The sequence below is a fragment of the Helianthus annuus genome, chromosome 15 (assembly GCF_002127325.2).
Source record: "Helianthus annuus cultivar XRQ/B chromosome 15, HanXRQr2.0-SUNRISE, whole genome shotgun sequence".
In the NCBI taxonomy this organism is placed as follows: domain Eukaryota; kingdom Viridiplantae; phylum Streptophyta; class Magnoliopsida; order Asterales; family Asteraceae; genus Helianthus; species Helianthus annuus.
This window is the reverse complement of record NC_035447.2, coordinates 86,238,113-86,310,201: the sequence shown is the minus strand read 5'-3', so window position 1 is coordinate 86,310,201 and position 72,089 is coordinate 86,238,113. Positions and strand designations below refer to the sequence as shown.

At 37.7% G+C, this 72,089-nt stretch overlaps 1 long non-coding RNA gene across 1 annotated transcript; it reads left to right on the top strand.

The window, feature by feature from the left end:
* Positions 1-61,811: 61,811 nt before the first annotated feature.
* LOC110923935 lies at positions 61,812-66,968 on the top strand. Its single transcript, XR_004880965.1, has 4 exons — positions 61,812-62,060; positions 63,375-63,431; positions 65,554-65,637; positions 66,766-66,968. It is a non-coding gene; the product is annotated as an uncharacterized LOC110923935 (long non-coding RNA).
* Positions 66,969-72,089: the final 5,121 nt, after the last annotated feature.

Genomic DNA, 72,089 nt, shown 5'->3' with positions numbered 1-72,089 from the left:
GGTTCCCACATACAGACATGTACACATAAGCGGACCTACACCCTAATTACATACATTTTCATATTTTCTTGTAATTCGAGCCCTAATCTATACAATACAATGAAAGACTCGATACAAGACGAAGTCGACAGATGTAGTGCACCAACATCTTCATACTGAGCTCATAAGCTCTCAGCTTCCCAATGACTTCTTCAAGCTCTTTTGTCTCATAATCAGCTTCTCCCTTGATCATGAGAGTGTAGATATCCCACTTGGTAGGTAAGGCATCGAGCAGCTTGTCATTCTTCTCTATGTCAGTGTAGCAATCGATCTCATAAATTTCCATTTCTGACATCAGATGGTAGTAACGAGTGATGATGTCCTCAAGTGACTCATGTTTCATGTACTTGAACACAGCAAACTGCTTCTTCAGTAGATCAATCTTGTTCTTCTTGACATCAGCATTTCTCGCGTATCTTTTCTCCAAAGCATCCCACATACATCTTTGATTGCAGCCAAGGCTCTCTTTTCAGCCTCAAGCATCTTTTTATCATTATCTTGCATGTTCACATAGGCTGTTCTACGTGGTCTGCCCTCAAAGTCGTGTGTAGGGTTCGTGTACCCATCTTCAATACATATCCACATGCGCGTATCCTGATATTCAATGAAGGACTGAAAACGATCCTTCCATGTCAGATAATTTTCCACCTTCATCATCTTAGGCTGTTTGTTGGTAGTGCCAACCTCATACTCCATTCTCAACAGCTCATTCAAACTAGACATGTTCGACATTTTTAACGTAACAGACTGATAAAACCGTACAAATTTTTTTCGAAAACAGTGGTTACCAAATTACACCGTTAGAATCGTCTCAAAAAGACGAATCCAATGATATATAATGTCAAAAACCAAATTCGGGATTTTCTAGAGTCTTTTTTTGTCCTAAAAATCCCACGAATTCAACGCTGGTCTGATGTTTGTTTAATTTCGCTGATTTAGTGCACTAGTCAATTTCGCTGATCAGGTTCGCTGTTTATTTTCTCTGGTCAAATTCGCTATTACGACGACCTGTAAAGTCGCGGAAAATCGAAATAATTTCGCTGTGGAAAATTATACGATTACCAAAGTCGCCTTTGGATTTAACTTCGCCGATCACCGAGATGTTTATTCCCAAATTCGCTGATCAGATAAATATGCTAGACTAATCTGCGAATTTGTTAAAATCGCCTATAGTTAAAATCGCTGGTCCAGTAACTTTGGAAACTTGATCTGTTCGAAATTCTGAAGATTCTCCAACACAATTCTGCACAATCAAACAAGCAAATCAGCAAACTTTTGACAAAAAAAATTGATGAACTTAATGAAGAACACGAAGACAGTCTTCGAATCTTCAAGGAATTCAGCCAAAATTTCTTCAAAACAATCAACCAAATACTTTTCTGGAAACCCGAAAACCTGTAAAAAAGCAATCAAACAAAACAGAAGATCAAAACAGCCAACAAAAATCGAAAATCAGTATCAAACACACAAAAAATTTCGAAAATTTCAAAACCCTAATTTTCAAAAATTCGAAAAACTCCCTGTTTCTGCAAAGCACAATTCTGAACCGAGCCTTCAAGAGCCTAATGCTCTGATACCAATTGTAGGTCCCCTTGAGTCGTATGGATCTTCACAGAATTGTCAATCCGATCAAGAGTGCGGAATCCTCTTGATCAGAATAAGCAGAAAACGTGTAGGAACAGAAAATCACTTTCAAACTGGGTTTCTATTGATTATCAATCACAAGGAATTATAATCAATCAAACCCTAACCAACACCAAATTCGTCCAAGCTGTAGGAGCTCTCACGAAATTCTCACAAACTCTGTTTTGGCTGACTAACCTAAACCCTAAAGCCTAACCTTGTTTATATAACACAAGGTTTACAACTTGGACTAGGGTTTACTACATGGGCAAGCCCAATTCGTCCCCTATGACCCAATGTGGGTTTAGTTTAGCCCAAACTCTATTATTTCACTATTGCAAAGCTAAACCCGCTAACTGTTTATCGTTTAACTAATTACAAGATATCCAAAGACCAAATCTAAGCTGTTGTCACAAATATGCACCAACAGAGAAGACGAATTATGTCTTACGGTTGAGAAAATGTGCCCCAGAACACCAGGTCACGTACGTAGCTGGACTATTTGTAGATGGAGCTCTGTCATGGTGGAACCTTCAGGCTCAAACAATAGGCAAGACTACTGCGTACGCTTTGACGTGGGACGAATTGAAGGAACTAATGCGCAAAAGATATTGCTCTAGGGCGGAAGTCCAGAAGTTGGAAACTGAATTGTGGAACTTAAAAATGGAAGGTCCAAAGATAGCTGAATATGTGCAGAGATTTGGCGAATTATCACAAGTTGCATCGCGTTTGTTGGAACCAGAATCTAGGAAGATCGAGCGTTTCATCAGGGGACTGGCACCTCAGATTCTAAGCCTGGTAACAACATCTAAGCCTCCAACAACCATTGAAGCAATTGACATGAGTGTGGCGCTCACTGAAGAAGCGATTAGACAAGGAAAATTTTCCACTCCGGAAGAGAAAAAGGAGACTTCCGTAGAGTTATCTGGGGATAACAAGAGAAAGCTCGTAAATTTCAAGAAGGTTACTCGGGTGAGTAACAAGAAGAATGCCAAAAAGCGAAAAGACTACATGGGTATCCTACCTAAGTGCGACAATTGTCTACGTCATCATGTCGGGCGATGTAAGTATGGAAAATGTGATAACTGTGGTAAGAGGGGGCATCCCAAGGAGACTTGTAGGCAAAGTCTTGAACGTGGAAATAAAGACCAAGATGATAGCGAGAATCACGGAGGAAACAACGACAATGACAATTATCAGAGTAGAGCGAGTGACAAACAGAAACGTGCTCAAGGCTGTCTTAACTGTGGGAGTAGGAAGCATTTCAGAAAATATTGTCCTAAGAAGAATCAGGCACAAGGATAAAAGCTCAGTAGCAGAGCTAGGAAGGTACACCCGGGATCCAAGCGTGGATATCGGTACGTCCCATATTACTCAACGATATGCATCCGTGTTGTTAGATACTGTCGCGAATTTTAGTTTCGCATTTCTAGAGGTTGAAAGTATGCTTGGTTTAGTAGTAAGTAAGTTAGATAACCCGCACCCGATAGAACTAGCTGATGGAAAGCTAGTAGAAGCCAACGAAGTAAATGGGACATGGAAAGATAGGACTCGGAGAGTGTGAGTTCACGCTTGATCTACTGCTAGTGAATTGGGAGACTTCAACAAGGTAATTGGATGGATGGGTTGTCAAGAGATCTGTCACAGCCCCCGATCCCTAGTTCCCGGGAACGGGCGGCCGTGAGCCAGTTTCGGTGGTATCACATTTATTTATCCAATTTAGCAGCGGAAATTTTCATCAGGACCGTAGTTAGGAAATATTTAATCAGAGTAAACCACCATGTTTTATAACATTAAACACATGGGTGAAACCCAAGTTTTCAATACACACATTTCATAGGAATAAATCCTATTTATTTAATAAAAACATCTATTTTATTCTTAAGTAACTTTATTGCCACTTTTCCAAGCCTTCAGTGCTATCCAGCTGGCTTCTATTTGGCTTTCACATTTTGTTACCTGAAACGCGTTTTAAAAACATTTTGTCAGTGGGAAATACTGGTGAGTGAATCCCAGTTTAATCAAGTTTAAAATTATTTCACAGTGAACAGTATTGAGGGCGCATCCCGCAATTACATAGTATGCATCATTACACACCAGTACTGAAATTTAAATTACAATACCGACTGAAATGTAAAGCTACAATACTAATAGTAGGCATCCGTAGTGTTTTTTTTTTCTAACACATACACCCATATATTATTATATTATATTATATTATTACTACTACCGTTCCTGCCATCACATTTACTGATATGGATTCATCCAAAAATCCATATTACGCTCGTCGTATTTCCATACGAGGCGTTCTCCCACCTGTCGCATTCTCTCACTGCTTTCTAAAATTTCCTCACCGAAGGTCCTAAGTTCTTGGACATTTTCTGCACTCATTGGGGGTGCAGGTTCTAAGACTGGGTTTGGAATATGGGGTGCGGGTTTCTGGTATGGAGGCATAGGGGCCTGATATGGGTATGGATTCTCTAAAATTTCCCTAACATATGCATCACTAATGTTGTAGGGATCTTGAGGATCTAACCCTGGGTAGGCTCCTAAGTCGGGTATTGGCACATTTTCCTGTTTTGGGTTTTGTTGCACGTAGTCCCTAACATCATCCCACCAGGGGTCGTAGTTGTTTGGGTCTAGGGGATTTGGTGCAGGTACCCTAGGTATCTCCTCCGGGTTGTAATCAGGCATTTCTATTTGATTTCCAGGGTTTTCTACTTCCATGGGTTGGTCAGGATTTGGTGGTTGGGGTGATAGCATTTGTTCCAGGTTTGGGTCAGCAGCAGTGGTTGCTAAAATATGGATATTAGCGATACCCCTATTGAGCATATCCTGATTATAAGCATCAGTCTCTCTTTTTACTGCGGCTAACACTCGCTATTCCTGAAACTTTTCCATACGTTTCCTACGCTCGTGCGCTCCCCTACTGAACCATCCCCTCTTTTTCTGAGGAAATGGCTCTTCAGATTGAGCCTTAAACACAAAGATTCCTTCTTCCGTATCAGCAGAGTACCCTAAGAGGGCAGGCTGAGAAGAGGAGGTGCCTTCGCTCCTAGGCGAACCAGACAATTGACGATACGCGTCAGAGGGTCCTTGGTCGCTCATACTGTAAACTAACAATTAGTCAGATAACACATAGCAAGAAAATACAATTATGCACGTATTTCCGTAATTTATTTCCTAACACTTTGAATTTTGATATCAGCAGAACACTTCTGTGGCTGAATCAGTGGCATAGCTCTGATACCACCTTCTGTCACAGCCCCCGATCCCTAGTTCCCGGGAACGGGCGGCCGTGAGCCATTTTCGGTGGTATCACATTTATTTATCCAATTTAGCAGCGGAAATTTTCATCAGGACCGTAGTTAGGAAATATTTAATCAGAGTAAACCACCATGTTTTATAACATTAAACACATGGGTGAAACCCAAGTTTTCAATACACATATTTCATAGGAATAAATCCTATTTATTTAATAAAAACATCTATTTTATTCTTAAGTAACTTTATTGCCACTTTTCCAAGCCTTCAGTGCTATCCATCTGGCTTCTATTTGGCTTTCACATTTTGTTACCTGAAACGCGTTTTAAAAACATTTTGTCAGTGGGAAATACTGGTGAGTGAATCCCAGTTTAATCAAGTTTAAAATTATTTCACAGTGAACAGTATTGAGGGCGCATCCCGCAATTACATTTGTTTCCAAGTTATATCAATTATCACCCGTCGGTACTGTCAGACCTGACTTGTGGAAATGTTACTCCTTAACTAGGTGGTAACAAATTTTGTATACGAAACCCCAACATACCCACGATAATTGTATTCTTAGAAATACTCAATAACTGTTATTCGCATGGAAAAGTATGTAAGGTTTTGTAAAAACATTTAACAAAAAGAGGATTACTCACAAAAATGAGTATATAAAAAGAAGGATCACTCACATTGCTGTTTTAGGTTATCCTTTAGGGTTTCCTGATGAATATCTATAATTTACACAAATGCACATGTGTTAGTATAAAAACCCATTTTAACATTAGTAATACCCTCCCCGAGACGGCATTCCAACGACTACGTCGGGCAGAACCACGACAGCCGTTACGGAACCCTAGATCAATCGGGCAGAGTATCTAATACGTATCCAGGAGTTATAATACTTACAACTGAGCAGAACCTCGCTATTTAGGGGGTATAATATCCGGGTATAATAACTCCACTACAGAAATTGAGATTGAAAGAAAGAAAATGAACTACGGAAAGTGAAAGCCCATTGCCTTCTTATATAGGGTTGTAATTGGGTCCCCACGCGGCCCGCGTAAAGAACAGGCCAAGCTTACGCGGCCCGCGTCAACGCTGGGTCAACGCGTAGCTTGGCTGGGTCAGCGTATAGGTCCGCCACGATGATGACACGTGTCATCATCGGGCTGCGCCACCATTTGAGACACTCGCGGCCCGCGTTAACTAATGGAATCTCTTATACGGCCCGCGTCAACTAAAGAATTCAGCGGAGTCCGGTTACACCTTCATACGGCCCGCGTTAAGTTGAGGTGAGGTCCTACGCGGCCCGCCTCAGCTTAATTTTTAGTGTTTTTAATTTATTTTATATATTATAATCTATTTTGGGCTCGGTTTTCATATATGGGGTGCATATAAAGATATGTTGAGACATTTTAAGATATATTAGGGTGTTAAAATTATTATGAGGGTGTTCGTTTTACCGAAGTTGTTATATCCTCCCCACCTTGTTTTAGAGCTCGTCCTCGAGATCTACTGGAACAAGTGTGGATATTTCTTTTGCATTTCTGATTCAAGCTCCCACGTGTACTCAGGTCCTCTTTTGGAGTCCCATTTCACTTTGACCAGAACTAATCTCTTATGCTTGAGATTCTTAATTTTCCTATCTTCAATCTGTAGAGGTCTCTTTACAAATTTGAGTTGTTCATTTACTTCTATATTTTTAAGAGGTACTAAGAGTGATTCATCGGCTAGACACTTTTTGAGATTAGATACATGAAATACATCATGTATTCCTGCCATTTCCTCTGGCAGTTGTAGCTGATAGGCTACAGGTCCTACTCTTTTAAGAATCTTGAAAGGTCCAATATACCTGGGACTTAACTTTCCTCTTTTGATGAATCTTACCACTCCTTTCCAGGGAGAGACTTTTAACAATACTTTATCTCCTACTTGAAATTCTAATAGTTTGCGTCTGTTATCAGCGTAGCTCTTTTGTCGATCATGCGCTGCTTTCAGTCGTTCCTTGACTTGAATGATTTTATCAGTTGTTTCTTGTACTATCTTGGGTCCAGATAGTTGTTTTTCCCCAATTTCTGCCCAACAGACTGGGGTTCTGCACTTTCGTCCATAAAGTGCTTCGAATGATGCAGCATTGATACTTGTGTGATAACTTTTATTATAAGAAAATTCTATTAAAGGTAAGTGTTCGTCCCAATTACCTCCGAAATCAATTGCACAAGCTCTAAGCATGTCTTCCATCGTCTGGATTGTCCTTTCGCTTTGCCCGTCTGTTTAAGGATGATAAGCTGTGCTTAAGTTCAACTTGGTTCCCATTGCTTTTTGGAAACTTGACCAAAAATGAGAAGTAAAACGGCTATCCCTATCAGAAACAATTGATAAAGGAATTCCATGTAATGAAACAGTTTCATTTACATATAATTTGGCTAATTGTTCCATACTAAAGGTTTCCTTCATTGGTAGGAAATGAGCTGACTTGGTTAGCCTATCTACGATCACCCAGATTGTATCATTACCTTTTCTTGTTTTGGGTAATTTGGTAACAAAATCCGTTGTTATCAATTCCCATTTCCAACTGGCATTTCTAATTGTTGTAACAAACCTGAGGGTTTCTGATGTTCAGCTTTAACTTGTGAGCAAGTTAGACATTTAGAAACATAGGCTGCTACATCCTTTTTCATTCCTATCCACCAGAAATTTTTCCTTAAATCCTGGTACATTTTATCATTTCCTCGATGCATCGTATATTTAGATTTATGGGCTTCTTCTAATATACGGTGACGTAAATTTCCTAATTTAGGTATCCACATTCTCTTTTTATGGAACCTCCAAATTCCATCTGTTTCTTGTTCTAATTCCTTAATCATTCCTTTTAATTTTTCAGTGTCCTCCTTGATTACTGATTCTTGTGCTTTTCTAATCTGATCATTTAAATCTACTTGTAGATTTAATTTAAGAGAACATACCCTTTTTGGCTTTTCGTGATACTTCCGACTTAAAGCATCAGCCACCACATTTGCTTTTCCTGCGTGATACTGGATATCACAATCATAATCACTAAGTAACTCCATCCATCGTCTTTGTCTCATATTCAGTTCTTTTTGCCCAAAAACATACCTTAAGCTCTTATGATCTGTGAATATGGTAAACTTACTACCATAAAGATAATGTCTCCAAATTTTAAGGGCAAAAATTATGGCTTCTAATTCCAAATCATGGGTTGAATAATTTTCTTCATGACTCTTAAGCTGTCTAGAGGCATAAGCTATAACCTTTTGACGTTGCATTAATACACATCCATAACCTAATTTAGAAGCGTCACAAAAGACTACAAAGTCTTCAGTTCCTTCCGGTAATGCTAGTATGGGGGTATGGGTTAATCTTTGCTTAAGGATTCTAAAAGCTTCTTCTTGTTTTGGTCCCCATTCAAACTTAACAGATTTACAGGTTTACTTAGTTAAAGGAATGGCTATTCTAGAAAAATCTCGGATAAATCTTCTATAATAACCGGCCAATCCTAAGAAACTTCTAACCTCAGTTGGTGACTCAGGGGTTTTCCATTTGGTAATTGCCTCGATCTTTGTTGGATCTACATGAATTCCTTCATGATTAACTAAATGTCCGAGAAATTGTACCTGTTCTAACCAAAACTCGCACTTTGAAAATTTAGCATAAAGCTTTTCCTTTCTCAATAAACTTAAAAGTAAGTGCAAGTGCTTTGCATGCTCCTCTTTACTTTTAGAGTAAATTAGAATATCATCTATGAAGACAATTATGAATTTATCCAAATATGGTTTACATATTCGGTTCATCATGTCCATCAATGCGGCTGGGGCATTGGTTAAACCAAATGGCATGACAGTAAATTCATAATGACCATACCTTGTTTGGAATGCGGTTTTAGGAATATCCTCTTCCTGTACCTTTAATTGATGATATCCTGATCTTAAATCAATTTTAGAGAAAAATCGAGCTCCTTGAAGTTGATCAAACAAATCATCGATCCTCGGTAATGGAAACCGATTCTTAATCGTGACTTTGTTCAATTCACGGTAGTCAATGCACATACGCATTGATCTGTCCTTCTTTTTAACAAATAAAATCGGCGCTCCCCATGGCGATGAGCTTGGCTGTATGAATCCTTTCTCCAACAATTCGTCTAGTTGTTTCTTCAGTTCTTGCATTTCCGCGGGTGCCAAACGGTAAGGTGCTTTGGCAATTGGTGCTGTTCCTGGTAGCAGGTGAATTCTGAATTCAACTTCCCTGTCTGGCGGTAATCCTGGCAATTCTTCTGGAAAGATATCTGAAAACTGAGACACTACTGGAATGTCTTTTAATTCTTTTCCTTTAGTGTTAGTGATTATAGAAATCAAATACACTATAGATCCTTTCCTTATATAACTCGCAGTTTTCATCACAGAGATGAATTTAGTGGATCTAGATGGTTTATCTCCTTTAATTGTGATCTTTTCACCTCTTGGTGATTTTACCTGAATTGACTTTTGATCACATAAGATATTGGCTTTATTGGCTATTAACCAATCCATTCCTAACACGACATCAAATCCTACCAGATTCATTGGGTAAAGGTTTGCAATAAATTTTTGATTAAAAATTTCTATTCTTGCTCCTTGCAAGATTTCAAAAATCCTAACGGTTTCTCCATTTGCGGTTTCTACTAGACATTCTTGTGGTAGTTTAGTTAATGATTGATTTAGGAGTTTGCAAAATGAAGTATTAATAAAACTTTGGTTTGCACCAGAGTCAAATAATACTTTAGCAAAAATATCATTAACTAAAAACGTACCAGCAATGACGTCCGGAATCATTTTGGCTTCATCTGCCGTTAGAACAAATGCTCTAGCATTTTTAGTATTCTTGTTGTTTGCAGCTGGAGCCAATTTTGGGCAGTTTGTCTTAATATGACCTTTTTCTCCACAGTTTTAGCACATTCCATTACTGGTTTTTCTCCTGCAATTTTCTTCCTTGTGTCCTGGCGCCTTACAGTAATTACAGTAAGTGGAGCATTTTCCAGAATGCTTCTTCTTGCAGTTTCTGCAGTATGGTGCAGAGGTAGAACCTATATTCCTACGGTTGGAATTCCCAGAACGGAATTCTTGAGTAAGCCTTTGGGTTAGGTTTCTCCTCTGGTCTTCTTCTCTAGTACGGATTAACTCATATGTCAAGGTACTGGCTAGTTCTACAGCTTCTTCTATAGTTTGGGGTTTAGCTGCCTTGACTACATGTCTAATCTCTCCAATTAATCCCCAGATATAACGGGAGATTAACACTGGTTCAGGTGATGCAAGGGTTGGTACTATCCTAGCATATTCAAAGAATGTGGTAGTGTAACCCTTACTGTCTACCCCGGTCATTCTAAGATTCAGGAACTTATTGGCTATCTGTTCCTTTCCATTGGGAGGGCAGAATTTCATTTCTACCATATTTTTGAACTCTTCCCATTCCATGCTATAAATTCTATCACTTCCTCTTGACTGGAGGATAGTGTTCCACCATTCTAAGGCTGCGTTTTTAAACAGATTTGAAGCAAACATTATCTTATCTTCTTCAGCACACTTGCTTATTTTCAGAACAGCCTCAGTTTTCTCTATCCAGCGTAGGGCTGCAATGGGTCCTTCATTGCCCGAGAATTCTATTGGTTTACAGGACCAGAATTCTTTGTAAGAACAACCATATGGTATGGTTCTTCTTCTTTTGGGAATGGGCGCTTGAAATACGAGTCCATTGTTCACGCTGTGTTCCGGTTCACTTGGTCGTTTACTGCTATGCTTACTTTTATTATTCGCTTCTTGAACCGTTTGAATAATAAAAGGCATTACATTTATAATTCCTTGTGCCACTATGTGTTGAACGTCACTATTATCCATTTGGTTTCCATTGTTATTGTTGTCTGGATTCTCATTAACCATGTTAACGTTACTCTGGTTATCGTTATTCAGATTATCTTGATTTCCCTCGTCGGCCATCTGAATTTTAAACATTTACCAAATATTAATATCACAAATAATATTTGAATATAGCCAATCACATGACAAGCACTTTTTGGTCAAAAACGTCGAGCATTGCGACTTTTACTCTATTTATATAGTATGCATCATTACACACCAGTACTGAAATTTAAATTACAATACCGACTGAAATGTAAAGCTACAATACTAATAGTAGGCATCCGTAGTGTTTTTTTTTTCTAACACATACACCCATATATTATTATATTATATTATATTATTACTACTACCGTTCCTGCCATCACATTTACTGATATGGATTCATCCAAAAATCCATATTACGCTCGTCGTATTTCCATACGAGGCGTTCTCCCACCTGTCGCATTCTCTCACTGCTTTCTAAAATTTCCTCACCGAAGGTCCTAAGTTCTTGGACATTTTCTGCACTCATTGGGGGTGCAGGTTCTAAGACTGGGTTTGGAATATGGGGTGCGGGTTTCTGGTATGGAGGCATAGGGGCCTGATATGGGTATGGATTCTCTAAAATTTCCCTAACATATGCATCACTAATGTTGTAGGGATCTTGAGGATCTAACCCTGGGTAGGCTCCTAAGTCGGGTATTGGCACATTTTCCTGTATTGGGTTTTGTTGCACGTAGTCCCTAACATCATCCCACCAGGGGTCGTAGTTGTTTGGGTCTAGGGGATTTGGTGCAGGTACCCTAGGTATCTCCTCCGGGTTGTAATCAGGCATTTCTATTTGATTTCCAGGGTTTTCTACTTCCATGGGTTGGTCAGGATTTGGTGGTTGGGGTGCTAGCATTTGTTCCAGGTTTGGGTCAGCAGCAGTGGTTGCTAAAATATGGATATTAGCGATACCCCTATTGAGCATATCCTGATTATAAGCATCAGTCTCTCTTTTTACTGCGGCTAACACTCGCTGTTCCTGAAACTTTTCCATACGTTTCCTACGCTCGTGCGCTCCCCTACTGAACCATCCCCTCTTTTTCTGAGGAAATGGCTCTTCAGATTGAGCCTTAAACACAAAGATTCCTTCTTCCGTATCAGCAGAGTACCCTAAGAGGGCAGGCTGAGAAGAGGAGGTGCCTTCGCTCCTAGGCGAACCAGACAATTGACGATACGCGTCAGAGGGTCCTTGGTCGCTCATACTATAAACTAACAATTAGTCAGATAACACATAGCAAGAAAATACAATTATGCACGTATTTCCGTAATTTATTTCCTAACACTTTGAATTTTGATATCAGCAGAACACTTCTGTGGCTGAATCAGTGGCATAGCTCTGATACCACCTTCTGTCACAGCCCCCGATCCCTAGTTCCCGGGAACGGGCGGCCGTGAGCCATTTTCGGTGGTATCACATTTATTTATCCAATTTAGCAGCGGAAATTTTCATCAGGACCGTAGTTAGGAAATATTTAATCAGAGTAAACCACCATGTTTTATAACATTAAACACATGGGTGAAACCCAAGTTTTCAATACACATATTTCATAGGAATAAATCCTATTTATTTAATAAAAACATCTATTTTATTCTTAAGTAACTTTATTGCCACTTTTCCAAGCCTTCAGTGCTATCCATCTGGCTTCTATTTGGCTTTCACATTTTGTTACCTGAAACGCGTTTTAAAAACATTTTGTCAGTGGGAAATACTGGTGAGTGAATCCCAGTTTAATCAAGTTTAAAATTATTTCACAGTGAACAGTATTGAGGGCGCATCCCGCAATTACATTTGTTTCCAAGTTATATCAATTATCACCCGTCGGTACTGTCAGACCTGACTTGTGGAAATGTTACTCCTTAACTAGGTAGTAACAAATTTTGTATACAAAACCCCAACATACCCACGATAATTGTATTCTTAGAAATACTCAATAACTGTTATTCGCATGGAAAAGTATGTAAGGTTTTGTAAAAACATTTAACAAAAAGAGGATTACTCACAAAAATGAGTATATAAAAAGAAGGATCACTCACATTGCTGTTTTAGGTTATCCTTTAGGGTTTCCTGATGAATATCTATAATTTACACAAATGCACATGTGTTAGTATAATAACCCATTTTAACATTAGTAATACCCTCCCCGAGACGGCATTCCAACGACTACGTCGGGCAGAACCACGACAGCCGTTACGGAACCCTAGATCAATCGGGCAGAGTATCTAATACGTATCCAGGAGTTATAATACTTACAACTGAGCAGAACCTCGCTATTTAGGGGGTATAATATCCGGGTATAATAACTCCACTACAGAAATTGAGATTGAAAGAAAGAAAATGAACGACGGAAAGTGAAAGCCCATTGCCTTCTTATATAGGGTTGTAATTGGGTCTCCACGCGGCCCGCGTAAAGAACAGGCCAAGCTTACGCGGCCCGCGTCAACGCTGGGTCAACGCGTAGCTTGGCTGGGTCAGCGTATAGGTCCGCCACGATGATGACACGTGTCATCATCGGGCTGCGCCACCATTTGAGACACTCGCGGCCCGCGTTAACTAATGGAATCTCTTATACGGCCCGCGTCAACTAAAGAATTCAGCGGAGTCCGGTTACACCTTCATACGGCCTGCGTTAAGTTGAGGTGAGGTCCTACGCGGCCCGCCTCAGCTTAATTTTTAGTGTTTTTAATTTATTTTATATATTATAATCTATTTTGGGCTCGGTTTTCATATATAGGGTGCATATAAAGATATGTTGAGACATTTTAAGATATATTAGGGTGTTAAAATTATTATGAGGGTGTTCGTTTTACCGAAGGTTGTTATATCCTCCCCACCTTGTTTTAGAGCTCGTCCTCGAGATCTACTGGAACAAGTGTGGATATTTCTTTTGCATTTCTGATTCAAGCTCCCACGTGTACTCAGGTCCTCTTTTGGAGTCCCATTTCACTTTGACCAGAACTAATCTCTTATGCTTGAGATTCTTAATTTTCCTATCTTCAATCTGTAGAGGTCTCTTTACAAATTTGAGTTGTTCATTTACTTCTATATTTTTAAGAGGTACTAAGAGTGATTCATCGGCTAGACACTTTTTGAGATTAGATACATGAAATACATCATGTATTCCTGCCATTTCCTCTGGCAGTTGTAGCTGATAGGCTACAGGTCCTACTCTTTTAAGAATCTTGAAAGGTCCAATATACCTGGGACTTAACTTTCCTCTTTTGATGAATCTTACCACTCCTTTCCAGGGAGAGACTTTTAACAATACTTTATCTCCTACTTGAAATTCTAATAGTTTGCGTCTGTTATCAGCGTAGCTCTTTTGTCGATCACGCGCTGCTTTCAGTCGTTCCTTGACTTGAATGATTTTATCAGTTGTTTCTTGTACTATCTCGGGTCCAGATAGTTGTTTTTCCCCAATTTCTGCCCAACAGACTGGGGTTCTGCACTTTCGTCCATAAAGTGCTTCGAATGATGCAGCATTGATACTTGTGTGATAACTTTTATTATAAGAAAATTCTATTAAAGGTAAGTGTTCGTCCCAATTACCTCTGAAATCAATTGCACAAGCTCTAAGCATGTCTTCCATCGTCTGGATTGTCCTTTCGCTTTGCCCGTCTGTTTGAGGATGATAAGCTGTGCTTAAGTTCAACTTGGTTCCCATTGCTTTTTGGAAACTTGACCAAAAATGAGAAGTAAAACGGCTATCCCTATCAGAAACAATTGATAAAGGAATTCCATGTAATGAAACAGTTTCATTTACATATAATTTGGCTAATTGTTCCATACTAAAGGTTTCCTTCATTGGTAGGAAATGAGCTGACTTGGTTAGCCTATCTACGATCACCCAGATTGTATCATTACCTTTTCTTGTTTTGGGTAATTTGGTAACAAAATCCGTTGTTATCAATTCCCATTTCCAACTGGCATTTCTAATTGTTGTAACAAACCTGAGGGTTTCTGATGTTCAGCTTTAACTTGTGAGCAAGTTAGACATTTAGAAACATAGGCTGCTACATCCTTTTTCATTCCTATCCACCAGAAAATTTTCCTTAAATCCTGGTACATTTTATCATTTCCTCGATGCATCGTATATTTAAATTTATGGGCTTCTTCTAATATACGGTGACGTAAATTTCCTAATTTAGGTATCCACATTCTCTTTTTATGGAACCTCCAAATTCCATCTGTTTCTTGTTCTAATTCCTTAATCATTCCTTTTAATTTTTCAGTGTCCTCCTTGATTACTGATTCTTGTGCTTTTCTAATCTGATCATTTAAATCTACTTGTAGATTTAATTTAAGAGAACATACCCTTTTTGGCTTTTCGTGATACTTCCGACTTAAAGCATCAGCCACCACATTTGCTTTTCCTGCGTGATACTGGATATCACAATCATAATCACTAAGTAACTCCATCCATCGTCTTTGTCTCATATTCAGTTCTTTTTGCCCAAAAACATACCTTAAGCTCTTATGATCTGTGAATATGGTAAACTTACTACCATAAAGATAATGTCTCCAAATTTTAAGGGCAAAAATTATGGCTTCTAATTCCAAATCATGGGTTGAATAATTTTCTTCATGACTCTTAAGCTGTCTAGAGGCATAAGCTATAACCTTTTGACGTTGCATTAATACACATCCATAACCTAATTTAGAAGCGTCACAAAAGACTACAAAGTCTTCAGTTCCTTCCGGTAATGCTAGTATGGGGGTATGGGTTAATCTTTGCTTAAGGATTCTAAAAGCTTCTTCTTGTTTTGGTCCCCATTCAAACTTAACAGATTTACAGGTTTACTTAGTTAAAGGAATGGCTATTCTAGAAAAATCTCGGATAAATCTTCTATAATAACCGGCCAATCCTAAGAAACTTCTAACCTCAGTTGGTGACTCAGGGGTTTTCCATTTGGTAATTGCCTCGATCTTTGTTGGATCTACATGAATTCCTTCATGATTAACTAAATGTCCGAGAAATTGTACCTGTTCTAACCAAAACTCGCACTTTGAAAATTTAGCATAAAGCTTTTCCTTTCTCAATAAACTTAAAAGTAAGTGCAAGTGCTTTGCATGCTCCTCTTTACTTTTAGAGTAAATTAGAATATCATCTATGAAGACAATTATGAATTTATCCAAATATGGTTTACATATTCGGTTCATCATGTCCATCAATGCGGCTGGGGCATTGGTTAAACCAAATGGCATGACAGTAAATTCATAATGACCATACCTTGTTTGGAATGCGGTTTTAGGAATATCCTCTTCCTGTACCTTTAATTGATGATATCCTGATCTTAAATCAATTTTAGAGAAAAATCGAGCTCCTTGAAGTTGATCAAACAAATCATCGATCCTCGGTAATGGAAACCGATTCTTAATCGTGACTTTGTTCAATTCACGGTAGTCAATGCACATACGCATTGATCTGTCCTTCTTTTTAACAAATAAAATCGGCGCTCCCCATGGCGATGAGCTTGGCTGTATGAATCCTTTCTCCAACAATTCGTCTAGTTGTTTCTTCAGTTCTTGCATTTCCGCGGGTGCCAAACGGTAAGGTGCTTTGGCAATTGGTGCTGTTCCTGGTAGCAGGTGAATTCTGAATTCAACTTCCCTGTCTGGCGGTAATCCTGGCAATTCTTCTGGAAAGATATCTGAAAACTGAGACACTACTGGAATGTCTTTTAATTCTTTTCCTTTAGTGTTAGTGATTATAGAAATCAAATACACTATAGATCCTTTCCTTATATAACTCGCAGTTTTCATCACAGAGATGAATTTAGTGGATCTAGATGGTTTATCTCCTTTAATTGTGATCTTTTCACCTCTTGGTGATTTTACCTGAATTGACTTTTGATCACATAAGATATTGGCTTTATTGGCTATTAACCAATCCATTCCTAACACGACATCAAATCCTACCAGATTCATTGGGTAAAGGTTTGCAATAAATTTTTGATTAAAAATTTCTATTCTTGCTCCTTGCAAGATTTCAAAAATCCTAACGGTTTCTCCATTTGCGGTTTCTACTAGACATTCTTGTGGTAGTTTAGTTAATGATTGATTTAGGAGTTTGCAAAATGAAGTATTAATAAAACTTTGGTTTGCACCAGAGTCAAATAATACTTTAGCAAAAATATCATTAACTAAAAACGTACCAGCAATGACGTCCGGAATCATTTTGGCTTCATCTGCCGTTAGAACAAATGCTCTAGCATTTTTAGTATTCTTGTTGTTTGCAGCTGGAGCCAATTTTGGGCAGTTTGTCTTAATATGACCTTTTTCTCCACAGTTTTAGCACATTCCATTACTGGTTTTTCTCCTGCAATTTTCTTCCTTGTGTCCTGGCGCCTTACAGTAATTACAGTAAGTGGAGCATTTTCCAGAATGCTTCTTCTTGCAGTTTCTGCAGTATGGTGCAGAGGTAGAACCTATATTCCTACGGTTGGAATTCCCAGAACGGAATTCTTGAGTAAGCCTTTGGGTTAGGTTTCTCCTCTGGTCTTCTTCTCTAGTACGGATTAACTCATATGTCAAGGTACTGGCTAGTTCTACAGCTTCTTCTATAGTTTGGGGTTTAGCTGCCTTGACTACATGTCTAATCTCTCCAATTAATCCCCAGATATAACGGGAGATTAACACTGGTTCAGGTGATGCAAGGGTTGGTACTATCCTAGCATATTCAAAGAATGTGGTAGTGTAACCCTTACTGTCTACCCCGGTCATTCTAAGATTCAGGAACTTATTGGCTATCTGTTCCTTTCCATTGGGAGGGCAGAATTTCATTTCTACCATATTTTTGAACTCTTCCCATTCCATGCTATAAATTCTATCACTTCCTCTTGACTGGAGGATAGTGTTCCACCATTCTAAGGCTGCGTTTTTAAACAGATTTGAAGCAAACATTATCTTATCTTCTTCAGCACACTTGCTTATTTTCAGAACAGCCTCAGTTTTCTCTATCCAGCGTAGGGCTGCAACGGGTCCTTCATTGCCCGAGAATTCTATTGGTTTACAGGACCAGAATTCTTTGTAAGAACAACCATATGGTATGGTTCTTCTTCTTTTGGGAATGGGCGCTTGAAATACGAGTCCATTGTTCACGCTGTGTTCCGGTTCACTTGGTCGTTTACTGCTATGCTTACTTTTATTATTCGCTTCTTGAACCGTTTGAATAATAAAAGGCATTGCATTTATAATTCCTTGTGCCACTATGTGTTGAACGTCACTATTATCCATTTGGTTTCCATTGTTATTGTTGTCTGGATTCTCATTAACCATGTTAATGTTACTCTGGTTATCGTTATTCAGATTATCTTGATTTCCCTCGTCGGCCATCTGAATTTTAAACATTTACCAAATATTAATATCACAAATAATATTTGAATATAGCCAATCACATGACAAGCACTTTTTGGTCAAAAACGTCGAGCATTGTGACTTTTACTCTATTTATATAGTATGCATCATTACACACCAGTACTGAAATTTAAATTACAATACCGACTGAAATGTAAAGCTACAATACTAATAGTAGGCATCCGTAGTGTTTTTTTTTTCTAACACATACACCCATATATTATTATATTATATTATATTATTACTACTACCGTTCCTGCCATCACATTTACTGATATGGATTCATCCAAAAATCCATATTACGCTCGTCGTATTTCCATACGAGACGTTCTCCCACCTGTCGCATTCTCTCACTGCTTTCTAAAATTTCCTCACCTAAGGTCCTAAGTTCTTGGACATTTTCTGCACTCATTGGGGGTGGAGGTTCTAAGACTGGGTTTGGAATATGGGGTGCGGGTTTCTGGTATGGAGGCATAGGGGCCTGATATGGGTATGGATTCTCTAAAATTTCCCTAACATATGCATCACTAATGTTGTAGGGATCTTGAGGATCTAACCCTGGGTAGGCTCCTAAGTTGGGTATTGGCACATTTTCCTGTATTGGGTTTTGTTGCACGTAGTCCCTAACATCATCCCACCAGGGGTCGTAGTTGTTTGGGTCTAGGGGATTTGGTGCAGGTACCCTAGGTATCTCCTCCGGGTTGTAATCAGGCATTTCTATTTGATTTCCAGGGTTTTCTACTTCCATGGGTTGGTCAGGATTTGGTGGTTGGGGTGCTAGCATTTGTTCCAGGTTTGGGTCAGCAGCAGTGGTTGCTAAAATATGGATATTAGCGATACCCCTATTGAGCATATCCTGTTTATAAGCATCAGTCTCTCTTTTTGCTGCGGCTAACACTCGCTGTTCCTGAAACTTTTCCATACGTTTCATACGCTCGTGCGCTCCCCTACTGAACCATCCCCTCTTTTTCTGAGGAAATGGCTCTTCAGATTGAGCCTTAAACACAAAGATTCCTTCTTCCGTATCAGCAGAGTACCCTAAGAGGGCAGGCTGAGAAGAGGAGGTGCCTTCGCTCCTAGGCGAACCAGACAATTGACGATACGCGTCAGAGGGTCCTTGGTCGCTCATACTGTAAACTAACAATTAGTCAGATAACACATAGCAAGAAAATACAATTATGCACGTATTTCCGTAATTTATTTCCTAACACTTTGAATTTTGATATCAGCAGAACACTTCTGTGGCTGAATCAGTGGCATAGCTCTGATACCACCTTCTGTCACAGCCCCCGATCCCTAGTTCCCGGGAACGGGCGGCCGTGAGCCATTTTCGGTGGTATCACATTTATTTATCCAATTTAGCAGCGGAAATTTTCATCAGGACCGTAGTTAGGAAATATTTAATCAGAGTAAACCACCATGTTTTATAACATTAAACACATGGGTGAAACCCAAGTTTTCAATACACACATTTCATAGGAATAAATCCTATTTATTTAATAAAAACATCTATTTTATTCTTAAGTAACTTTATTGCCACTTTTCCAAGCCTTCAGTGCTATCCAGTTGGCTTCTATTTGGCTTTCACATTTTGCTACCTGAAACGCGTTTTAAAAACATTTTGTCAGTGGGAAATACTGGTGAGTGAATCCCAGTTTAATCAAGTTTAAAATTATTTCACAGTGAACAGTATTGAGGGCGCATCCCGCAATTACATTTGTTTCCAAGTTATATCAATTATCACCCGTCGGTACTGTCAGACCTGACTTGTGGAAATGTTACTCCTTAACTAGGTGGTAACAAATTTTGTATACAAAACCCCAACATACCCACGATAATTGTATTCTTACAAATACTCAATAACTGTTATTCGCATGGAAAAGTATGTAAGGTTTTGTAAAAACATTTAACAAAAAGAGGATTACTCACAAAAATGAGTATATAAAAAGAAGGATCACTCACATTGCTGTTTTAGGTTATCCTTTAGGGTTTCCTGGTGAATATCTATAATTTACACAAATGCACGTGTGTTAGTATAATAACCCATTTTAACATTAGTAATACCCTCCCCGAGACGGCATTCCAACGACTACGTCGGGCAGAACCACGACAGCCGTTACGGAACCCTAGATCAATCGGGCAGAGTATCTAATACGTATCCAGGGGTTATAATACTTACAACTGAGCAGAACCTCGCTATTTAGGGGGTATAATATCCGGGTATAATAACGCCACTACAGAAATTGAGATTGAAAGGAAGAAAATGAACGACGGAAAGTGAAAGCCCGTTGCCTTCTTATATAGGGCTGTAATTGGGGTCTCCACGCGGCCCGCGTAAAGAACAGGCCAAGCTTATGCGGCCCGCGTCAACGCTGGGTCAACGCGTAGCTTGGTTGGTTCAGCGTATAGGTCCGCCACGATGATGACACGTGTCATCACCGGGCTGCGCCACCATTTGAGACACTCGCGGCCCGCGTTAACTAATGGAATCTCTTATGCGGCCCGCGTCAACTAAAGAATTCAGCGGAGTCCGGTTACACCTTCATACGGCCCGCGTTAAGTTGAGGTGAGGTCCTACGCGGCCCGCCTCAGCTTAATTTTTAGTGTTTTTAATTTATTTTATATATTATAATCTATTTTGGGCTCGGTTTTCATATTTGGGGTGCATATAAAGATATGTTGAGACATTTTAAGATATATTAGGGTGTCAAAATTATTATGAGGGTGTTGGTTTTACCGAAGGTTGTTATAAGATCAAGCAGAGATTGATATCCGCGTCCCGATGCCGAGCAAAGAAACAATCTCGACTCATGAAGCAGAGTACGCCTTTACAAATTACAAATTGCTTGAAGGCACGAAAGTGTGTGCAAATAGGATGTGTTGTTTTCTTGACTCATGTCGTGGACAAGGGAGTCGAAGAACTAAAACACGAAGATATTCCTGTGATAAGGAAATATCCTAAAATCTTCCTCGAAGATTTGCCAGAAATACCTCCTCAACGACAAGTCGAATTTCGCATCGAGTCGATTCCAGGCGCCGCCTCTGTAGTAAATGCACTCTAGAGACTTACACCTTCGGAAATGCAAGAATTGACATTGTAGTTTCAGTAGTGGGTAGAGAAGGAAGATAACGGACCAAAATTTCCGTTTTGGGTAACCCCAGTTCTGCTTGTCAAGAGAAAGGACGATGACTCTCAAATGAACATCAAACTACTAGGAGCCGGACGAGCTAGCCAACAAGAGTCAGCGACTCTTGCTAAGGATTGGCAAACTACTTATTTGACTAACTGCGAGGATCCAACCAGTATTTCCCAACTGATCGATGATCGAGTAGCTGTAAATTCATGAAGAAAGTATACCGGGGGAAAATTGTGGGACAATAACTTATTTTAAACGTACACAAGAATGGCGTTTCCTACACAACGCACAGAACGATTCTACACCGAATACGAAACTCTGAGAGTCTAGGAAACATGTACTTAGGACCATCGGGAACCAGGTCCAAATTCACAAGGGTCGTTACTTAGAAACCACATTCGTTAACTCAAGCAGACACCATTAACCTGACATATATGCGAGTTCCGTTGACCAAACCGAAAGTACTTGAATTTCTTTTACTTCTAGCGAGTAGATGTTTGCATCTCTACTCCCCTTAATGGTAGTTACATCGCGTTGATCTACTTTGCAAAGAGCGAACACACATTTGTTTCGATACTTGGTCATTTCTTCATTTTAGCAAGTACTCATTGTTTCAGTACTCGGAAACTTTCATGACATACATGCATCATTTGCTACGCATGTGGTTTCGTTTCGAACAAACACTTCATTGAAATTTAAATATTATTTTGCTAAACCTAATTACTGATTCATGTTTCGAATGACCTACATTATTGTTATTGTTGGCTCTTTTGATACCAAGTCAACACACTTTCTTGAAGCTGCTTTCTTTCAAGTTACGTTCATAGTTCATCATCGTACCCTAGTTGATGCATATGTTTATTATCAGATTACGCCAGAACCAAGTTCAATTGCTTGAACTTATTCATTTCGCATATTCAGTTTAAGACGACATATGATGTATTGAGAGCATCATATTCAAATCATTGGCAAAGATTCTTTGTTTCGAGTCGTAGTAGACTTGTTTGGTCTACGACTTCACTAAATCATTTGTTGGTTATGACACCTTGTGGGGATGCTTTCACAAAATTGAAGTTTGCGCTTATTTGGTCACTCACTTCATACACAGATTTAATTGATTATTTGATAATTTGCCCTAAATCCGTCTTGTTTATCACGATGAAATCGGTCTCAACACAGTTGTGTGTTGAGGCAAAGGTACATAGATTCATTTCATATCACGGTGTACCTCCTAACGATTCTTTTATAATCGATCGAATGCCTTGCGGTACTTATTGCTTTCTCACTTTCGACCGAAAATAGTGGCTCTTTGATGTTCCATATTCAACTGAAAACCCTATGACATTGTGTAAATCAAATCTTCTGGCTTGTTTCGGTATGTGTTCATTTGATTTCCAACACGGTGAATTTGTTCAGTCACCACTATACTTGAATTATGTCATTACGACACCTCGTGGTGTCATTACAAACTTGTAGCTTGTGCTAATCATGGTCAACCGTTTCACGCAAAACTGCATATACTTTCGTTTGGCTTGTCATTTAAACATTTCTGATGCAACTACGAATCACGACAATAATACACCAGATTCGCTTGTATTTCATTCGGTGTACCTTCGAAATTTAAGAATGTCAACACACTAAACCCTACCATTCATTTCTTCGGAAGTTGACATATCCTTTTTCACGTTGCTATCACATTTGAGTTATTGATTTTGAATCCATATAGCAGATGCTATGGTTTGGGAAAACTCGTTTGCATATTGCGATCGATCGTTTGAGAATCTTATTAGTCAAAACTCCTCTTTTGTGGAACCCCCCCCCCCTGCTAGATGGATTACACTAGGCTATACGTCACATACGTCTTGCACCTTTGACATCAAATGCCAAAAGTACATACCTTTTAACCATAGGATTCGGATTGTTATATATTCTTGGACTCACCTGAGGTGAGTAACGTTTAATGCGGTTTAGTGATTATTTACCTCGGTATTATTCATATACACACACGTGTGACGTAACCATAAGGAGTTAAGGTAGTACAAATTTCGAGGACGAAATTTTCTTAACAGGGGGAGAATATGACAACCCTCACATCTACAGGTATCCATACAATTAATTAATATTTAACTTGTGCTTAATGACTGTGCTTGATTTCAACTGTGACTAAACTGCTTTCTGTTTTCTGTTACATACATACATATGCATCACATTTTATACTGTCACTCCATTTATTTCATACAAATTTTAGTGACAAACTTGATGCACAAAGCACAGTTAGCACACTAGACGGATAACCCAGAAACATGCTGACAATGTCAACACCTAGCCAGACAATGTTTTTGAGGCCAGTGTGAGCCAGAGATAGAATACTACACTAGTAGGAAGCGTAGGGAAGTGAGGACCATAAAACTGCGTCACTAGGTGATAGTTATAGTGCCGGGAAGTGCCTAAAACATACTTTAACTGCAAAATTCTGCACTTTTAAATAAAATTCAGCATTTAAATATGCTAGTAATGTGAAAAAACTTGACAAAATGGCCCTGTATACTTTCCAAAGTGTCGGGAATTAAATGTGTCACAAAAAAGTATTATAAAAGACACCTTATGGATTAATTAAGCACTTTAACGTAACAACATCCAACCGAACAACCGGACATTACCCGGAACACAAAAATATTGTTAAACACATTGTTTTTATTTTTTGAGCTAGTTAGGGTCCCCGAACACCCTAACACACTATATATTATACAACACACCTCAACACACTAACTTAACACTTAACCTTCCTAACTAAATCTAACTAGATTACAACTAAACCATTTGAAATCCAACAAGACCCCCCCCCCCCATAGGGACGGTTACATGGGGACTTACACACAAGATTTGTTTGATTATTTTAGTGGATTATGATTAGTACTAAGGAGACATAAGACATAAGGGTTATTAGATCTCTATATAACCCACTAGTTAATCACCATTTCTTCCTCATTCACATCAACCAACAACACACTTCCTCTCCTCCTTGCTTGTTTCGGCCGAGAACACCACAACCATCATCACCACCTTCCAACTTCCATCATGCAATCTACACATATCCAAGGGTGCTAGAGACCGTACAAGTAAGCTTGGTGTGTTCGGAAGCTCAAGGACCTCTCTCGTTTTCTTTTATCCATTACTTTTCTTCACTAAAACTCCCCTAGCCTTGTGCTAGTAGTAAGTGCCTTAGATCTTCATACTCTTCATATTTTTGTTGGTTAATAGTAAAAAGAATGGTGAAATATTAAGAAACTCTAAGAACATAAACAAAGTCTTGACATAAACTAACTATGAGATGAAGTAGTGTTATAATGATGAAGAAATCATGTTATTTTTGTGTTGTTATACTTGTTGAATGTTATTTGTTAGTAGAAATGATATGGATTATTATATGGTCTTGCTAGATCATGTTTAAAGACATGAACTAGCAAGATGTGAAAGTTAGAGATGTGTAGGATGATGAAATCATCCACACATAACTATGAACTTGAATAAATACATGTTTTCTTGAAAAATAAAGATCAAAGTAAGTTCTAACATTGTAGAACTAAAGATCCATGAGTGGTTTTCGAAAGAACCAAGTAAAAAGTATAAGTCTTGCTAAAACTTGGATCTTACATAAACTAAACACAATTTTAGTGGATAAACAAGTGTAGAAACACTTGTGTAGTAAGAAAATTTCACAAAGAAATATTTTTAGAAAATATGTCTAGAAGTTGTGAAAAACCAAACTCTCTAAAAATGAAGTTTTAAAGGAACTAATCACAATTTGGAAGGTAACAAGACTCACTAAGTATGTTAATAAGTTACTACATGTTTTCATAAATATTCAAGTTCATGAGTTTATGGTTATGCTTATTTTTGACAAAGTTTGATAAATAGAGGTTATATATATGCTAGTAAGCATGGACACCTCCATTTACAAAGAAAACTCTGGCGAAATTTTCCTAAAAATCCAACACTTAGAAAATATTTTTCTAACAAGTGTTACAAATATATTTGTAACTTGGTTTTCAAAATAAACTTCGCCATGATTTTTATTACAAAAATACTAACTGCCGGAGGTTGATTTTCGTAAATAAAAATTTGATAAATATATAGTTAGAATATATATTTTATAGACACTTGTGTGATTAATTGTATATTTTGTGAACTAGTTATATTATATTAGGGTAAAATAATATAACTTACGAAATACCATGGAAATTACAACTCCAAAATAATATCAAAAATTACAAGGAATAAAATATTTAAGTTACACACGTAATATTGAGAAACCGAACAAGAAAACGTAACTTATGAAAGATTCTGGGATATACCATTACACTATATTTTTGGTAAATATTATTTTGGAAATGAAAGAAGTGAAAATATGATTTCGTAAATATTACCAAGTATATCATATTTTTGACAACGAGAAAATACATTATTTTTGGGAGATAAAAATATATTTTCTTAGTATATTTAGAATATATGTAATTTTTACGAAAAATATATATTTTCTGAGACAATGTGTCATACCCGAAAATTTGAAAACCCTAAAGTAATAAATATCAATTTGTTATGTCAGTTCCAAACGAATTTAACACATTTCAAATTCCACAAAACTATTATGGTTTCTTTTAATTGTTTAATTTATATAGTGGAGACGATGTAACAATAATGTATTATCACTCTTTGTAAATTAATAATACACTAAGTATAATAATTGAAGCTGTAACAAAATTTAATTAATTATACATGATTCTAAATTTACTTTATGTTTTATTTAAAACAAATACCTTAAGGGTTTAATGTGTAAATGTTCTAAACCTAGGGGTGAAATATAAAACTTGAATTAATGTCATTAGACTTTTAGTTGTAATTAGAAGGAAACCGTAGGAATTCCGTTTATAACTTCCGTAAACTGCGACAATACATGAAGGGGAATTTTGATTAAATTGAGTATTGTTCGGATCTGTGACCTATGATTATGATGGCGGTCATAAACAAAAGGGGTCTCGCAAGTTTCAGACGCACTAATTCCGATCACCACAAATCGCCACAACCAGTTGCTGCCACGAATTGGGTCGCTACCACCCCTGTCGTGCTACACCGCCACAGTTTCACATCTGTCATCAGCCCCGACTAATGTTACCACCACCGTCACTGCTCCACCATGATCACCCTCGTACCACCTGCTTTCCGTTAAGTGAAACATGATTTACGAACAACCGCGCCGCCGTTGTTGCATCTTCGCCACAAACCAGTTCGTTGCCGCCGCCGTTCGTTTCTGATTAATCGTCTGACAACTCTAATTCGTTGGCCTCCGGTCAATCCTGTTTGGTTATTAAGGTAATAAATCGAGCTGTTTCGTTAATTTGTTAACGTACTCGCTTAGTTAGTTTTGTGATTGCTTTTAGTTCCGGCGACTAAGATATCTAAATAAAAAAATTTGAAATAAAAGACATAGGAGCATTGTATGAAACAAGAACATATTTACGATCTCTTTGTTAAAAAAATGGCGAAACATGATATTTGATTTTGGCCAGTACATGGGTTTCGTTTGGGTTGCTACCAATAAGAAAATAAAAGAAATAGAAGTGATGTGTGCATTAGGGTGCATTTGTTGTTTGTGTGTGTTTAATTTTGTTTCGTGTGAACTGTATGCATGTGTGTGTTGTATGTGTCATATGTGTGTGTTAAAAATTATATCAAATACTACGTGTGAGAATGTATTGTGCATGCATGTGGGTGTCTTCAATTTGTAATATATATTGTGTGAGTATTGTGTGTTATATATGTGTGCAGGATGGGTAAGTGTGAATGTATGTCTATAATACATATTACTTATTATTGGAGTCTTAATAAATTATAATATATAAAAAAAAACAATTAAATTAACTATTGTGAGTGTTAAACAGAAAGCGTATTTTACTATCGGGTAAATCTAGTTTGTGGTCTCCGGAAATTTAACGAACGTTATTTTAGCCTAAATGAATTTTAACAAAAGTAATCCACATAAAAATATATCGGATCTAGGTTGGCAATATTTTTAAGGAGGAATCAATTTTGGATTTTGCTTTACTTAGCTGAATCAAGGTACGGATTCTGTTTCTTTCCAACATATTATAGTAATTTTAAATTTAATTATATTTGACTTATTTTTAAATAAAGTTACTTAAAACAGAAGTTGACTACATTCATTTTTTATTATTGTTAATTATCCTAATTTTTAATAACCTCTAATCAACAATTATTGGTTTCTATATAACTAATTAGATTCAAATTATTCAACAATTATATTAAAAACATTTATTGGTTGTTACCATATATGCTTTAAATCATTAAAATAATGGATGCGGAATTGGCATTTTGAACTTTCAGTGTATTTTAGATGATTATGTCCATCAAGATGCTAGCATTTGTATGTTTTCAAATATCGTTTTAATTATTAGAAGTCTGTTTAAAGAATATATTAATACTCTTAAAAAACGTCAAAAATGTGTGTTTAGTATTTTTGGCTCATAATTCCTTATTTAGAGGATAGATAATAACTTGATTTTAAATTTAAAAATTTGATTTGGAGGATAATATAGAAGTAAACGATTTGGAGTTAATAACATTAATTGATTTTCCTTTTTAGTTTAGTTCAATGTACCTAGATATGTTAGTGGTTTAAAATTTAAAATTTTATATATAATTTTGATTAAATTATTCCAACATATTATAGTAATTTTAAATTTAATTATATTTGACTTATTTTTAAATAAAGTTACCTAAAATAGAAGTTGACTACATTCATTTTTTATTATTGTTAATTATCCTAATTTTTAATAACCTCTAATCAACAATTATTGGTTTCTATATAACTAATTAGATTCAAATTATTCAACAATCATATTATAAAGATTTATTGGTTGTTACCATATATGCTTTAAATCATTAAAATAATGGATGCGGAATTGAATTTTGAACTTTGAGTGTATTTTAGATGATTATGTCCCTCAAGATGCTAGCATTTGTATGTTTTCTAATATCGTTTTAATTATTAGAAGTCTGTTTTAAGAATATATTAATACTCTTAAAAACGTCAAAATGTGTTTTTAGTATTTTTGGCTCATAATTCCTTATTTAGAGGATAGATAATAACTTGATTTTAAATTTAAAAATTTGATTTGGAGGATAATATAAAAGTAAACGATTTGGAGTTAACAACATTAATTGAATTTCTTTTTTAGTTTAGTTTAATGTACCTAGACATGTTAGTGATTAAATTCTTATTTGTGTGATTTTAATTAGGGGAGTCTTGGTTTTTGAAATATGTTAATTCGTTTTTAGGAGTTTATGGATCAAAGTAGTTGGGTAAAAAGTCAACATGGATTCAGGCTTTCGATTCGGTTGACCCAAATCATTTTTAATTTAGTAGTATTTTCATTTGCTTGAATAAAATGATCTATGATGTTTTGGCATGTTTTCAGTATTTATATTATCTGTTTAACCCACTTATAGAGAAAATATAACATGAATCACAATCCAAACATAAAATCTATATAACCTTTGATACTATTATCTGCAATTCTTGATTTTATGGCTTTTAAACGGGTAGCCCATGGGGTATTATCATTTGTCATCTAAGTGAATCTTATTTGAGTAGTAACATGCCAACTTTATTAATTTTCCACTTTAAATCCTTGGCAATTTCTATGGTTTTTTGAGGTTTGTTTGTTTTTAGTTCCAGGTTCTACTTTTATTTTTCATTCTATAAATCTATAATATGCAGGGTTGTAACCGTAATGAATGAAACATTAAAGCATGCCGAATGCTTGCCGACTCGGACATGCTTTGCCATGACGCAATATTGTGAAGGAACCCTTGACGCCATCAGGTGATTGTGCAATTTTGGGTGTGTCGTCGTTCCTTCACAGAATTTTGGATATGTATTTTTTTAGTTTTCTATCTTTTGAGTTTTTACTTGCAAGTCCTTATTCTAATTCAAGATAATGTGAAACATTTTTGAGTTTTTCTTTGTCGTTCCTTTGTTAAGATAATCATAAACTTTATAGGTTTCATCATTTTTTTTAAATTTTAAGAATTGTCATTGTGTTGTCTTTCATCTTTTGCAACTTTTCATTTTCTTTAATATATCCAAACATGTCTTCCATGAAATCTTTGAACAGATTATCAGGACACTGGTATCAAAAGGCGCTGGATCTGAATCTTATGCAGGTTTTCTTTTGATGAGTTAGATATTTACATGATAAAAACCATGTATTTTATGGAAACAGACTGAAAACTATATTGAAGCTTTGCAAATTTTTAGGCCCTTCAAAGTTGTTCATGTTCGTCAAAGCTCCTTTTTCTTTCAATATGCCTCTCCACTTTCTTCTCAAGCGTGATTATAGATTCAATAAAAAGGTAATGTTTAATTATCGGAACATTTTTATTTGAGCATGTTGATGGCTTCAAAAGACCTATATTATTTTAAGTACTTTTAGAATGACCAGCTCTTTTTAAATTATTAAATCGTATCGAGTTTTCTTTACTAATGGTTCCTCTTATGAGCAACTTTACTAATAAGTGATAACATATATATTGTATATATTCATACAAATCTATAACCTAGAGCTTGATATTGGACGTTCATATTTATTTGTTTGTTATCTATTCTTTTTTTTTTTTGGCCACATTTACAACTCCATCTAGAGTTTCAAGTTATAGTAGCTTTTAGAGGTTGCAAGATTAGTGGGATGGGTAATTGGTCAAAACGGGTAGTAGGTTTGGATCATATGTGATGTTGTCCTTTTACAACTCTATTTAGATTTACAGGCTACACTTGCATGTAGAGGTGGCAGGTCGGGTCACATGCTAAAACAATTAAATTTTAGTTGCTTAGGCAAAGCTTTTTAAAGGCGTTTGGAGGAAAGGATACTAGATTTGACCAATCAAGTCAAGGTAAGACTAACAAATTTTATCAAGCTTGGATCTTTGACTACAACAAATGATCAGTTCGAAATAAAAGCAGCCTGATATTTTCCAAATGCCGTTACAATTGATCATTTTATCTTAAGGCTTCCTAATCGCTTAAATACACTAATTTGCAGTTTCTCCTATAAGTAATAAAAATTCTTCTTATTGTTGTGACCTTATAAACTCCATTTCCTTAGTCATGTCCTGAACAAAATGTAATTGGAATCTGTGGTATTGTTTTGCTTGGAGTGGTCTGAACCTTTGATCATATTTGCTTTATGCAGTAGCAACTGATCTATGAAGGACTGGAGAGGCGAAAGATCGGTTTTTTTCAGCATTATTCCTATCGGCACCAAAGCTGCCAAGGTATAGACCCACATTTAAAACATTCTCAAACTTACATTGCTTCATTTATTACAATTTAGGAGTGTTTTGTTTAAAAAAAAGACCAAGTTCTTATCAAATTAATATAAACCACAACCCAAATGGGTTTGAGTGAAGAGTCAAAAAGTCATGACTCTTCAACTTTTAACATAAACAAACTGAGTCAGTTGAAATAGGGTTTGTATACTAATAGTTTTTCATCCATATTTATAAACCTTTTGTAAATAAATAATGCACTAAGTGTGATAATTAAAGACAATATTATCACATTAATAACATGCATTTAGGAGTTTTATGCACAGTTATGATGAACCATAACTCAAATGGGGTTGAGTACCAGGTGAAAACGTTAAACAAGTGCTCTTAACACAACTTTTATTAAATAACCGGTGCAACAAAGATTATTAATAGTTGTAATTAACTACCTATTTGATCCGTTTGAGATAAGAGACTAATCACATGATTTAGCGACTCATCTTTTGCTTATTCTAGCATCTGTCAATTTAGGAAAACCAAGATTGTAAAACATATTTCATTCCTGTTCTTTGAAGGTTATCGAGAAAGTTTTGCTAGCCCTCAATGGCACATTGAGCCAAATCGCCTTCCGTGTGACAACCATGGATATCTCGGACTTGACCATGAGAATTGAAAGGTTGTCTACTTATGACTAGGACAAGGCCGCCACAAGCAATTTTGAAGGTTTGTAAAATGAAAATAATCAAATTATCTTTTATCCATTATATAAGGTTTAATGTCGTCGGGAAAGGTGATTTGATAAAGGTTATACGAAGCCACTAGGTATTGTTTCTCGAATGGTTGGTCTGCTATGGTTCGTGATGTTGGTCTGGAGGATAAAGATGTTATTGTTTTCAATGTTGTTGATGCTCAGATGCTAAAGTTCACTCATTTTAAGGTTGATTGTCTTTCCGGTGTTAAAAACAAGTTTTTTTGTAGAGATGAAAGTTTTGCTAGCCCTCAATGGCACATTGAGCCAAATCGCCTTCCGTGTGACAACCATGGATGTCTCGGACTTGACCATGAGAATTGAAAGGTCGTCTACTTATGACTAGGACAAGGCCGCCACAAGCAACTTTTGAAGGTTTGTAAAATGAAAATAATCAAATTATCTTTTATCCGTTATATAAGGTTTAATGTCGTCGAGAAAGGTGATTTGATGAAGGTTATACGAAGCCACTAGGTATTGTTTCTCGAATGGTTGGTCTGCTATGGTTCGTGATGTTGGTCTGGAGGATAAAATTGTTATTGTTTTCCATGTTGTTGATGCTCAGATGCTAAAGTTCACTCATTTTAAGGCTGATTGTCTTTCCGGTGTTAAAAACAAGTTTTTTTGTAGAGATGTTATTTCCCGAGAACGGTAACTTGGTAATTTATACTTTACTACTTAGGATGAAGAACCAACTGACCTTTTTATTGACGATTGCATTTATTCTTTATTTAGTAGTTGCCGAAAGAGTTTATGAACAGGTATTTCAAAACCGACACTTTGGACGATAACTTTACAATTTGTTTTGGAGGTACATACATGTGGAATGTCAAAGTGAATAGGCTCTGGGGATCGAACTACTTCATTCAAGATTTCCCACAAATCAACAAAGAACTTCATCTCATATCAGGTGATGTAATCGTTTTTGAGTTGGTTGCGAGACGTATTTTCAACATTCTGGTTTTCCGTCCTAATAGAATATAGTCTGTTGTTCCCGAGGTTGCCAATAGTGTTGGTGTTGAAGAAGAGGAAGACACATAACAAATGGATGTTAGTGAAGACTTGTTATTAGACGGCGAAAATCAAGACATGGAAGACGACATTGTAGACGTTGAACATGATGTGCCAGTCATTGTAGCGGATCATGTGTTGGAACCAGACTTTGTTGACGTTCCACATATTCCGGTCATTGTTCATCAAGCCAACCAATACGAACTAACATGGTGTCCATCTTTTCGTTTTGTAAGTTTTTCATACTCTAAATGCTTTATTTTAATATTATGTAACACTTTGAAGTTTGTATTTTGTTTATTAGTTTTTTAATTTGTTTATTTTATCGGACTGTAATGCAGCGGTTCCCAAAGGCATTTGCAGTAAATGTAGATATGTCTGTCCTTGATGAGATGGTAGTTCAAACTGAAGACGGGTTTTCAATGACACTAGAGATCCAGCAAGAAACGGCACGTTGGAAAATGCTGCAGGCTGGGTTGGAAAATGGAGCTCAGTTTTTGCTGCGATATTATAGGGATCAAAACACGTTGCGAATTCTTAATCTGAACCCCTAGGTGATGTATCTATTGACAGATAGCATCAGAAGTAAACAACTAATATCGTTACCAAGCATGTCGTTTATGTGGTAACAGTTTTGGAACAATTATTACTATATATGTTTTGTTTACAAGAACTTAATGTGTAACGAACATTATGTCAATGTACTTTTGGGACGTGCTCAAGTGTCTCAAAATATTAGGTTTAACAATCAAAGTTTAACGGTTCTACGTTTAAATTATTTTATGTGTTTAGTTGGTGTTTAGCCACCCGCGAAAGTCGCAGGGTCTTAGGCTAGTAATATATAAAACAAAACAATTAAATTAACTATTGTGAGTGTTAAACAGAAAGCGTATTTTACTATCGGGTAAATCTAGTTTGTGGTCGCCGGAAATTTAACGAACGTTATTTTAGCCTAAATGAATTTTAACAAAAGTAATCCACATAAAAATATATCGGATCTAGGTTGGCAATATTTTTAAGGAGGAATCAATTTTGGATTTTGCTTTACTTAGCTGAATCAAGGTACGGATTCTGTTTCTTTTCATCATAGTATAAATTTGTTTCCGTTACTTTGTAGTACGAATTTTGTCATCATCGGTCAGTCTTCATTCATTATGTTATTGTGATATCTATTAGTCTTTTTGAAAATTGTCCGTTAGCTCTTTTTATGTTAGTATTTTCTGTGTTGATTATTAGTATGTTATAGCATGCCATACCTCAGACTTGTACTCATGGTCGCATGCTCCAGTTGGTAATCAATTTTAGTTGTTTGTAAATTATTTACATGACCTAAGCTTTTGTACTCTGTCACCCGAGCGTTTCTGACTTGTCGTTTGGGCGTCAACGACATGAACACTTTCCGTGACAGTGCGTAATCAAAATCACGGCGTCTCTGACTTGTGCTTGTGTAGCACCTTGGCCCCTTAGAGGCATATGGATCGATCCTAGTTCTGTTTCTGACTTCTGACTTCTGGGGGATGGAATAATGAGTGCACGCCACACTCACCATCTCATTGGTGCATAGAATAGCTACTTGTGTACCCCTCTGTTTCTTGCTCTGGGTGCTTCTGTGTTACACGACTGATTTTGTTGATATATCTGTCGTGTAAGTTAGTATATGTTTCAGTATTTGAAAATGTTCTGTTTCTGATTATGTTATAATAAGTTATATGTGCATCTGATTATACGTACTCTGATTATGGTTCCGATTGTGTACCGGATTATGTTTCTGATATGTTCAGTATTTGATTCTGTTCTATATTAGTTATAAGTGTTTTAACTCAGTATCTGTATCGGTTTGTATCACGTCCGTCTCAATATCGGTTGATTTGGATTCAGAGTTTGTGTTATACGTTTAGTTTGTATCCGTCAGAATCTTTGTTTAGTATTGGATCCAAGGTCTGTTCTATATTGTCATCGAATCATGTCTTTGTTTCATGCCGATTGTCCAGATCGGTTCAAGAAACTCTGTAAGGATTAAATTATTATACTTTTAAACTCAGGTTCTCTAATTTATTTTATTTATTAAATATAACCTCCAAAGCTATAAAAACAGTTATCTTGATTAAATAGTAACTTGTGAAATATGACAAATTAATAGATAGTAATTCAAATCCAAACATTTATCTAAAAATAATATTTTTGAAGGTTCATTTCTTTTAAACGGTATAGGATTTTTAAAGCGTATTTAAAATGTTTCGGTCAATGTATTTGTTTTTGGTTCCGTATCGGTTTCCCATGTCGGTTTACAAAATTATCATAAGTATTACGTTTTGAAAACCAAGTTATTTGATTTAAACTATTTCTTAAAATTAAACTTTTCAGTGTTAGAAAATTTGTTATTTTGTCTAATTATGATTCACTATGAAGTACAATAAATTATTATATTTTGATAAGATTCAAACCTTCAATAAAAGAATATAGTTTTGCCTCTCGTATAAAAAAATATTAGCATCATTAAAAGATGTTCTAAAATGAGTTCGTTTTTAAAAAAAAATGGTTTTAATCATCATGGTCAACCATGTATCAGTTATCTACATCAGTTCTGAGTCGGGCTCTATATCGGTTATGCATCTTAATGACTTTCGATTCTATATCAGTTTCCGTTACATTTCAGATCGGTGTGTGTATCAGTTTTTGCATCAGTCTAGTGTCTTCATCTATTTTTTTTTTTACTCGTGTCAGTGACCGTTGCAGTTCAGTCTTAGTTATGTTGTGTTTTGCTTCCGCTGATATAACTTTACTTGTACTGTTGATTTCTCCGTTACGGAGTAAGTTTTGGCTCAACCGTATTTTTCTCTTTGTGTTTTTCCTCTTTGTTTTACAGGTAATATGGGATGATCTGGGATTTCAGTGAGGAGCGTTAGGAAGTCGCTGGTCAAGATTCTCTATTTCAGTAATGTAACAAATGTAATTAGGATTTTTTTTATTTAATGCTATGGATTGGTTTTTAGTTTTGATATCTGTAAAAGTGACACGTCAGCCCTAATCGGGTCGGGGTGTTACACAATGCATGATTGAACAAAATAAGTTTATATATATTTAAGTGAGACTTGAAATATATGGTTTTGGAAATATATATTGGGAATATATTAACATATTTTTATTTAGAACAATACACCGAAATACGACGCCATTACTTGGCAAGATAAACAAATACAAATACGAAGATACATGTATGAGATACCCCCATCCTTGGGAAGGGAAATACGAAGTTAAAATACTTGGGAAGTAGGAATATGAAATATTGTTTAACAATTATTCCAAACATTAACTAATAATTATAACTTGGGATAATTTTGGGAACACAAGAAACGTAACTCAAAAACCTTCATACTTAGCAAAGGCACGACCCGTTCCTCTAATAGACGTTAGTACACTGTAGGTAGTCGTGTTGGCTGAGGAGACTTGGATTACACATACTGAAGACGCAATACTGTGAGTTCATGTCCCCCTTTTCTCTTTACTGTTTTCAGTCTTATACTTCGGGGGTGAAATACATGTTACAAACTATTACATACATTTATTTACATGGTATGGTTAGCATAGGGAGGGTTTTTACTACTAGATCATGTGAATGAGTAGGGTGATTAAGGCCATCAATCCTCGTTATAGGACTGAGGGGCATAGTGATAGATCTATTTGGGTGTAGCGAGCCCCACCCCTGAGTCCGCAGAATGGACCATGTGGTGACTATGTATTCCAGCCGAAGCCTGGTAACATATCTGCTAGGTTTGAGTCTTCCTGCATCACTTCACACATATCAATGGCCTTGCAAACCATTGGCGATCTCTTTTTCCTTATTGCTACATACCAGGGACTTACATTCATACTTACAACATTTTCAAAGGTTTATACATACACACAAACAAACACATGAACTCGCTCAACTTTTGTTGATGTTTTTCAAACTACATGTATTTCAGGAAATTTTAATGGATCTGGCGGGCGTTGGAGGTTTTTATGCTGCGTTAAGAATAAAGATGTCATCCATGGTCTTTGAGTTTGGACGATGTGTCTTATTCCTGGACGAGACATGTTTTCCAAACCTTGGTATTATTCAATATCTTTTGACGAGTCCTTAATGAACTCAAAAACAATTTGTACGAATTGTAAAACTAGAATTTGTAGTCTACGTTTTAAAACGATGTTGTTATATTTTAAACTTATTTAATGGAGACAAATCTATGGTTTTATCATATAGTTGATGTTATGATTGAATGCAATGATATTAAGAAAGTCACACCATAATCACGCTTCCGCAAAAGTCAGGGTGTGACAGATGTGATACCCTAGGAAAACACACAACACAACTAACTTCCTCAATGACTACGTGCTAAATTTCGGGACGAAATTTCTTTCAACTTGGGGATGATGTGACAACTCATATTTTAGAAGCCTTTCTCTTGTACTGATTTCCTTTTCGCACTTTGTATTCTGATGTAACTTGTGTTAAACTATTTGAATGAATATTATGTTGATGGAAATTGAATGGAATTACACTGCTTTATTTATGTGTTGTGAATGTAGTATGTATGTATAACAAACCCAATCGCACAAACCCTCGAGTCGCACAACTCTCTCTACGACCGCACACCTCCATATCGTTGTGCTCATACTCTCGGCCCAAAACACCTATTTTCGATGACTGATCCGCAGCCCAAAAACGGGAATCCACAAGCTGGGCCCGACTCGTCCATGAGCGCATATCACACAAGGGTTTTGTGTATAATCCTCATAATTATCAAAACACAGAACATAATCTCAAACCCTAATTCTCTCTTCCCTCTCCCACAACTCGACGACAGCCTCCATTGTTCATCGAAGCTCTTGTCCTTGTGTGACACTACCCTTCTTATCCAAGCTAACTCAAGCACCTTGCACCTTTCAGTTAGTATATTGTCCTTGTCTTGGTTTGAATTTCATTGCATGCTTAGTTGTATTGGTACATGACGATCAAAGAGTGTTATATGCGGATAGAGTTTAATCATGTTGTGATGATTGATTTGGAATAAGAGTATGGTTGAATCGTATGGGTATTAATGATTCGAAAACTAGGGTTTGATGATAATCATGCTACTTGATTGAGATTAAATGATGATTATGAGTTGATTAGGGTTACATGGTATGAATGCTTGATGATTGCAAATCTGTTTCAATAGTAATGATGATGATAATGCGGGTGGGATGATGAACGAACATCTGGTCGCAAATGATAGGAATTCGATGATATCATTAGAAAGTTGATCCGATTTGATGTGAATGATAACTATGTTAATTGTGGTTCATGATTAGATGAGATTAGGGTTCATATGAATTCAAGGAATTGAATTGTTAGATCCGTTTTGAATGTTAAATGATAGTGTTTATTGTTATTAATTTCTGGAAGTATGGTTAGAATAACTTTAGAAATAACCGACTATCAATTGATTGTAATTGATTGCCATGATTTAAGGTAAATGTAACCAATCGCACAGTGTGTGGTCGCACACTAGAGAAATGTACAATCTAAAATGCATGCTGAACAACCGGTTGATGCACAAAACTGATCGCACACTAGCTTAGTCGCGCACTAGTCCACTCGCACACTCATATATAGTACATGTATAACTGCACGTCGTACAAACATATACTGCATGACCGCACACTATGGTGTGGTCGCACACTCGTGAGTCGCACCCCATAATGGGCCGCACACTTTGTTAGGCTGGATACAACGTTGGATCGCACACTAACTCAGATGGGGCCGTACACGGGTATGGACCACCAGCCCATGTTGAGTCGCACACTTCAGGTCGCACAATCAAGGGATGATCGCACACTCTTGATTGTGGGCCGGATAACCTTTGGGTTGTACATAATGGACTTGCACACTCACTAAAGTGTCGCACACTCTCAACGGGCCCATACATTGGGTAGTACACTTGAACAGTACACATCTTGGACTTTTAACTTGCAATTACATGTTTACTATTATGCTTGTATGCGTCGTGATGATCCTTATATGCATGCAACGTGGTAGATACATGTAGAAAATACATGCATTACCTGATTACAAAACCTGACTTGTATGGTAACCATAATAGGACGTGGTTGACCACATTAGCTCAAGTGACCTTTATCTGCCGAGCTAATCTAAGGTGAGTTCACACTTTTCTTAAAAGCATGATTCCCGGTGGTTTGGGAATGGGTTAAACAACAACTATCCCCATTGGGTGGGATGCAACCTATGTATTCTCCTTGGGTAGAATACGTACTACCGTCCTCCTAGGTTAAAGACGACAACCGTTATAATACATGTCTTAAGCATACTAGACAACAACTCTATCTTAATGTCCCCACTCATTTTATATCGACTTAATCGCCGGGCCAATGGCGAACGGGTTATTAGTTAAATAGCGCTATTAGGTTTGACAAGCCTCACACCGTGCCGTAGAGGACGGGAGTGGATTAATATACTTGGGCACTTAGTCAATGATGATAGATATTGACTTGGGGCACTCAACATAACTTCAGTCAGTAGTCGATGTGGTACGGGTCTAGTGGTTTAAAACAGTGGGTAGCTCCCCATGGCATGTTTTTATAAAGAACAAGGAACTTAACAACTTATGGTTTTTGGAACAACATTAAAACGGACAATCAACTGTGAACTCGCCCACTTTTTGTTGACACACTACTGCATGCTTTGCAGGTCGTTAGGTATATGGATGGAGCTTGCACGAGGAGTGGACGTTGTGGCAGGGAACCAACTGTTAGGTTCCTAACATTAGACATTATGCTTTTGAATTATTAATGGGTTTTAAACTTTATGCTTCCGCTAACACTTAAACTTGGTTTTGGGATATTGGTTTTGTGAACACTAAACATTTTGATTGTGATGACTTTACTTTCTTTTACTTATCGTTTAGTATGATTAGTGGTATGATCCTGGTCAGTCACACGCCTCGCGGTAATACTCTGCTTGTGGATTTTAAGGGTGTGACACGTAGCGTTTTGTAGATGTGTCAGAAGTGCAAGTCAGGAAAGCGTTGGACGCTTCCTAAGGTGATGTCACGTCCTGCTATGGCTGTCAGTCTGTCTGCCATTTGTTCATGCAAGTGGGCTGGACAGCTGACTACTGTCAGTGCCCGAACAGGCCATTTGCTTGCTTGTCACTGAGGTCAAAGTAGCAGTGCCACTTGTGGGACTACAAGATGCGGTTTTGGGCCGCATTGTTGTGTGCGGTAACCGTGATGGATACCGCATTCCTTGTGGTAACGAAAACCCATTTTCATACACAAGGTTAGTCTTCTCATTCTCCGATTGGGACAGCATACTGCGTCCGCGCGTGTCCGCACGACCGCAGGTGAATCCTTGTTAGTAGGGGCAACGAACCGGGTTATGGTCACTCGTGTCCAGGTATGATGCGATATTTTGAGACCATACCCCTTCAAGTATTTTACCAAAGTATCTTTTTTAAAACAAACGTTTCTACATGTCATACGGTAGAAAAAAATTATGATAAATAACTAAACAAAAAAAAATCCAAAATTATAAATAAAGCATACAAACTCAAAATCATTAAAATAAATTCAAATAAATAAAACATATAAACTCAAAAGCATTAAAATAAATTCAAAATCAAACATCAAACAATTAAATTAAAATAAATTCTAAATTAAAATAAATTCTAAATTGAACAGTAAATTTTATAATGTAATAAAACTGAAGTCAAGTGGGGCTAGCTCACTTGGTAGAGCCTCTTGCCTCTTAGTGGGAGGTCTTGGGTTCAATCCCAAGCAAGGATGAGTTATTTGTGAATATAGGAGTTTGAGGAGAGTAACGTTAGCTATTAAAAAAAATAAATAAATAAATAAATAAATAAATAAATAAAACTGAAGTCAAACAAATCAAAAAGTAAAGAGTAAATTACAAGTTTTGTCCTTTATGTTTGTCCCAAATTTCAGGCGTTGTCCTTTACCTTTAAAATTGATGAGTTTTGTCCTTAATGTTTCAAAATCTTGCACGTTATGTCCTTTAGGGCAAACCCAGTTAGATTTTTTAGTTAAATCAGATTACACAAAGGTCATGTGCAAGACACATGAGGGCAATATAGTCCTTTCAGCCTTTATTTTAAATTTATATTTTATATAAATCATAAAACCAGTCTCTCTCCAAATACTTTCTCTCACTCAACTGTGTATCTCTCTCTCTCTAGATCCTGGTTTCTTCTCCGATGAAGCACAACTACCATGGCCAACCCCCACCTTCTGAACCATTACCACTGCACAACCACTCCCCTACCGGTCTTCTTCTCCGGTGAAGCCCCACACCACCACGCACCTGCTAAAAAGCCCGATTCTCGTTTTTTTCTAAAAGAGGGTTTCAGATTTAAGGAAAAAACAGGTTATACAGAGGGTTTCAGATCTGAGCCAGATCTGGTCGGAGAAGAAAGATCGGCGGCGGCGGTGGTCATAGGCGGCGTGGTTGATGTGTGGTCCGACCACCACCCGTTTTATTTAGGAAGTCGGTCTGCTAACCTCGCAAACTTACACCCAACAAACCTGAAATCCGATTTGTCGTAATACGATCTGATAAAAAGCGTTCAACTTTAGGGGAAGTATTAAACCTCTAAAAGCTTCAAACCCTAGAAGAAAAATGGGGTTTCCCCTTTCGTTGGAATCGCCATTACGATGGCTCTGATTTCTTTATTTTTGGCATTATATCCACTCATTCATTCACCGTCATCCTTTGTATGTAATTGTAATTTCACTTTCATTCATTCATTTTTTAACTATATTTCAAGTTAACCCTGTTTATTTATCAATTCTATTTGTGATTATTGAGGAGGAATACTTAACCAGATTTATTAAATAGTGGCTTGAGTTTATTGATTTACTTACTACAGTAGAAGATCTGGCTATATACAACGGGACCAATGATGGCTTGCCACTCTTATTAAGAATTCTCTGGTACTTCATTTTCCTCTTTCTTTCTGTTTGATCAATATTCCTATATTGAAAAAGGAACGGTTTGGTTTTTGGTTTCAAAATTGAAAGATTTGTTAGGTGATGATGAACCCTAATTTACAAAGGGAAAAGGATTGGGATGTTATCAGGATACTAAAGAGGGGGGAAAGACAAGTGGGAGTTGTAATGACATTTCTACCCTCATGTGCAGTGCACATGGCTTAATTTAACTGAAAATTATAACTGGGTTTGGCATAAAGGACATAACGTGCAACATTTTCAAACATTAAGGACAAAAGTCGTCAATTTTAAACATAAAAGACAGCGCCTGAAATTTAGGACAAAAGGACAAAACTTGTAATTTACTCAAAAGTAAAACAAAAATTACTTCATCTTGGCTACAGTCTGCAAATATCCACAAATATTCTTTGCTGCTGCTATCTTAATTATTATTGAAATAAAAATAGTAGTTCTCTTTTTCTTTAAGTTGGACCTAAATACCTGATAAGCTAATAAAATAACCCAACACGTATGGTATTAACAAAAAAGCCTCATAGGTCATATCAAATAAACCCTACCAATTAGCTTCATCCCCTTCCAGCATTCACATCCTATCCATTAATTTTTATCTTATAATTACACTAAAAATAACTATTTTTTCTCTTTACTTTCAATTAAATAATATTTTTTTATACTTTTATCATTAACTTTTCTCTCACTTCCACTCACAACCACTTTTAAAATATATTAGAAAATTATAGAGGGTAAACAGTGACCCCCCAAATATACAGATAAACAGTAACATTTTCTATCTCCTCCACTCACAACCACTTTTTATACCTTTTATAATATAAAAAAAACCCCTTCTCACATATTTTAATGGTTAGGATGTGAATGCTCTTCTGTTACTCCAGAGGTACAGAGCGACGCCCCAGCACCGTTGGATAGTGCCGGACCGTCGCAACTGGTCGGAATTCATTGAACATTCTACTTTATCTTTTCTTTTAACTTTATATATATGCTCTTAGAGAGTCCAAACGAGAGGGTCCAACAGTAAAAGAAAATTTTCGACGAGTACCCCTAGTAGATCCGTGGATGAATGTGCCCCCAGATAAAATAGGCCCTAGCCGGTGGTCCTCCCCGCCCACTCTCAGGGCCGCCTCTAGAGGCAACGCCCTGGCGGAGGTTGCGACTGAGATCAATTGCATGGAAAGTGCTTCAGATTTGCATAATTGATAAAAAGTTGCATGAAAGTTATTGTTAGTACACACGAATGATTAGGAGTGATAGCTGAAATATGTGGAAACTGATCATTAGTGGTAAGTTGATAATGAGTCGTAGTAACGTAGTTCAATACTAATAATTGCAATCCCTAGTAACTAATAAAGTTTCTACTAAAGTTTAAACTTATATAATTGCTATCCGTTATACTCTATCATGTAGAGTTGCAATGTTTCACCCAATCATTGTAATAATTCATCAGAGTCATCTTCCAGAATTCCCAAAATAATCGAGGCTTCGGGCGAAATAAAAAAAATGGGTCCAAAATTGTAGTAAGAGAAAATAAATTAAAAAAAAAAAAACAAGACCTTGATGGTGAAGCCAAGACTTAAACTTGAGATCTCAACATTATCTTGAGATGATTTTTTTCCACTCCACCACCAAGACTTTGATGTATAATAACTGAATGCGTATATTAAATATATCATTTACTATATATATATATATATATATATATATATATATATATATATATATATATATATATATATATATAAAAGCTTATAAAAACTTTTCGGGCCCTTTGAAAATTTTGGCCTCGAGCGACGGCACGGGTTAGCCGGGCCAAGAGCCGGCCGTGTAATTCATTTTATATAAAGGAAATAAAGTGGTCGGCTTTTAGGCGAATTAACAACTTCCTTTTTCATGGAAATAATATCTTCTTTCTTTGCAAAAAGAACTCATCCACGATTTAGAATGGTATCCGGTGTTATTAGAAAAACAAAACCTACAATTACAAATGTATATGTAATTGAATGTTTCAGAAGCTTTAATACACATCAAAAACAATTGTAAGATGTATTTTGTTTAAAAACTGTCTTTTTCACGTTTTATGACCGTTATTTTCTTTGACCCAACCCAAAATTTTACCCTCTAATAAAGTTGTCACATTCTGCTATTACAACTACTATTTTCAAGTGATATTGATGCCACATTTAGCACTAGCGCCAGGGAAAAAGTTAAACAAGTTCTCATCACATTATGAATCCCAATCACTACTAGAAAGCACGGCATTTCTGACAATATCTTCGGTGGCAAAACGGTATAAATTGTCATGTTGCTACCGTTTTGCTACAAAAATGCGGTGGCAAAAACATCCGTGTTATCACTTATACTTTTTGTTACCAAATTTTTGCCACCACATAAACGGTCAAAATTGTGAAAATTATTTGAGACCCCGCCTTGTTGTGACGGATTTTTACCACCATTTTGTTACCATTTAGCCATCGATAAAATTTGCTACCATTTAGCCATCGCTTGCATTGAATATTTTCACCATTTAGCCACCACTTCTATTCTATTAAATATATTTGCCACCACAACTGTGTTTCCAAAATTCCCCAGTTTCTCCGCTTTTTTTCATTAGAATTGTATTTCAAAAAAATTACAAAATTAGATAAAACACTCCAAAAAAAAAAATACAAAATCCCAAGTTATATAACACATATTTGGTTTTGTTTTTCGTGTTTCAAAATCAAATAAAACATTCTAATAAAAATACCAACTAAAACATCAAATAATCAAAATTATCCTAAAATGATAAACATCCAAACATGCAAAACCAAATGTTTATAGCCAATCTTTGAGGGTAGTTGTTAACATAACTTCAATTCACTACAGAAAACCAAGCTCTAGCGGCGACATATTTCGTTGCTAAAGATCATCATTGTCGTCACTAAAATCAATAGCGGCGACACGTCGTCGCTAGTTCTTAGCCGCTATTGGTCCAAAACAACGCCGCTAAAGGTTGTGTCGCCGCTATTGCTTGTGCCGGAGACTTTGACGGAAACTTTGCCGGAGATGGATTTCCATATTTCTTACCAACAAAACACGATTAACTCGCATGAGATTTTGTTATTAACCAAATTGAACTCAATAATCCAACAAAACACAAATAATTTTCATTAAAATCTGTCATTACATGATTTCTACAAATTCAAGTCTAGATTACATAATGCCTACATTTACATCACATATCGTGCGATGGTGGAGATGGTGGTTGACGCCGGAGATGGTGGTCACATGACGGTGGAGCTTGACAGTGGTGGTGGTCCGGTGGAGCTTGACGGTGGTGTTGGTATGGTGTAGCTTGACGGTGGTGGTGGTGGTGGTGGTCCGGTGAAGCTTGACGATAGTGGTGGTCTGGTGCAGGTTGACGGTGGTGGTGGTCCGATGGAGCTTGACGGTGGTGGTGGTCTGGAGGAGCTTGACGGTGGTGGTGGTGGTCCGGTGAACTTGCCGATGGTGGTGGTGGTTGAGGTTGTTTGTGACGTGTAGTTAAAGGTTGTAAAAGATGGAGTGTGTGTTGTGTATGAGGAGGATGAAGAATGAAGAAGAGTTGTGTGTTTGTTTGAGATGGAGAAGAAGAGCAGGGGAGATCTTCACCATTGGATCATCACATAATCAATGGCCAGATGCAGTTGTTGTTGGCTCACACGGATCGTCATCATTAGCAGCGACGCCTTTAGCGGCGACGCCGGCATTAGCAGCGACGCGTGATGTTGTCGCCACTAATGCCCGGCGTCCTTGCTAAAGATGTCACCGCTAATGATGACTTTTCTTGTAGTGATTTGTAACATTACGTTGAGCATAACTGTCACGCCCTGATTTCCACGTGTCTCACCGGTGGGCCCGGTGGGGGATTATCGTGACGTAGTTGGCAACAATATAGTCAAACCACACAATATATGAATGTACAGCGGAAGCATAAAGATAATTATATTTCAACCATTGTTTGTAATATCAAATGTATTACGAATAGTCGAAAAGTATCCACAGGGGATCAAATAAAAATATAAGTATTGTTCAACAGACGAAGGCATCTTAAGCTTGCGAGACTCTTTAAGATGCTAAGGAGATATAGCCAGCCAATTACGTTTAGTACCTGCATTTAATCTTTTTGGGAAAATACGTCAGTTTACACTGGTAAATACATTCAACCGACACTTTTGAAAAATGTTTATTAAAATTGATTTGAATGCACAAGGCACAAACTCTTTTTATAACTTGGGAGAATTATTTAAATATATAATCTTGTGAAAGAATTACATGTTCCTTATGCGTTCAGTAGCCCAGATCAAGTCCGGGTTAAAGATCAATAGACACACCACAGCGACTATTTATGCACTGACGAGTGTACGCCTACACTCCGCGCTTAGGTCGTGGCCATTTCGTAAAATGATGCCAGGGATATCCGGGACACGGTCATTAACCCCCCAAAGGCTTTTAAGTAACAAGACTGTTTAAACGAGCCGATCAAATCTTATTCAATTACCCACTTAACTGTGGAGAATTTGATGCCCGATCAAGCGGTATGCTATATACCGTAACCCAAGCCCGTATAACGGAAAATAAGTTAAAAGTATTTACCTTTGCAAGTATAAATCCTTAATCGAAATAAATTGCAGATAGCTTTTACTAGTCTCCTATTCTGGAACGGAGGTTAAAAATAACCTATTAGAATCCTAACGGGTCTTTAGTTGAGCCGTAGCTTAGACCGGTCAGTTTCAAAGGATAGTTACGGTTTAATCGCGTGAAAGGCGAAAACCGTGAATGGAACGTGATTTGGACCCAACAAGTTTGAAGACTTGTCTTATATGGGTATAATAATCACACTCTGGATTTTGGGGTCAAAACAATATGGTTTGACCCGTTTCGGCTAGTTTATGTAAACTAGTTACATAAGCCGAACCGTGCGCGCAAAAGGCGTAACGGTAATCGTAAGAGTCCTACACTGGTTTCCTAAGTCAATATACTTTAAAGAGGTTGGGGTATCAGTAGGATACCTTCCGTAATGCTCGTAACGAGTTTAAATCCATTTTATGCCCCGTAGGGGTATTTCGGTCTTTTTAAAGATCATAAAAGAGGTTTCTGAGTTCTACAGGAAATCTGAGTTTCCCGAACAGTTTATAAAGTCCAAAATACTTTATTTATTACTTAAAATCAGTAGCAACTGGAATCGGGTCAAAAGACCTAGTAGAACTCAAGTTATGGCCGAAAAGGGTATATTCAGTATTTACCGAACCGTTGCCATAACCGCAGGTTATGAGCAGGTTAAAAATAATTAAAAATCTTTTAAAAATCCCAAAATATTATTTTACATCAGTGTGTAAAAGGTTTGGTGTCGAAATTTGGGTTTAGATAGGCGTTATGTTAATTGCGCTATTTAATTACTAAAGTTTCCGTAATTTGCGCTATTTAGCATAACTCCTATTCTGGACCTCGGATTGACGTGAAATTTTAGGGACATGCTTAGAAGTCAGTAACTACGGTTATGGTTCTTTCACATGTCCGAAATTCTCGTTTTAATTTAAAAAGAGCGTTACGGTCAATTTTTAAGCCTTTAACGGAATTGTGTAAAAGACTCGGACAAACAACGAACCGGTCACAGAGGGTTATACCATCATGTAACCTGGTCCTAAGAGAGTCCTAAGGCATATCTAAATCATACTTTAACGGGTCAGAACTGAAGTCAATGCAAAAGTCAAAGCTTTGCGACTTTCGGCTCCGAACCGGGTCAAAACAGTAAATGGTCGGATCAAACAAGCTTAGACTAGTTAATATACTTATTATCATGTTTTATGAGTGTTTAAACAGGTTACACATCATCTACATTACTGATTATGCATTAAATCGCAAAATAGCATTTCTGTTGACTTTTTCTAAGCACGTTTGACTCGACATTCGGACTAGTTAGAGTGGGAATCAGAGGGTGCCCTTTTAGGGGTTTAAAGCCCACATGATTACCATCATATAACTATCTTTGATTCGACAAACCACTGGACCATTTGTGATTTATCGCAAAGTCAATCATTAATTACGACGGATTGACTTTTAAGCTAAACTAAGCAAAAACTAAGCCATGAAAGGGTAGGCACACTTACAGAAGCTTGGTGCACGACTAAGGATGTTAGGAGAATACTTGAGAGCTCCAGAAATGATCAGAAGGCAGGTTTGAGGTGTGTTTCACAATGGAACACTACCATGCCTTTTATAGTGAAAAACTTAGCTCAAGATCATTACAACTCACTCTAGGATTGCTCATGGATGATCAACAGGTGTCCTAAGGTGCTAGGGGACATGTAGAGGGCGCCCATGCTTCAATTAATGCCTAAATGATCGTTCACAAGCTCAAACATTGAATCTGCCCAAGAATTCTGCATCTGGGACTCGTACGCGGCCCGCATTAGGATTCAGGCCACTTGGACGCGGGCCGCATGAATCCTAAAGTCAGTAAACGTATCTTCACCTGGCGCGCGGCCCGCATTAGCTCAACCATATCCTTAACGCGGCCCGCCTGAGGGTTAAATTCCAAGATTTTCAAATCTTTTGTAATAATTAACCTGACCTTTCGGTTTCGAAGGGGTAACTTTGCGATTTGGCCCTCGATTATTTACAATTAAGGGCCTCGTGACTTTTACCCGCATTGCTAAGTCCCCGGTTAGTTTAACTACTATCCGAAAAGCCTTAACTTTTATTGTTGACGCTTTTAACCCCTCGCATACGAATTTGATCATAACTTTCTCGTTTTAAAACGGAACTTCGCGAAATTTATATATATATTCTAGTGAGCGTATTTTACTGTTACAAAGCCTCGGGTTTGTCAAAGGGTCACTCAGAGGTATAAATTAAACATGTTGACATGATTAACTGTCACACCCCCAAAATCCACACGCGGAACACCACCGCTTGGAGGCGTGACGTGACCAGGATCAAGCCACCAATCATATCGAACATAGCATTTAATATTAAATGTAGTTAATGTAATTCATCACGACATGATTGATGTTCAACAAAACGTAAATTAAGTAGCGGAAGCATAATACGAAAACCCAAAGTGATGTTCAAGTGTTTAAACGTTTGACAATATATCCCTGATCCGTATCCCACAACGACCTGCTCCTCCCTGTGCAAGCTCCATATGTACCTAAGGTCCTGCAAGGCATGCAGCAGAGAGTCAACAACTAGTTGAGCGAGTTCACAGTAAACAGTTCAGTAATAGTAATAGTAACGTAAGCCTTATGTTTGTTCGTTAAGTCATGTATCGAATTAGTTTCCATCGCGGCCCTCTAGGCATGTGTGCGAAGATTAGGGGAAGTTTTCCCAAGTATTCTAGACTATGTATATTTGTATCGCGGCCACCCTGGCATGTGTGCGAAGTTTTAGTATATAGTTCGCGGCCTTTCCAAGGCATGTGTGCGAAGATCAGTCATAATATCGCGGCCAACCCTGGCGTGTGTGCGAAGATCAGTTCAATTAGTATACCAGTCTAGCCGTATCTTATCATTTACCATCCTCACCCTGAGGACCATAACATCTATTATCTGAGTATGTGCAAATAAATCATCCAATCCCATTCCCACCCTGGGAACCCCATGCCTTGGCTGTGTGAACTCACCTTGGTTTGCTCGGCAGATAGTTTACTCGTTAAAACACTTTTGTCAATCACGTCCTATTATAATTAACATTTAGTCAATTAGTGGTGTCAAATAGAGCACAAAGTTTCTACACGTATTCTAACATGTTGCACATAAAATATTATAATGTATATATGTACACATGCATGCAATGTGTCGCTATTCGAATTAGCGACCACATATTCGTCACAAATCACAAGTAAATCTTGTCACAAAATTTCAGCTTTTAATTGCATTTTCGGACAATTTGCGGTGCATTAATCGGGACCGTTCAGGCACCGGATAGTTCCCGAAGAATTACAGAACGTTTCAATCGAACCAGAGACCATTGCATTAAAATTTAGTGACCAAATTCCTTACGGATTTTTCGTGAAAAATCTTGCGCTAAACCATGATCAGATTTGACATAATCTGGTGAGGTTTGCCAAAAAATTTATTTGAAAATATCTGTGTATCCGATTGGCGCGAAACCAAAAACAAAATCACATGTCCGATCCCTAGTATCTACAGTAAAATTTTCACATTCAAACAGTAAACACACACCATGTTATGACGCAAAATGTTCGCTGCATTTTCTGCAGAAAATGGCAGCTCATAGCAGTTTTACAAATAATTCCGCTAAAAATACCTAGACCTGTCCGAAAAATACGAAACCACTTCTGTTTGGAAGCTATTTCCGGTTACTTGGTTTTAGGCTCTGAAAACGTAAGGTTTCGATAATTTAAAGTCTCAGAACAGGCTACGCAAGTCAGCGTATTTTCTGCAGAAAAACTCAGCTTTAGTTGCTGAAACCAAATAGTTTATTTAAAATAGAAAACGACGTCCAAAAATCATGATTCCAGTGCCATTTGAATCGTATTTTGAAATAACACGTTATAGACTCAAGAAAATCTAATTTTCATTAAGTTATGACCCCGTTACAGCCCGCCGAAGTTGGCTGTAATGTTCTGGCAGATGCTGTTTTCACATACACTTTAATAAAACGAGTTTCCGGGTTTCCTTATCATGTTCTCGCAATTTCAAGAATATATTCAATCATTCACAGCAGGTTATAAATCAGATTCATCATATGAAATCATCAAGCATGTGCGACCCTACTCCATACATATATATCAATCCATGCATGAACCATATTACTAGTCATCATATACGATTTTATGGACACTAGGCTATAAATTGCTATCATTAACATCAATGTTCATTAACAACTTCAGGAGCATAGCCGATATAACACTATATACTTTACGTATGAACATTTACAATTTTACAAAACACGCGATTTAACCCGTAAACAAGAACCCTAGCGACGCAACCAATTCACGTTCAATTATAACATCAACAACAATCAGATCACTAACTATATGAATCCTTGTCGGCTTAAGCCATTAGCAATCATCACAAAACATTAAAAGTCATCTAGAAATCAAAACGTAGCCATGTTATAACTAATCAACCAGGTTATAATTAACTAGAGATGTTACCGAGTTAAGGAGATGGTGTGGATAGATTTGATGTTTGAAACCGAACGACTTGGAGGATTCTTGAGCTTGTTTCCTCGTCGCAGTGGAGAGGCAGGGAAGTTTAGATCGCCAGTTAGGGTTGTGAGGAAAAGTTATAAAATCTCATGCACACTACGTAACCTAATAAGGGTGTTGGGGGTTTTTTTTTTTGTGGGCTTAACAGCATGGGCTGCAACAAGAGGGTGATGTGGGCCGAACACAAGGAAGTTAGGGAACACAAATATTGGCTACAGCCAATATTCACGCACAATGGGGGATGGGAATTTTGGTTTGGGTTTTGTGAACTTATGTATTTTTTTTACAATTATAATAAATCCACTAATAAGTATGTATACTCAACTAATCTAATGTGCTATGAGGATGCTAATACGGTGAATACAAATCAAGCTATGGTTCGGGCCTCATAAGTTCGAGTTACGCAAGTTAAGCCATAGTTCAAACGGTCCGGGTCAGTTAAACACGATAAGGATTTGGTTTCGAATACTCGTTTTTATAATATAAATTTAAGAAGCATATAATTAATTTATCAAACATGATAAGTATATGATTTGATTTATAAATGCGAAACAAGCGGCTTTTACCTTGAAGTTACAGGTTGTCACATTAACCCCTGTAGCTTGTAATCTCTCACTTTCTCCCGCGTTTCGCTCCGTACGATCCATGATTTATTCGTTTGAAGGTACGAGCATCATTTAGGGTTACTATACAGTATATTTACCCTTCGTTGACATTTATAACCCTCGAATTTACATACTTTCAAGGTTTGTCAACTTTAGTCCTTTATTTAGTATTTAATACCACGTGTAAACTCATGACACGTGTCAACACATTATTGGACACAAAATTTCGAGGTGTAACAATAGCATCTTTATCCATCTTATCTTTCTCCTTTTCAGCTAACAACCCCGTAATAATTCTATTTAACCTTTATGTTTCTTCATCTGTTTCCTTAATGAGCTCCTTGATAACCAGGTTCAACTTTTCAATCTACAAAATAACCCATCAATAGAATCAATAAGTTAAAATTAAAGAAAACTGATAACAGATCAAGTTAGTTAAGGAAGAACAAAATGGAATTGTAATTTACAATTAAAGTGCTAGAAGCCAAATAGCATGTTTCTGTATGTTTACATATTTAAAAAAAAACTGCCTAATTTCATAAACAATTTTTTGTAAGAAACAAGACGCAAAAAAAAAGTGTGATCAACTCAATAAGAGAATCGTAAACATTCTCGCTACATTTAGAGCATTAAACCTAACAAAAAGACAAGAATCACAAACCAAATTAACACAATAACAATGGGGAATGAAACAAAGGCACACAACCAGATGAAAAAGGTTATGTGTTGGTGAGAAATTATTAGGGCGCCTATGGCCATTGTTGACCTAAATTCTACACAAAGCTCGAATTAGAAGAACAAATATCATAACTATACAATAGTCTATCTATCTATCTACCTCTTGTTTTAACGAATCAAGACTAACACAAAACATGAGAAACCTTTGAAATCCGACTATAAATTACTAATATATATGATTCCACTTATTTATGTCAAACAGTAAACCTATTTTTAATAATTTAAAAAACATACAAGTCTATAAAAGGAATAAACATACCTCAAGGTCTTGTCCGTCATGTATACACGAGTCACTAATATTGCTTAACCCTTACACTTTCCTCTATTCTTGCCCCCGGCAGCTCGTGGCCACAAGTCTTGTCAAATTTGGTATTTTGCTACATTCTTCCCCGTACTTCTCCAAAAGATAACCATCGTATTCAACCTGTTGGGATAAACACGCAATTATATAATTTCAAATTTCATTGTAACGAACTTTTTTTCTTTTGGAATTTGTTGTTTGCATTTACTAATCAGTCAACCTACCCAAGTCTCCTTTGTCCTATCATCAACCTATACCAAATTTTCTTCTTGAACATCCCTTCTGAATCAATGTCTGAAAGTATAGTGGTAAAAACTCAAAAAAGCACATGGATCACTGTTTCTCCGCATGTTATAAATTAATAGTTATAGTTATGAACAATTCTAATATCTATTTATATTAGTTCTATAAATATATTTAGAAATTACTATTAATTTTATATACCTTGAAGATATATTTATTATTTTTTTCAAAACATAACATATTTTATTTTTTTACTTTTCATTTAAGTGCGCGTTTTTTTTCTTACGTCGTCGCTTTTTTTGCACTTTGCGCCTAGACCCTAGGTGAGATCTATGTGTATTAAGTGCGCCTAACGCGTTTGATAACTATGGTTAAACCAAATCGAACTAAACTGTTAATAATGATTTGGTTCCAGTCACTCGTTGAGATGGGAGATTGAGATGGTTTGGCCATGTGAAGCGGCGGCAAATGACGGCGCCAGTTAGAGTAGTGTAAACCCTTACTGTGGAGGGGAGGAGAGGTAGAGGCAGACCCAAACTGACATGGGATGAGCGGATTAGGCAGGATTAACTAGAGTTACACATTTCCGAGGAATGGTCCAAGATAGGACTTCGTGGAAGCGTAGGAATATGGTTAAGGACTTATAGGGATGGTATAGTAAGGTATTAGTTGGGCCTTAATATGATGGCAAAATTGGGCATAGCGCCCCCATAGCACCGCCAACACCACTACGGCGGGCGCTATGGGGTAATTTTTTTTCCCTCCCACGATGCATTTCACGGCGTGGTCATTCATTCCCCACTCACACACATATACATACATACATATATATAAAGCCCATACATATATAACCCCACTACACACTCAAGTTATATAAAGTCCCCCTGTTACACATGCCCTTAGGGTGGAGGGTATGGTTGGGGTGAGTTAGGGTGTTTGAGTTTTCTCTACCTAATAATCACACGCTATGTCAACTCCCCTCCTTCGCTCCCCATTTTCTCCTCAAACACTAGGAATGGTTTAAACACCCACTCTTCTTCACTTTGATTGATTGGTTGCCCATTCCTCTCTCCTCTTCTCTCTCTCCTCCATCACTCTTCTTCCCTTCGGTGAATACTCACCGCCCACACCCCTTCTCTCCTACTCCCCACTCACCGATCCACCACCTCGAATCATTCCCGCTCGGCAATCCCCCTCCCCGAAGCCACTCCCCGAAGCCATACCGACTACCCTTAGGGTGACCTTTCTTGTACGTATGCCTATATGATGTTGTACATGTTTATATTTTTTATGCTACTATCTCATCACTTGGTATTGGTAACTTTCTATTTCTATATTCCTGAATTTTGTGTGTTGGTTTATTGTTTATTTTGGAGTTGAGGGTCTCTTTGAAAGCAGTCACTCTATCCCTACGGATGGAGGCAAGGCCTGCCTACACCCCATCCTCCCCAGACCCTACGGGTAGCTTTACTATTTGTGGGATTTACTGGATATGGATATGGTTGTTGTTGTTGATTGTTGAGCCTTTATACAAGATGTCTAAAGGTTGAATCATTAATAACTTACCATGATATTCGATGGTAGGAAAATCAGGGTGGCTATATCTTGAAACATTTGGTTTTTACGTATAATTGGTTTTTATGGATAGAAATTTAAAGTTGGAGAACACTTGGTTTACTTATTAGCTTAGATTTGAGAATGTAAAAAGGGTATAGCCAATAACCCACTCTAGATTTACTTGAAACAAACTAGAGTCAAAACAATTTTTTATTTTAATTATGTCTAACTAGCCTTTTAAGTAAAATTATATCTAATAGTATACAAATAATATGAAAAAGCTAAAAAAACTAATATAATAAGTTCTTACAGTCTGGTCCGTTTTTTTAGAGTTTGTTTTAGGCATAGGCCGTTAACCAAACCATCTGCTATGGTCCGAAATTATTGTAACCGGCTGACCAAAAGTTAAGTAAAAAACTGACCATTAAACCGAACAATGAACACACCCCTACTGATCGATAGAGACTCAAATCATGAAAAATCCGGACCAATAGAGGAGGGCCGGCTCAGTCATTTTCTAGACCCAAAGCAAAATAAAGATCCGAGGCCCTATTTCTGAATTTCGTCGTAATCAAAAGTTGCATTTTGCAGTGCCTCTTGAGTCTAATGTATAATAACAACATAATACAAGAAATAGTTATCTAATTCTACCTGATCACACTCATACGATCACTATAAAGATGCACTTTCAAACTCTGTCTAAAAAAAACCAAGACTATTACACATATATGATTCCAATAGAAAGTAAACATATGATCCATGGGCCAGTGATGATGATAACACATTACACGTATATGATTTAAATGCAATCCTATTTTTTTATTCTTTACAACTGGTAACTCGAAAAGCATGAAGAAAACATTGTTCACCTTTTTGAGGTCTGGTAATAAGTGGAATGGAACACAAGTAGTAATCCCATTTATTAGCAACTCTTGACTAGAGATGACCACTTTGATCTTTAGGGATAGGTGAAATGACATATATAGACATCATGTAAGTGTTACATTACTAGCAAATAACTATTTAATTGGATGGTGTTATTGATGAGTGCTAAAATGGTAAGAAAAAATGATGTTGGGGGTACAGACGTCAAAAAGTTTTTTTGGGCTTATACGACAAAAGTAAATTAACCACAGGGGTTAATACTAGATCATGTGAGCATAGGCTAGATATTGAAATGCCATTAATACTTAATTAGGGACGAGGGTTAGATCTAACGGGTACGGCCGAACCCCACTCATGGTCAAAACTAATACCTAGTAGTGCTTCGGAGTCTCAGTCGAGGGTAATCGACACAGTCGAGGTTAATCGACACAGTCGAGGGAAATCGACACAGTCGAGGTTAATCGACACAGTCGAAGGTAATCGACATAGTAAAGGAGCCAACACTAATGCTCCATATGTTCTCACATGCCTTAAAGGAGCCAACACTAATGCTCCATAAGTCCTCACATGCCTTAAAGGAGCCAACACTAATGCTCCATATGTCCTCACATGCCTTAATATCTTTGTACAAACATTCAATTAGTACGTGGTGTACACAAGAAAACTTGATTTATACAAGAATACTTTACTTAAACAAGATACATACCCTATTTTCATACACGGTATGCAAAACGCATGAACTCGCTCAACTTTATGTTGATGTTTTCCAAAATTACATGTATTTCAGGTGACAGGATGGATCTTGGGCGCAAGTGTCGTAACTAGAAGTAAACTACAAGTTTAGATGTCATCCACTTTATTGAATTGTAACCTAGATGAAGGTTATGTTTTAAAACTTAAATAACAAGTGTTTGTAATACGCAAAATTTTCCGAATGGATGAACATCGTTTTAAATCATGTAGTTGTTTATTATGATTGAATGCAATGATAACAAGCTAGTCACACATCATACGCTTCCGCAAAAGACATGGTGTGACAGTTTGGTATCAGAGCTTCGATTGTAGTGAACTAGGATTCTTTCTCGAGTCTAGACTACAATCACTAGAGTTCTCTCACGAAAACGTTTTACAAAAAGGTTTTCATTGCATTCACGTAAGCGCCAAGATCCACGAGTCGAGCACTTTTCAAAGAAAAGACAAGGCAAGGACATCAGTGAGGAATACCTTTAAGATAAGGTGCCGACCAAGGCATAGTCTACACGAGTTAGACTTGCCAAAGACAAAATGACCCCCCCCCCCCAAAATGAGAGTTATACGTAATATAATGCATTAAATTGCTTGATTATGCTAAGTAGCATATTTGTATTTGATATACATACATACGAATAAGTATACGGAATAAATATTGACGTGAATGCATACAAATAAGTGTACGGAATGATTATTGACATGAATAAGATACTTTCGACTCCGACTCCTATTACTATACGTAACTCGCACGATGAAGCTACCGACCTCGCATCCTTTGCAAAGCTCATGGCTGGGAGTGATTACCAAACAAGACTCTGAGCTTACTTCTGTAGGAGATGGCTGCTCATCCCTCTCGAACGTGAAGATGCCAGACTACGGTGATGATGACGAGGCAGAGGCGGCAACCTTGAACGAACTCTTAATCAACGGGACGAGACCCCTGCGACGTATGTGAAGCAAGATTGACGACATACTTGACCAGAAAAGGGAGATGAAGTATTCATCACAAAGGTGCCCCTCCAACTACTAGGAATTCTCTCTATTCCTATTCCATCTAATCATCGTGCCTATACGCGCGTAACGATAACGAATGTTAGTGCGTGGACCACCGCAATGGTCCTTTCCATGACAAGAGGTATAAGGACAGTAGTGTCCCCTCCTTGATTGATCATCTGCTTGGACGAGAGAAAATTGGGGTAACTGTGCAAAACAATTTATTATTACGGGGGCCCACGTAATAACGACTTGTAGTGCACCGAAATCCTGGTGGACTCTGCGGGTCAAGCTAATGAGAACCACACAAAATTAATCTACAGGTGTCCACACCTTCATCTGGTAGAACAATACGTAGATCAGTGCATTAGCACGTTAGAAAGTAGGAAACCTGTCTTGCCTACTCCGTGTCTACCTGTGTGCGAGTCGTTTGAGAAACGATATTTAAGTAAGAGAAGAGGAATGACATTCAGAGAGGTTTAGTGACGTTACACTCTCTATCACCTCTACACGAACAACCCCATCTCTGGGAAAATATACACATCAATAAAGCTAATATAGCAGGAAATAACTGAAACCTAAATGACCGAGGCGATGTAACCTCGAGTTCATTTTGTTACAAACAATAAGCCAAGTTGGCAAGCCTATGTGAAGGCTCAATAATTGTTTCCCCGCTCATACATTGAGTATATATATATATATACATGTGAAATTGGGTGATTACATGATGGCTTATGGTGCTATGTACCTCATAGACACCTGGAATGTTGTCTAACCTACTTCATACCGTTTTGGCAGAAGAGAATGCCGCCCAGGCGAGACACAAACACCAGTACGCTACCAAGAACAGAAGCCGAGCTGCAAGAACGCATCTCACAGGCAATTGCACGACATGAAGCCCTCCGCTCTAAGCACAGCAATGGCACTACTGGAAATAACCCTCCAACTGGCTGCACCTATAAACAATTCCTGGACTGCAAGCCACTGAATTTTGATGGCACAGGAGGTGCCGTTGCATTTATACGTTGGACAGAAAAGACTGACTCCATTCTAAGAATGAGTAACTGTTCGACCCAACAGAGTGTTACCTATATCTCAGGGTTATTCCTAGATGGCGCACTCTCCTGGTGGAACCTTCAGGTTCAAACCCTTGGTGCAGATGCTGCTTATGCACTGAGCTGGGACGAGCTCAAGGAAATGATGGAAAAGAAATACTGTTCTAGGGCTGAAATCCAGAAGCTTGAGGTGGAGTTCTGGAATTTGAAAATGGACGGACCGAAGATTCCTGAATACGTCCAGCGATTTCACGACTTGTCTAGAGTCGTCCCCTACTTAGTCAAACTGGAATTCAAAAGGATTGAACGATTCATTTGGGGACTTGCACCCCAGATCAGGGGCATGGTTACTACCTCAAAGCCCTCAACCATTGCAGAGGCTATCGAAATGAGTGTCATTCTTACTAAAGAGGCTCTACGTGCGGGAAAATTTTCGGAATCTGTGGGTAACAAGAAAGAGACTCATGTGTAGTCATCAGGCAACAAGAAGAGGAAGTCCTCAAATCTAAAGATGAGCACCTAAGTCAGCTGTGGAAGCTCTAAAGCAAACAAAAGAAAGAAAGTGAACCCGCCGCATGACAGGAAAGCTTCTGGAACCACTAATAAGGTTGGTGATAAGATTTACTCGGGAACTAAGCCGAGGTGCGAGGAATGCACTTTTCACCATAAAGGTCGATGTCTGAGGCCTAGGTGTCGAAAGTGTGGAAAAGAAGGGCACAGCAAGGACGCCTGTTGGGCGAAGGACCCATATGGAAGAAATAAGAGAATACCCGGTTGCTACAAATGTGGTGAAGTAGGGCACTTTAGGAAAGATTTCCCAAAGAAGAAACAAGCAAGGAAGGGTTTTCACGATCGAAACTCGTGAAGCACGCCAGGATCCAGATGCGGTTACGGGTACGTTCCCTATTAACCAACCTAATGCATCTACTTTTAATTAATACTGGCATCAACTTTAACCTTGCATGCTTAGAACTTAGGAAACTGCTTGGCCTAGTTTCGAGTAAAATAGACGTCCCGTACTCTTTAGAAATGGGCATATAGAAGGATAGTTTAAACAGTCGAAGCGATTAAGGATCGTATTTAGGGACTCAGAGGGCCGGAACCTTCTGTTACCATTGACTCGTGAAGTCATAATATGATAGTCAGCATGGATCGGAAATCCAAGTATACAGCTGAAGTCGTTCGATACGAGAAAATCAGACGCATCCCTCTTGCGAATGATGAAACCCAACTTTCCTGCAATAGGTGCAAGGATGCTAGACCCTACAAGGCGGCAGATCTACGACATCCCTCATTAGTCAAAGAGAAATAGAAACGCCTCCGAGTAGACTGCAGAGCCTGAGAACATCCCCGTGACGCCCCTCCGTAGCGACGAGAGGAGTTTAGGATAAATCGCGTGCCAGGAGCAGCACCAGTGCCGAATGACGCCATACCGACTAGCTTCACCCACGAAGCATGAACCTCTGATATAACTGCAAGAGCTGCTAGACAGAGGAAATTAAGGACATAACATCCTTAGTTAAGGGCACAAGGAGAAAGTTGATATACTCCACTTTGCATAAATTCCAGAGAATTGAGAATCAGAATCCTTTGCCAAGGACTGATGACATGAATCAGACAAAATCTTAAGATCCTAGTTGCCACTCAAGGATCAACCTGAGGACAGGATGTCCTCAACTGCGAATACCATAAGGAAATATCCCTAAAACGACCCTCGGAACTCGCTTCGAGCATTACGAGTTCCTTGTCGTACCATTTGGCTTAACACATGCATCAACAATATTCATGGACCTCATGAATCGAACGTGTAAGCCATACATGGATAAATCATGATTATACTTATTGACTACATTCTTATATGGCCAACGACCAAGGAAGGTCGTAAGCAACAGCTGCAATTTACCTTGCAACTCTCAGAGAAAGAATAGTTAAGCGCTATGATGACGAAAAGCGGATTTCGAATTCGCGAAGCGAAAACTTTAAGATACATGGTGGATGAGAACGAAATTCATGCCACCCCTGCAACCAAGAGCTAAGGAGCTAGAGTTGCAATTATGTGACGCCTCTCGACAAAGTCTCGATTGTACGCCGATGCAGCGAGACCACAACATTGCATACGCGGCACATTGATTAAAGGATCATGAGAAGAGACCTTGAGATGGATACAGTAATTACGCGCCGCAAACTGGACGTCATTACCTGAAAGAAAATGCTGCACGATCCTTACTGATCACAAGGGTTGCAGCACACCGATGATCGTAAGAACTCGAATATGAACTGAGCTGTTGAACGATGCGGAGTGTATGAACAAGATGCGTGCTTGTGTGATAAACTTTGATAAAAAGTGGGAACACTCACTTGCCCTTAGTGGAGTCTTCCTACAACAGTATTTATCACGTCGCCGTCTAAACCACTTCGTGTGAAGCTTTAGATGGAACATAATGAGTCAATTCCCGTTGTGTTAAACGGAGACCGGAAATAAACAATCAACTAGCCAAGATGGTCCAGGAAAATCTAGAGGCAAGGTCGTTTAGATATGTGATCATATCGAGACAGCACGCAGAACACAGAAAGATTACGCCGATGAGCGGCAGAGATCGTAAGAATTTGAGACAAGAAGTATGACTAAAATGAAAGCCTCGCCTAGAGAAGGCGTAGTGTGATTTGGAAAAACAAAAATGTTGAATCCCCGATGTAGTGATCGGAACCATTACTCACGAGATGAAACTTCCAGAAAAAGATCAGTAGTGATCGCGGCACATTCGTATGTCTAGTCTTTAGAGGAGTCTGACTCAAGGAACAGTCGTTGTTCCCACAAATAAGATTTACGTCAATGACAAACGACAAGAATTACTATAGAACCTATTAAGGTTTCGGACCAAGAGTCCACAATACTATAAAACCTGTTAAGGTTACGGACCAAGAGTCCACAAGACACAGAAAAGACATAATTGATTTACTTGAGTACGATATAAATTCATAACATGACCCAGAGTACATGGGAACATGAAGACAAATCATGAACCTAAGTGACCGCATTCGATTCACAACTCCCTAGCGACCAATGGCATCGCTTGAATTTCGGGACGAAATTCTTTTAACGGGGGGGGGGGGGGGAGACTGTGACAACCTTCACTTTTCCGTACATTCCGTACACTAATTGAATAGTAATCTGTGCTTAAATAATTGTGCATGATCTAGTTTACAAGACAAATGAAATTTTGATTACTGTTATATACATACAATGGCATTTCATGATACAAGACTTTATTCGTTGCTACATGCAACACGAGATAGTTCAGATGATACACAGAACAGAATTGGCACCATTACCAGACAAACTAAAAATGCTGACGACGTTCAGTACATAGACAGACAATATTTTGAGGCCCTGTATGAGCCAGAGATGACGTATTACACCAGTATAGTGTGTAGGGAAGTAAGGACCACAAAACTGCATGCTTAAGTGATAGACAAAGTACCGGAAAGTGCCTAAAACACACATAAAGTGCATAATTCTGCACAAATTAGCAAAAATTCAGCATTTAACAAGATTATTACATGCAAAAATATGACAAAATGATCTTGTATACTTTCCTAGTGTCGTGAACCGAAACTGTCATAAAATACAACATAAAGCACACTAAACTACGCAATTTAGCACTTTAACGAACAGTAACAACCCGAACAATCGGACACTACCCGGGACATCAAATTTTTACTAGAAGCATTGTTTTAGTGCTATGAAGCTAGTTATGAGCACTATACATCATATTACTACTTAAAACACTAAAACACAATTAACCCCAAAATTAAACACTTAACAAGTAACTAGATTGTGTAACTAGGAATTGAAACCCAACTAGCTACCCCCCCCCCCTAATGGACGGTTATATGAGGGTCCCACCTAGGGATTTTCTTGCATTATTTTATTTGATATGTATAGAAGATATGGGACAAGAGATCTTCATGAAAGATTATGTTGGAGGATTGTTTTATTTAACCATAAGTCCTTAGCTCATTATCTTCACAACCATTCAAACTAAACAAACACTCCCTTCTTCTCCATAGAGCTCACGGCTCAAACAACCCTTCACACACTATCCATTTCAATTCATTCCCAAGTAATCTAAGGTGTTTCAAGGATGATTCAAGCACACTAAGGAAGGTGGGAAGCATCAAAAGTTGAGGGACCTTCATGGAGTGATATTAACCACCACATTTCTTCATCACTTTGCAACTTGTTCTTCCCTAGCCATAGTGCTAGAAGTAAGCCCCTTTGTAACTTGGTTTCGTAAGTGTTGTTATGATTATCCTTTGAGTTTCTCATGTTGTTTAGACGTCAAATCATCCGAGTAGTGTTTCCCACTTAAAAATCCATGAATCTTTTGAGATATAAACTTGGCTAAATGTGATTTTTTTTTACTAAACTGTGCAAGTTGGTTCATGAAAGATTGTACAGAATATTTAATAAGCATGCTTAGTGGTTCACAAAAACTCTCACAAGAAAGTTTAAAATATATCTTCTGAACATTGGTATATATATTATGTATCATGTATGTAGTAGGTATATGTATATATATATATATATAAAAATATTTTGTAGCATATATAATTTTGGACCACGTATGGTACTGTTGGGATATTAAAAATCTAAAGATTAGATATAATTTAAAACTAGTGAGTTGGTGTATAAAACCTTAAAGGACGTTGAATTAAAAGCTTATACAGAAGAAGAGAATATTGCATATGAGAATCTATGAGAACTAATTTCATATTTAGATTAATACGTGATATATGGACTTAAAGAATTGTTGAAATGAATTGTGATAAATAGGTATTATTGTCAGGGGCGGACCTGTAGTGTAAACGGGCGTAGCCCGGGTTACGGCTCAAGTTTTTACAAGTAGTGTAAAAAAAAAAAAATTTCCGATTTTTATACACATGACACCCTTGAACAAGTACGAGGACACCCCTAAAAAATTTTGGGATACCCCTGAGTTGAAGGTCTAGTTCCGCCACTGATTATTGTGCCATAAATCTTTTATAAATGTGAAGGACTATGCTACGGATGTTCATTTTTTTTTTTTTAGAAAAGTGCACAGAAACTTAAAGACACTAAACTCATACCATTAATGCTATGAGAGTATTATTAGCATTTATGTAAACAAATGTAGATTTGAACAAAACAAATATAAATTTATCATTTCTTTGCACCTAGATATTTGCCGTATTATGAGAGTTAATTCTCTAAATAAAATACACAAATTTTTATGTATATAACTAGTTGCTGTTGAACCGGGTTAAATGTATATTTACTTTTAAACCCGGACATAATTATGTAAAAGCTACTACGAGTACAATAATGTCAATACATATTACTATATATATATATATATTTCGGTGTAAAAATAAATATTTTGTCAATTCGGAATGAATCAACAACGTGTCAGCATGTCGTGTCAAAACAAGAAACGAGTTATTTCAAAACTAGCTAGTTGGATGATTTGATTATGACCAACACATGTGATAGGGCTTTATGTCATGGACCTTAGTGTCTTATATGAATTAGGGCACGTGTAGGTCAGGAATTATTTTGGAAATTTGACTTTGCTAGCATACGCTTCGGAACGCAAAACAGTGAGTTCATGCTCCCCCTTTTCTTTAACTGTTTTTGGTTTTATAACTCTCGGGGGTGAAATACATGTTACGAATACATAAACGGTATGAAATGCCTATGAAAATACTAGATCATGTGAGCATAAGCTAGATATTGAAATGCCATTAATACTTAATTAGGGACGAGGGTTAGATCTAACGGGTACGGCCGAACCCCACTCATGGTCAAAACTAATACCTAGTAGTGCTTCGGAGTCCCAGTCGAGGGTAATCGACACAGTCGAGGTTAATCGACACAGTCGAGGTTAATCGACACAGTCGAGGGTAATCGACACAGTCGAGGTTAATCGACACAGTCGAGGTGTTAGTGCAGTAATGTCTATCGCCTCCGTCAATCAAGTTCGTAGCAGATTCTGAAGAAAACAAAGCTTTTATATTGTAATTTGTAAGAAATAGGCAAGGTAGCATTATTGTAAATAAGGAGAGTCTCCTTATATCCTTTGCCTATAAATAGGAGCCTTAGGGTTTCATTTAGAGACTTTTTGCCATTTGTGAGCTATGAGAGCTTTGGTGCTTAGAGAGAGAAACTAGAGAGAGAAAGTGGCAAAACGTGATTCTCGGAGCTTGTAATTGTCAGATCATCAATAGAATCACCGATTATTGTACGTCTCGTGTGTTCGGTCACGAATGTTCACGGATTCCGCACGTTGAACGTGTCGTTACGCAATCGTACGGTGTCAAAGCCGGGACCTACAAGTGGTAAGATCAAACGCGCAGATTCGTACAAGTTTTGATCAGATTCAGAGCCAAAATCATTCAGATTTGTCAAATTCTTCTTATTTTTCTTGTTCTTCACGTTTTGAACTGAATTTTGATAAATTGAACAGGTTTCTACGGTTGAAAATTGCTGATTTTCGGATATGTTGTGCGAAAGTACTTGAACTACAAGCCTACAAATTTTTAGATCTTAATTCCTAACGGTTTGAGAGAAATCTAAGATTTTGTGTTCGAAAAAGTTGAAAAATGGTTACTGTTGCTGAATTGTTGAATGCCAACCGATCGGCCAAGCTGACCGATCGGCTAGGCTAACTGATTCATTGTACCTGATTTCATTAAAAGGTTTGACTTTGTTGACCCTGGCCGATCGGACAACCTGTCCGATCCATTGCACTGCCATTCATTAAAAGGTTTGACTTGGTTGACCTAGCCGAACGGCTAGCATCCTAGCCGAACGGCCAGCAACTCCTGTTCGATCCACCTCATATTCATCCAATCGAACAGCATCACCGAACGGCCAGCTTTCCTGTTCGATCAACTGTCATATCCATTCAATCGGTTGGTAATACGTGTCATCTTCTGCATTAGTTGTCAAAGTCATTCGGTGAACATGTGATTGAATTGTGAATTTAATAAATTGTTAACAGTCAAGCGGCCCTATCATCAATAAACAAAAAATATGCACCGACCCACTAAGAGTTGAAGGTCAAATGAAATTGTGTTAAATTGAAACTTGTCGGTTTAGTGAACTTTGAGGTCAAATAGGATTAATTGTCACAAATCATTTTAAAACGGCCCAAACATCATGCACCGACCCATTAAAGCTTAGCGGTTCAGTTAAATCGGTTTGTCGTGTAGTGACACTGAATCGGGCAACCCACTCTATTCAAAGTATCACCAACCGATCGGTTAAGATTTGTCCTTTAGTGCTTTTGGTTGAGGTGCAAGCCGATCGAACAGGATCTTGTCGTTTTGTGAATCTATTCAATACGCCAACCGACCGGCTAGCCTAACCGTTCAGCTAGCCTAACCATTCGAATAACATTTGTCGTGTAGTGTTTTTGATCGAACAGCCTAACCGATCGGCTAGCATCTCTGTGTGAAGCGTTTCCAATCAACTAGCCTAACCGATCGAACAACCCAACCGATCGGCTAGACTAACCGATCGGACATCAAGTTGACTTTTTGTTGACTCACTCAATCGAACAACTTTCCCGACCGATCGGACAATTCACTCTATTCTAGACAAAACGCCAACCAATCGAACAGCACTCCGTCCGATCGACCAGCATTCTGTTTGATCGATCAACCTCCCATCCGATTCAGTTGTTTGATATTTTTAAACTGATTGTTTGTTTGCTTGCAGGTAATCCAAGGATATAAAATCATGGAAAAATTGTTCCTTTCAAGGACACCAGAACAGAAGAAGAAAAATTTATAACAACCCTCGGTAAAACAGACATCCTCATAATATTTCCGACGCCTTAATATATTTTAAAATATCTCGATGTGTCTTTATATGCAACCCGTATGTGAAAACCGAGCCCCAAAATAGATTATACTATATAAAATAAATAAAAACAATAATATTTAAGTTGAGGCGGGCCGCGTAGGGCCTCACCTCAAGCTTAAGCGGGCCGCGCGAGGAGATAACCAGACTTAGCCAAATCCATTAGTTTAGGCGGGCCGCGTACATAATCGTTTAAGTCCATGCGGGCCGCGCGCGTCTTGATTTGTGGCATGATACGGAGCCGACAAGTGTCAGCACCGTGTCCAGTCTAGTGGTGAGCGGGCCAAGCTACGCCGTTGACCCACTGTGACGCGGGCCGCGTAGACCCGGCCCAAACTTCACGCGGGCCGCGTGGGGACTCGAATTCAGCACTATAAACAGAAGGCAACGGCCTTCAGTCCATTTCGTTCATTTTCTTTCTGTCTCTCTACACTTTTAAATAGTGGGCATTATACCCGAGTTCAATATCCCCTAAAATAGCGAGGTTCTGCTACGATGTAAGTATTATAACCCCTGGAGACGTATTAGATACGCTGCCCGATTGATCTAGGGTTCCGTAACGGCTGTCGTGGTTCTGCCCGACGTAGTCGTTGGAATGCCGTCTCGGGGAGGGTATTACTAATGTTAAAATGGGTTATTATACTAACACACGTGCATTTGTGTAATTTATAGATTATCTCCAGGAAACCCTTACGAAAAACCTAAAACAGCAATGTGAGTTGATCCTTCTTTTTATGTACTCATTTCTGTGAGTAATCTCCTTTTTGTTAACTGTTTTTACAAAACCTCACTTAACTAAATACATACAAACCAGTTATTGAGTATTTGTAAAGAATACAATTATAGTGGGTATGTTGAGGTTTTGTATACAAAATTGGTTACTGGCGTGGTAACATCCCATAAGTTGAGTATGACCATACCACTGATGTTAATTGTGATGTCTTGGATACAAATGTAATTGCGGATGTGCCCTCAATACTGCAAATTGGTTTTTACTTAAACTTGATTAAATTGGGATTCACTCACCAGTATTTCCCACTGACAAAATGTTTTTAAAACGCGTTTCAGGTAACAATATGTGAAAGCCAAATAGAAGCCAGCTGGACAGCACTGAAGGCTTGGAAAAGTGGCAATAAAGTTACCTAAGAATAAAATGGATGTTTTTATTAAATAAATAGGATGTATTCCTATGAAACGTGTGTATTGAAAACTTGGGTTTTTACCCATATGTTTAATGTTATAAAACATGGTGGTTTACTCTGATTAAAATATTTCCTAACTACGGTCCTGATGAAAATTTCCGCTGCCAAATTGGATAAATAAACGTGATACCACCGAAACTGGCTCACGACCGCCCGTTCCCGGGAGATAGGGATCGGGGGCTGTGACAGAAGGTGGTATCAGAGCTATGCCACTGATTCAGCCACAGAAGCGTTCTGCTGACATCAAAATTTAAAGTGTTAGGAAATAAATTATGGAAATTCGTGTATAATTGTATTTCTTGCTATGTGTTATCTGACTATTTGTTAGTTTACAGTATGAGTGACCAAGGACCTTCTGACGCCTATCGTCAACTGTCTGGTTCGCCTAGGAGCGAAGGCACCTCCTCTTCTCAGCCTGCCCTCTCAGGGTATTCTGCTGACACAGAAGAAGGGATCTTTGTGTTTAAGGCTCAGTCTGAAGAGCCATTTCCTCAGAAAAAGAGGGGATGGTTCAGTAGGGGAGCGCACGAGCGTAGGAAAAGAATGAAAAAGTTGCAGGAACAGTGAGTGTTAGCCGCAGCAAAAAGAGAAACTGATGCTTATAATCAGGATATGCTCAATAGGGGTATCGCTAATATCCATATTTTAGCAACCACTGCTGCCGACCCAAACCTGGAACAAATGCTAGCACCCCAACCACAAAATCCTGACCAACCCATGGAAGTAGAAGACCAGATAGAAATGCCTAATTTCAACCCGGAGGAAATACCTAGGGTACCTGCACCTGATCCTCTAGACCCCAACAATTACGACCCCTGGTGGGACGATGTTAGGGACTACGTGCAACAAAACCCAATTCAGGAAAATGTGCCAATAACCAACTTAGGAGCTTATCCAGGGTTAGATCCTCAAGATCCCTACAACATTAGTGATGCATATGTTAGGGAAATTTTAGAAAATCCATACCCGTACCAGGCCCCTATGCCTCCGTATCAGGAACCCATACCTCAGTTTCCAAACCCAGTCCTAGAACCTGCACCCCCAATGAGTGCAGAAAATGTCCAGGAACTTAGGACTTTTGGGGAGGAAATTTTAGAAAGCAGTGATAGAATGCGACAGGTGGGAGAACGCCTCGTATGGAAATACGATGAGCGTAATATGGATTTTTGGATGAATCCATATCAGTGAACGTGATGACAGTACGGTAGTAGTAATAATAATAAAATAATATATGTGTGTATGTGTTAGAAAAAAAAAAAAAAAAACTACGGATGCATACTATTAGTATTGTAGCTTTACATTTCAGTCGGTACTGTAATTTTTATTTCTGTACTGGTGTGTATTGATGCATACTATATAAAAAGAGTAAAAGTCGCAATGCTCGACGTTTTTGATTAAACGTGTGTGTCATGTGATTTGCTATATATAAATATTATTTGTGATATTAATATTTGGTAAATGTCTAAAATTCAGATGGCCGACGCGGGAAATCAAGAAAATCTGAATAACGATAACCAGAGTAACATTAACGTGGTTAATGAGAATTCGGACAATAATAACAACGGAAACCAAATGGATAATAGTGCCGTTCAGCATATAGTGGCACAAGGAATTATAGATGCAATGCCATTTATTATTCAAACAGTTCAGGAAGCGAATAATAAAAGTAAGCATAGCAGTAAACGACCAAGTGAACCGGAACACAGCGTGAACAATGGACCCATACTTCAAGCACCCGTTCCCAAAAGAAGAAGAACCATGCCACATGGTTGTTCTTACAAGGAATTCTGGTCCTGCAAACCAATAGAATTCTCGGGCAATGAAGGACCCATTGCAGCTTTACGCTGGATAGAGAAAACTGAGGCAGTTCTGAAAATAAGCAAGTGTGCTGAAGAAGATAAAATAATGTTTGCTTCAAATCTGTTTAAAAATGCAGCCTTAGAATGGTGGAACACTATCCTCCAGTCAAGAGGAAGTGATAGAATTTATAACATGGAATGGGAGGAATTTAAGAATATGGTAGAAAGGAAATTCTGCCCTCCCAATGAAAAGGAACAGATAGCAAATAAGTTGCTAAATCTAAGAATGACCGGAGTAGACAGTAAGGGTTACACTACCACATTCTTTGAATATGCTAGGATAGTACCTACCCTTGCATCACCTGAACCGGTATTAATCTCCCGATATATCTGGGGATTAATTGGAGAGATTAGACATGTAGTCAAGGCAGCTAGACCCCAAACCATAGAGGAAGCTGTAGAACTAGCCAATACCTTGACAGATGAGTTAATCCGTACTAGAGAAGAAGACCAGAGGAGAAACCTAACCCAAAGGCTTACTCAAGAATTCCGTTCTGGGAATTCCAATCGTAGGAATGTAGGTTCTACCTCTGCACCCTACTGCAAAGCCTGCAGAAAGAAGCATTCTGGAAGATGCTCTACTTACTGTAATTTTTGCAAGGCCCCAGGACACAAGGAAGAGAATTGCAAGAAGAAATCAAGTAATGGAATGTGCTTCAATTGTGGAGAAAAAGGTCACATTAGGACAAACTGTCCGAAATTGGCTCCAGCTGCAACCAACAAAAATCCTAAAAATGCCAGAGCATTCGTGCTAACTACAGAGGAAGCCAGGATGATTCCAGACGTAATTGCTGGTACGTTTTTAGTTAATGATATTTTTGCTAAAGTATTATTTGACTCTGGTGCCAACCAAAGTTTTATTAATACTTCATTTTGCAAACTCCTAAATCAATCATTAACTAAACTACCACAAGAATGTCTAGTAGAAACAGCAAATGGAGAAACCGTTAGAATTTCTGAAATCTTGCAGGGAGCGAGAATAGAAATTTTTAATCAAAAATTTATTGCAAACCTTTACCCAATGAATCTGGTAGGATTTGATGTCGTATTAGGAATGGATTGGTTAATAGCCAACAAAGCAAATATCTTATGTGATCAAAAGTCAATTCAGATAAAATCACCAAGAGGTGAAAAGATCACAATTAAAGGAGATAAACCCTTTAGATCCACTAAATTCATCTCTGTGATGAAAACTGCGAGTTGTATAAGAAAAGGATCTATAGTGTATTTGATTTCGATAATCACTAACACTAAAGGAAAAGAATTAAAAGATATTCCAGTAGTATCCCAATTTTCAGATGTTTTTCCAGAAGAATTGCCAGGATTACCGCCAGACAGGGAAGTCGAATTCAGAATTCATCTGTTACCAGGAACAACACCAATTGCTAAAGCACCTTACCGTTTGGCACCCGCAGAAATGCAAGAACTGAAGAAACAACTAGACGAGTTGTTAGAGAAGGGATTCATACAGCCAAGCTCATCGCCATGGGGAGCACCGATTTTATTTGTTAAAAAGAAAGACGGATCAATGCGTATGTGCATTGACTACCGGGAATTGAAAAAAGTCACGATTAAGAATCGGTACCCATTACCGAGGATCGATGATTTGTTTGATCAACTTCAAGGAGCTCGATTTTTCTCTAAAATCGATTTAAGATCAGGATATCATCAATTAAAGGTACAGGAAGAGGATATTCCTAAAACCGCATTCAGAACAAGGTATGGTCATTATGAATTTACTGTCATGCCATTTGGTTTAACCAATGCCCCAGCCGCATTTATGGACATGATGAACCGAATATGTAAGCCATATTTGGATAAATTCATAATTGTCTTCATAGATAATATTCTCATTTATTCTAAAAGTAAAGATGAGCATGCAAAGCACTTGCATTTACTTTTAAGTTTATTGAGAAAAGAAAAGCTTTATGCTAAGTTTTCAAAGTGCGAGTTTTGGTTAGAACAGGTACAATTTCTCGGACATTTAGTTAATCATGAAGGAATTCATGTAGATCCAACAAAAATCGAGGCAATTACCAAATGGAAAACCCCAGAATCACCAACTGAAGTTAGAAGCTTCTTAGGATTGGCCGGTTATTATAGAAGATTTATTCGAGATTTTTCTAGAATAGCCATTCCTTTAACTAAGTTAACCTGTAAATCTGTTAAGTTTGAATGGGGACCAAAACAAGAAGAAGCCTTTAGAATTCTTAAGCAAAGATTAACCCATACACCAATACTAGCATTACCAGAAGGAACTGAAGACTTTGTAGTCTTTTGTGATGCTTCAAAATTAGGTTATGGATGCGTATTAATGCAACGTCAAAAGGTTATAGCTTATGCATCTAGACAGCTTAAGAGTCATGAAGGAAATTATTCGACCCATGATTTGGAATTAGGAGTCATAATTTTTGCCCTTAAGATTTGGAGACATTATCTTTACCACTGATCATAAGAGTTTAAGATATGTCTTCGGGCAAAAAGAGTTGAATATGAGACAGAGACGCTGGATGGAATTACTTAGTGACTATGATTGTGATATCCAGTATCACGCAGGAAAAGCCAATGTGGTGGCTGATGCTTTAAGTCGAAAATATCACGAAAAGCCAAAAAGGGTACGTTCTCTTAAATTAAATCTACAAGTAGATTTAAACAATCAAATTAGAAAAGCACAAGAAACAGTAATCAAAGAGGATACTGAAAAATTAAAAGGAATGATTAAGGAATTAGAACAAGGAACAGATGGAATTTGGAGGTTCCATCAAAAGAGAATGTGGATACCTAAATTAGGAAAATTACGTCACCGTATATTAGAAGAAGCTCATAAGTCTAAATATACGATGCATCCAGGAAGTGATAAAATGTACCAGGATTTAAGGAAAATTTTCTGGTGGATAGGAATGAAAAAGGATATAGCAGCCTATGTTTCTAAATGTTTAACTTGCTCACAAGTTAAAGCTGAACATCAGAAACCCTCAGGATTGTTACAACAATTAGAAATACCAGTTTGGAAATGGGAATTGATAACAATGGATTTTGTTACCAAATTGCCTAAAACAAGAAAAGGTAATGATACAATCTGGGTGATTGTAGATAGATTAACCAAGTCAGCTCATTTCTTACCAATGAAGGAAACCTTTAGTATGGAACAATTAGCCAAATTGTATGTAAATGAAATTGTTTCATTACATGGCATTCCTTTATCAATTGTTTCTGATAGGGATAGCCGTTTTACCTCTCATTTTTGGTCAAGTTTCCAAAAAGCAATGGGAACCAGGTTAAATCTAAGCACAGCTTATCATCCTCAAACAGACGGACAAAGTGAAAGGAC